The sequence below is a fragment of the Carettochelys insculpta genome, chromosome 3 (genome assembly GCF_033958435.1).
Source record: "Carettochelys insculpta isolate YL-2023 chromosome 3, ASM3395843v1, whole genome shotgun sequence".
Taxonomy (NCBI): domain Eukaryota; kingdom Metazoa; phylum Chordata; order Testudines; family Carettochelyidae; genus Carettochelys; species Carettochelys insculpta.
In genome coordinates, this window is record NC_134139.1 from 106,059,156 (window position 1) to 106,131,042 (window position 71,887).

The 71,887-nt window shown below is 42.9% G+C and overlaps 2 protein-coding genes across 3 annotated transcripts in view; one reads left to right on the forward strand and one right to left on the reverse strand.

Annotated features, from left to right (window-relative positions):
* The first annotated feature begins 4,725 nt into the window (after positions 1–4,725).
* On the forward strand, positions 4,726–52,755 carry SLC2A12 (solute carrier family 2 member 12). 2 transcript variants are annotated; one of them, XR_012644794.1, is made up of 6 exons: positions 4,726–4,992; positions 19,072–20,409; positions 42,176–42,298; positions 45,957–46,089; positions 47,841–48,802; positions 52,031–52,755. XR_012644794.1 is itself a non-coding variant. In XM_074988746.1 (5 exons), the coding sequence occupies exons 1-5, from the start codon at positions 4,869–4,871 to the stop codon at positions 47,938–47,940; spliced, it is 1,818 nt and encodes a 605-aa protein (XP_074844847.1). In that variant the 5' UTR covers positions 4,726–4,868; the 3' UTR covers positions 47,941–49,984. The 2 variants fall into 2 exon arrangements, 1 of the variants encoding a protein (XP_074844847.1); XM_074988746.1 differs by lacking the exon at positions 52,031–52,755 and having other exon boundaries at positions 47,841–49,984.
* A 2,274-nt stretch (positions 52,756–55,029) lies between these two features.
* Positions 55,030–71,887, reverse strand: part of TBPL1 (TATA-box binding protein like 1) — a 19,458-nt gene continuing 2,600 nt past the window's right edge. Inside the window, exons 2-7 of the mRNA XM_074990525.1 lie at positions 67,021–67,207; positions 65,570–65,652; positions 63,836–63,899; positions 61,524–61,627; positions 61,337–61,431; positions 55,030–56,713 (exon numbers count right to left, since the gene is read on the reverse strand). Coding sequence (XP_074846626.1) covers positions 56,634–56,713; positions 61,337–61,431; positions 61,524–61,627; positions 63,836–63,899; positions 65,570–65,652; positions 67,021–67,155 — 561 coding nt within the window. The 5' untranslated portion in view covers positions 67,156–67,207 and the 3' untranslated portion in view covers positions 55,030–56,633. The remainder of the gene's footprint in view (positions 56,714–61,336; positions 61,432–61,523; positions 61,628–63,835; positions 63,900–65,569; positions 65,653–67,020; positions 67,208–71,887) is intronic.

Genomic DNA, 71,887 nt, shown 5'->3' on the forward strand with positions numbered 1-71,887 from the left:
CAATATATTGGGCCCCAGCTCTGAGGTCCTTCCTGTGTTTTACTCAGCTCTTCTTCACCTAATCTTTTAACCAACAACAGTTTTGCCATAGTAAAGATCAAGCAAGGGATTTGGTCCAGAGAGACTAAAAAAAAAATAGCCACACAAATAAGTAGCTCAGATGATATGACAATAGAGGAGTGATGAGAATATAATTTATATACCATAAACTAATGGAAAGGGCTGATAAACCAGAAAATGATATACAGGAGAGACGGGTGCTCATTCAATGTTGATTAGGAACATATTAACAAAATAGAATAGTCTTAAGATGAAGAAGTTCAAGTTTATGTTAAACTTAAGAACAAACTTCCTAATGAAAGAAGGAATTTATCTACCTGAGGTACCAATATTGTTCTTTTTACTGTATTATCTGAGCATCTCAAATCTTTTCTGCATTTACTCTCACAACTCTCTTGTGTGGTAGATAAGTGCACTTACCTGCATTTTACAGATGGGGAACCGAGGCAGAGAGTAATTAATGGTCTGGCTGTTTTTGGAGCTATGGGAGTAATTCAGGTTGTGAGGAGACACACTCAGAACTAGCAGTGACCGAGCTAGAATGCTGAAGATAGAATGGAACTGCAGCAGTGCAAGCAGCTGCCTGCTCAAGTATATATCTGCCCACAACATTATGTGCACACTTGAGAAATCTACCATCTCCTGCCACCCACACCATCATGGCTGCAATCTAACCCTATGGCCACGCTACACTCCCCTTTCGGTGCAGGAATCCAAATAAGGCCAACTGGAAATGCAAATGAGGTGCTGATTTACATAGTCTGTGCCTCATTTGCATAATAGTGGCCACTCGCTGTTCTGGAAGTGCTGTTTTTGGAAAAAAATACAAGCAGTGTACGTGGGAGTCCTTCGAAAACAAACCCTGTTTTCGAAAGAACCGTTCTTCCTGAAAAATATGACAGAGACAGGTGCTTTCAAAAATGGGGTTTCCTTTCGAATGAATCCCATTTACGCTGCTTGTTTTTTTTTTTTATCTCTGAAAGCACCACTTCTGGAACAGCGAGTGGTCACCATTATGCAAATGAGGCACACGATATGTAAATCAGCACCTCCCCTCTAGGTCGTGATTGTGTAACATTTCCAGTTGGCCTCATCTGCATTCCCCTTCCAAAAGGGGAATGTAGTGTAGCCACAGCCTAAGTGTAGCATGTTAATTCAGTCACAGCAGGTGCATCTCTTTCATGGGGGAATTATACCTCCAGCCTGAAGTGTAGACATACCCAAAGATCACGCAGAAAGCCTTTGGTGGAGCCAGTAACTTTACACGCAGGTTTCCTTAAGTCCCAGGACAGCACCTTCTCTTCTCTGAGCAGACAAGAGGGGACAGATGAGAAGCCACTTAGGCATTGTCAAAAGAACTAATCAGAATAATGTGTGAATTAGTTCACTGTTTGAGATGGAATACCCTGTATTATTGTTTGTGTTCTTTAACAATCTGTTTAAATAACAGTGGCTGCTGCCCACACATGCAGATAGCTGTCTCTTGAGGCTGGTAAAGTTAGTTAAGGCTGCGTCCCAGCAATGTCACATGATAAAATAGTGGTGTAGCTTGGAAGAGAAACTATTGCCCTGGTCCTGCAAAAAGCCTATCCATGAGCTTAAATTTAAGGGCTTGTGAGTCCCTTTAGCTCCCAAGCAGCATTTGTGTACATTTTTTAAAGATAAGCATTTAGGTCTCCTGACTCTTAGTCCCTTTCTTTTAATTATGCAATTGAGAATTTTGTACTGAAATTACTAAATTGTGTGTATTTATTTGTTTTGCACTTGTAATGTAAAATCTACCTAACCGAACAAAAAAGCAGTCCAGTAGCACTTTAAAGACGAACAAAATAATTTGTGGGACAGACAGCTCATCACCTAATAAATTATTTTGTTCGTCTTTAAAGTGCTACTGGACTGCTTTTTTGTTTTGATAGTATACAGACTAGCACGGCTTTCTCTCTGTTACTATGTAACAGAAGTTTTGGAAACTTGATGAGAAACATCCCCTTCCAGAATTCCTCTCACTCAGATGGCCTTCAGAGGGAATATTTTTTGTTGGGATAATAAGTACTACCCAGCGCCATCACTCTACCTAATAAATATGCCTGTCTTTAGCACCCTAAATGGTGAGGCAGGTGTGAAAGGGAGCTGGGGAATGGAAAAGGGAGACAGTCACAGGGTCTCTGTCCAACTCTTGTCAAAATAAATAGCAGATAAATAACTCTGGCAAAGACTCCTGAATCTGAATTGGCTCAAAGCAGGGGGCAAATATTTTATGAAGATGTGCAGTGTCACCTTTTCAGGGGAGAAAGTAGAAACTCTCAACATTCTTGAGATTTGTGAAGAGGCAGGAGAGACACCTAATTAAAGTGTTTTCATTGCTGCCTCCTCCATTTTCTTAGAGCATCCTTATAATTCCTCAGGAAGGTGGGGGTGGGGGGCTGTCTCTGTTTCCAGCAAACGGCCTCTTATTTGTTGGAAGGTAGAGATAATGATAACCCAGAGAAACAAAATCAGCGTAATCTGTGCTCTACATGTTTACCCAGTGATGGGCCAGATTTTCAGACCTAATCCATCACACACTCCATAAACCCAAACTTTCGCATTTGACAAAGTTTTGATTGGCCCTACCACCAAAGGAGAATGAGCTGGGGAAGTTCACTGTGGCTAATCTATATTTATGATTTTCTACTAGGTGTTTCTCTTTACAAACACAGCCCTTATCTTTGCTAGACACTCCTGAGGGACCCAAAGTCCTCTGATAATCTTTCTGCAGGGCCCTGGCTGACAATAAACTGAAATCTCATATACTCTTGGGTATGCAATGTACTGTGGTATGTAACACTTCAAAGTATGAAATCTTAAAATGGGTCAAACAAAAAATTTGGCTTCCCCACAAATTAGCTGTCAAGAGCGGGAAATTGAGCCACATATGTTTTCCTAAAGACAAGCCTCCAGGATGAGGGACTTCTTTCCAGCCAACATGCCACATAAGATAAGGCCCTCGGGCATCACTAAGAACACTAAAAAGACCTCAAGAACACTAAAAAGAGATGAGCTATGGATTTTGGATACTACAAGAAGCAAGAATCTATTTATGGGTGTATCTGGAAAGATTCTAAGAGTCATGTTGCGGGAAGGAGCTATCTGAGAATCATGCAAGGTGCAGGCCCTCAGAAAAGGTTGTCTAGAAATCAGTTTGTTACAGGGAAATCTTGCCACAGTTAAATTACTCATTTTCATAATTAAAACAATTTCTTTAAATAAAATTACAGCTTTCCCCTCATATAAACTCCCTCCTATTTTTATCAAAAATTCAAAATAAATGTTAAACATGTTTCTTTTTTTTCTTTTTTTCATGTGCCACATGCAAACATGATATCTTGCTGGAAGTACTGAGGATGGTCAGCAGGGTTTTAAGACTTCTTTATGTACTCTTATTTGAGTTGATTTTCTTTATAAAGAAAAATTACTTGTGGATGATGGATTAATCTGACTCTTGTAACACAATGACAAATGTACGGCCCAAAAAAAGAAAAAACCAAAAACCAAAAACCAAACAAACAAACAAAAAAAGCCACAGCAAGAATCTTTGTTATTGTTGAAGTCAAATGTTTCTGCCTCTAGACCTTCCAGCAACCCACCTGTCAGACAGAAAAGGCATTTATTTTCTCTTCTGTCCAATGTCCTTGTCAAAAAAAACTGATAAGGGCATTTGGTGTCTATTCTAATTAAGGTGAAAAATGCTTAGGAATGCTCCTTCCTGAAAATACTACTATTGCAGTTACCAGCCTTACACCTCTGCCCCCTACCCTGGCCTTCACTCCCATGCTATCCCCAAAAGTTAATGCATTAACAGCAAAAACCAAAACAAAACAAAAAAATCAAAGCAAAAAAGAAACAAAATTAAAAGCCTACACCACCCTAGCAGCTAACTTGGCAAGTGCCTCCAGGAGGAGCTAGCCTCTCTGTTGTCACTGGTTCTACTCAAGGGAGCAACGTGCCTGCCAGGGAGGGTTGAACCATCTGGCCCCAGCACACAGGTGATCTCTCACTGCTGTAATCCTTGTCTAGCTTCTCCTGATCCCCTGGGTGAATTATTGTCCCCTTCTTTGGTTGTAGCTGGGGGGAATTGCTGGTACTTAGCAGTACCAAGGATCCAGCCCTTTGGCTATAAACTTGTGTGGCATGCACCTGTCTTTTTATTTAGCTATAAAGTGCCACACACAATTCTGGTGTGGCATAGGTGATTAAAAATATGCCATTACCACTGCTGGGTACTGCATTCAGAGGCTGACAGACTGGTGCTGCTTTCCTCTCTAGAAGTTCTCTTAATAACTTGTTCATGGTTCAAGAGAACTAACTGCTACCATCTGTGTGTATTCAGTGCCCTAACTTTAGCTGACACAGCAAACAGTTTAAATCCCCCTTTGCGTTCCTTCTGTTTTTAGAAAATGTACATTAACATAAGATCCTTTAAGCTAATGGCTAAAGACTGTGCCTTGAGCTCAATGTGAATGCCTAATGTCTTCAACTGTTTGTTTAAAAGCTTAAACAATACTTCTGAAAAAGGCCCCCTCCCACTTGCCTGTGATAGGTTACCGAGAATAGCAACAGCCTGTGTCACTGGAAAGGGCAAAGCCCTCTGAAATAGAAACAAAGTTGTTCACAAATCACTTTGTGCCTTACATTTAGGTTCTGTAAGCTGCTGCTTCACACTGCCATGAGGAGGAAGACAACCTGCATGTTTACTGACAGCTCGGGAAGGACAGTTGTCCTGTGAAGTGTTTTTGCACTGACGTGTGGGATAAAACTGTGACACAGCAATGGTACCTGTGCAGAGTGCGGAGGATCTCAATCAGCAGTGCAGGAAAATGAGAGCAGGGGAGAGTGATGATAACAACAGATGCAGCAGCAGCACCAACCTACATGAGCCTTCCACTCAGACAGGTAATATGGCACAGTCCGAATGCCAGCTGCGACCGAATAACAATAGGAGCAAAAATGTGTAACTAAGCTTTGGGTTTGGAGGCAAATAGCCTGGCAAAAAGCCAGGAGAGTCTAAATTAACACTGTCCATCTGCCCCTTCACTCCTAGCATTGCAAGAGAGGAAAGAACAAAATGTCACCTTTCCCTTTGAATGAGAGTGTTTGAAATCTTTCCCTCCAGGCCTTTAGCTACAGCTTGGGCATGCACTGTCTAATGTGTAAATCCTTCTTTTGTAGATTAGTCACCTGAGAGATCAAAAGAGCCATGGTTGCCCACAAGGTCTATTCTGCTGCAACTTATGCATATTAAGGACCAAGTTCAGCCCCTCTTCCCAAAAGATTAGGAATCCAATATGAAATTTGTACTGGAAAAATATTTGGAAGCATAGAACAACTTCAGCTGAGCTGCACTTTGTTGTTTTAACTGTCAGGTTCTCCCAGCAGATGGTGTAACACTTTCTTTTTACACATAAATATTCTTTCACTGAGATCAGCAGGAGATAACAACATTGTTAAATTCTGTTTACCATGACTTCAACTGAGGCAGAAGAAGGAAAACATTGCTGTAAACTGGAGAGGTCTATGCCTGAAGTATAGTAAATGAATTGCAGTGAACAGACTAACCCAAATATGTTAAGATACTGTTGGCACAAATACTAAGGTTGGAGTGTAATCAAAAGTTATTGATGAGACCGGCAACAGCCACTAATATCTGGGATCTCAGGGAGCTGAGGCTAATGAAGAACAGAACACCATTCAGTTGGCAGAAACACTGTTGAACTGTTGTTTTTTAAATCTGTACATTATTGAGACATCCTAATCTTCAGGTTACAGTGTACGCAGTTCTCAGTAATTTCCAACCTCTCAGTCTTTTGTAATGAAGCAACTATGAAAAATGGACTGGGTTGGATTTTCTTTTTGTTTTTGTTTTCTTTTTCAGTGATATAATTGTACCAATTTCCGTTTTAAAGTACTGTGTTTTCAGTAAGCTTCTTAGAAATTCCTGCTAAGGGGCAGTAGAAGTACAAATATATGAAATAGCTGTTCCACCAGCTGGCCTGAAAATAATGCCCAATTTAAAGGACCCATATCCTGCTGAACTGTTTTATCTTTCAGGGGAAACTAAATGTTTCCCCCCATGTAACTGAGAAACGTTGTTCTTTATACGTGTTTAATTGTGTTCTCAGAGCCTGTGAGGGATAGCGCCATCAGTAGGAACTGAATTGCTTAGGTAGGCAGCAATGGGTGCCTCATATATGAGGTATAAAATTAAGCTCCCAGTATGAACCTGGCTTCTAAACTTGCTACAGCATCTAGTCACAATTTTGTAGAAACATTATTTGGATCACAAAAATGTACATCATTATGTGGTGTTCAAATAAAATGTTATCTGACAAAGAAGGAAATAAGGTTCACGTTAAATTTGCGTCTACAGTAGCAAGTTTTTTGAAAGATTTTTCAAAAGAAAGGGACTCTTTTCAAAATATCCTGTGGACCGTATACACTCAAAGGCCGTGTCTACACTAGCCCCAAACTTTGAAATGGCCACGCAAATGGCCATTTTGAAGTTTACTAATGAAGCGCTGAAATGCATATTCAGCTCTTCATTAGCATGCAGGCGGCCACGGCACTTCGAAATTGATGTGCCTTGCTGCCGCGCGGCTCGTCCCAATGGGGCTCCTTTTCGAAAGGACCCCGCCTACTTCTAAGTCCCCTTATTCCCATCAGCTCATGGGAAGCTGAGGCTAATGAAGAACAGAACACCATTCAGTTGGCAGAAACACTGCTGAACTGTTGTTTTTTAAATCTGTACATTATTTAGACATCCTAATCTTCAGGTTACAGTGTAGACAGTTCTCAGTAATTTCCAACCTCTCAGTCTTTTGTACTGAAGCAACTATGAAAAATGGACTGGGTTGGATTTTCTTTTTGTTTTTGTTTTCTTTTTCAGTGATATAATTGTACCAATTTCAGTTTTTAAAGTACTGCTCATGGCAATAAGGGGACTTCGAAGTAGGCGGGGTCCTTTAGAAAAGAAGCCCTGTCGGGACGAGCCGCGCAGCGGCGTGGCGCATCAATTTCGAAGTGCCGCAGCCGCCCGCATGCTAATGAAGTGCTGAATATGCATTTCAGGGCTTCATTAGTAAACTTCGAAATGGCCATTTGCGTGGCCATTTCGAAGTTTGGGGCTAGTGTAGACGTAGCCAAAAAGCGTTCTTTTGAAAGTAAATTGATAGGATGAGGTGCTTCTTTCAAAAGCGTTCTTCCATTCCTGTTTTAGGAGGAGCACCTACTTTCGAAAGCTTCTTTCCAAAGAAAATGCGTGTAGACGCTCCTCAGGGCCCCTCTTGCAAATGAGCAGCACCACACTCAACTTTCCAAATCTCTGGCTAGTTGCAAACAGCAAACATTTTTTACGAATATGACCTTCCCCAAAGCTTGTTTCTTTCCAAGAAATGTGGAATTTCTCACCCCAAATTACCTCTGAGGCAGTTCAGGAAGGTGAAGGTTTTGAAAAAAAAAAAAGAAGAAAGAAAAAGAAAAAAAGAAAGAAGGAAAGAAAAAAAATGACGACTAATCCAGACATTATGAAAGTGGGCTGGATTTGTACCAGGGATGCAGAGATGAAAGACTTAACATCCCATTATGAACATATCATGTTTGAGGGAGGAATTTCCTTCTTCTTCATTGTGGGCATTATTATAATATAACAAAATAATTGGATTTACTGTTGTTTTTTAAAATGTTATTATGGAGACAGAGAAACAGAAGTGTGCTTTGTGGAATAATTTAAAACAATGTAGAAATAATTGTACACAAAACAAAAATCTGTATGCCTGGGTAATCTCAGGGTATGTCTACACAGCAGCCTTATTTTGAAATAAGCTGTTCTGGAAGAGCTATTCCACAATAGCTTATTTCAGAATAATGCTGCTGCACACAAAGGCTATATCTACACATGCCCCTCCCTTTCAGAAGGTACATGTAAATGAAGCCAGTTGAAAATGCTAAAAGTGTTGCTTTCGAATTGCAAACTAAACATGTAGGCGGAGTTTCTTCAAAAAGAAACCCCAATTTCGAACTCACCCTTCTTCCCCCGCAAAAATGGGTGTGGTATGGTGTCCCAGAAGCCCTGTTTGTTGACAGAGGGCCCCACCTAGAACATCCAGACAGGCTTTCTATCAACAGATCTCTGTCAAACAGGGCGTTATTCCTCATGGGAGCGGGGTACAGCTGTCAACAAAAGTGCTGTGTTCTGTCACCGTACTGTCAACAGAATGCCTTGGGAATCTGGACGTTCTGCGGATTTTGTCAGCAAAACAGCCATTTTGCCAACAGAACCCTGTAGTGTAGGCATAGCCTTAGGAGTGAAGTTGTCATAATTTGCTGGTTAGGGCTACACTATGCCCAGAGTTAGAAGCCTGCAACAAATTGAAGGGCAGATAAGGATGGTTTTACCTGCCTCTGATGGAATCCCTCCCACTCTGAATGCTTGTAAATCTTCCCTGAAAGAAATGACTTACCAATGCATCTTATAATATACCTTTGGAATGGCTAGGAGTGCATTCAAATGACAGGGTAAAAAATATTATAAGGAAGGATGCACACCCTCTATTACATCTTCATGCCCCATCTGCATCCATAATTTCAAATTGCACATGCTGAACTCTAGGCTATGCTCACCTTAGTCTGTTTTTTAGGAACAAAGAACAAACATTTTAGCAAATGCTCTTAAAGATAAGTTGGTTTGCTGGGCAGTGCTGCTTTCTTCTTTGGTTGTGTGAAAGCATTTTTGTTGATATGGAAAAACAAATTAATAGCTTTCGCAATCCTTTTTATTTTCAATCACACACCTGTTGGCCGTGGGGCTGGTACTCAGCTGGTTCCTTCCCTCTCCCCCACAGCCAATCTCATGGCTGGAGCTGCTGAGGTGCCAGTACTCAGTACCAGCAAGCATCAGCACAAAAAAAAAGCTCTCTCTCTTTATATGTTTGTAAAAATATATAGTGTTTTTTAAAAGAAAAAAGAAAGAAAGAAAGAAAGAAAGAAAGATAAAAAAGAGGAGCCAGTACTCAGCTGACTCCTTGTCCCCCCTTTATCTCCCCCACTGGGTTTCAGGGCTGGGGCTGCCATGGGGGCTTCATGCTCCAAACATCTACCCATTGTGTGCCTACTGGGGACCCCTGTCCTCTGGCAGATCCACAAGGCTGAAGTTGCCAGCCAGACTCTGCACCCTGGCTGGCTCCTGGCTCCAGGGCTCTTGAGGTTCCCCCAGTCTCAGCTGGGTCCCTGGGGCTGGAGCTGCTGGTGGGGCTCCATCCTCTAGCTGGCTCCCCGCCATGAATCTGCTGGGGACCCACACCCCAAGCTGGGGTTCCCATGGCTGGGGCTACCAGTGGGGCTCCACACCCCACCAACTCCCAGCCGTGAGACTGGCAGGGTCCCCCACCACCCATCCAGGAATCTCACAGCTGGGGCTGCTGAGGTGCTGGTACAGAATACTGGCTGGTACCAACACAAAAAAAGCATTTATATATATATATTTGACTATGAATGATCATATATAGTTTAGGATTCTCAGAAAAACAAAAAGATTATTTTTAAAAGGAAGTGTTTTTTAAAGGGAATGTCTAAACTCCTCTTTGCCCAGAAATATCACAAAACATCCATATTTAAAAATGTATCTGTAAATCTACTGGAAACCTTAAAGCAAAAGTCACAGTGAAGAAAATGGGAAAGACTCTGGCTTGTCTTCAAAAGCTGTTCTACAGCTGTGCCACTGTAGCACAAGTAAAGACACTACTATGCCAACCAGAGATCTTGTGTCAGTGCAGTTAATCCACCTCCATTGCTGTGTCCACAGAAAACTGTCTACACCTGAGCTTAGGTCAGTATAACTACCATGTTCAGGAGTGTGGATTTTTCACACCTCTTAGCAATGTAGTTTTACTGATATGACTCAGTGGCATAGACCTGGCCTGAGTGGAAGCTAAATTCTCAGGATTTAACCCAATGGGAATTTTCTGCAAGCAGTGGCACCAAGAAGCACCTCAGGCCCAGGGGCAAGGTGGGTGGGGGGCCTCTCCATGCCTGGAAGGGACGAGGCCAAGGGCGGAAGGGGTGGGGTTCGGGGCAGTGGTCCCTGGCCCTCCCCATGTTCCCTTTGAGCCACATGCAGAGCAGCGCACAGCACTCTGCGGCATTTCAAAGGGGCCCAGAGCTTCAACTGCAGTGGCAGCTGGAACCCTGGGCCCCTTTGAAAAGTCAGGCTTGGGGGCAGCTCCCCCTTTTAGCTCCCCAGTGGCAGGTCCTGTCCTTAAGTAAGGATGGATTTGGCCCAGTAATAATGGGGTTGAGGGATAGCTCAGTGGTTAGCCTATTGCTCTTGTAAGCCCAGGGGCCTGAGCTCCGTCATCAAGTGGGCCTTTCCAGGTTCTGGGGCAGGTTAGATTGGAAGAAAAAAAATCTGTCAGTGACAGTGATCAGTCCTGCTGTGAGTGCAGGGGATTGGACTCAAGGTCCCTTCTAGCTCTATGTGATTATATATATATATATATATATAATGTGAACATGTGTAGGCTTCAGGGAAAAGCTAGGACTGCAAATTAAATGTGATTCACGTAGAATTGCTGAGAGAGTTTGCTGCTGAGGTTGTGCAGTGCTTTATTTGCCCTTTTTATGCCAGAAGGTGCTGCACATTCAAGGACCAAATTTAGTAAGGCAGCACAATTTGTTTCAAAAAGGTGCCAGGATTGACAAATGATCGGCTCATCTGCAGAATGTCGTGGGTGGAAATCACTGAGAGACAGCAGGAACTAGAGTCCTCCTTAAAAACCTGCTCAACTTGTGTGACAAGCTGTTCCCAACTTAAACGTGGTTGTGGGAAAGGGAGAGGCAGTGAGAGTTGTAGATGAACAGCGTAACACAAGTTGGCACAAATTTGTGAAACTGAATAGGTTTTGTAATATGATCTTAAGGCCCTAAAGGAGGTTCTCACATTAGGAGTGAAAAAACAAAGCTAATATTTAAAGTTACCAATACAATAACCATCCTATCAAAACAAAAAAGCAGTCAAATAGCACTTTAAAGACTAACAAAATTGGCATGCATTGGTAATGCACAAGGTTTGTGGCCAGGCAATTTTCAAGTTGTCTGAGGGCCACACAAAGTGGCAATAGGTTTTAAAATCAAAATAGCCATAACAAAACCATAATATTTAATATAACTATAATATTTACCTAGGGAGCACAACAAATTTTATTCCTATGTCACTGAATTCCTCCACCAGGTCTTAACTTCAGGATTTTTTCCCCAGCACCACTTACATATTAAAAGCAGAAGATGAAAAGTGGGTGAAGTTCAGTTTCTGCCAGTGTCTATCACCCCTTTTCATCTCGAGAGGTGGTGGTTAGCAGCAGCAGTGTGGATCTATGGTCAGTGTTTGAGTCTGCAGCTTCTCTCATGACTTATATGTCCAATATTGAATTTACACCATTGATTGCAATAACCGCATGTCAGTCTATTTCCAAACTCAAGTCTGAGAGTTTTTCCTTCTAAGATGAAGTTCTTTTGCATGGCTTGCACATATACTATTGAAGGATGATGTGCACTGTTGTAGCAACCGTCGCAAGGTGTTTCAATCTCATGATGTAGATTCCCAGGATTTTGGATCGATGTTGAATTTTTTCATGGTGTTTTTGCATATGTCCTTGAATCTTAGCTTTGGTTTTCCTCTTGTTCTCAACCCACATGACAGTTCACCGAAGAGGATTTCTTTGGGAAGACATTTGTCACCCATTCTTCTCACATGACCAAGCCATTGTAATCTTCTGCTGTTGAGGATCACTATGAGGATGGGTATGCCAGATCTTCACAGGATATCTGCATTTGAAACTTTATCTTGCCAGTTGATATTCATGATTTTGCAAAGGCAGTGAAGATGGAAGCTGTTAGTTTTTTTTCCTGGTTCGAGTAGGTGGTCCAAGCCCCCGAACCATATAGCGGGATGCTCAATACACATGCCTGGTAGATTAGTATCTTTGTTCTCACTCTCAGTTTAGGATTGTTCCATGCTTGTTTCGTAAGTCTGCCAAAAATAGTAGATGCCTTCCTGATTCTGATGTTCAGTTCTTCGTCCATGGATAGGGTTGTGGTGACAGTAGACCCACAGTAACAGAATTGTTGAACCACATCTAAAAGGCTGCTATCCAGAATGACATTGGGTCACTGAGGTATACCTTGAGTGAGTACAACAGTTTTCTTCATGCTTATGTCAAAGTAAAACAACTTGCAGGCTCTGGACAGAGAATCCATCAGTGACTGTAGCGTGTCTTCATTATGAGTGACGAGAGCTGCATCATCTGCAGAGAGGAGTTCCCTAATGAGGACTTTCTTAACCTTAGTTTTGGCCTGGAGTATTGCCAGGTTGTAGAGAGAGCCATCTAATCTTGTGTGGAGAAATACATTGCTGTGTAAGTTTTGAAATGAGCAATTTAGTAGAACTGAGAAGAACATGCCAAAGGGGGTAGGAGCAAGAACACACCCTTGTTTGACTCTGCTGTTCATTGCAAATGGTTCCAGTATAGATCCATCATATTGCACTGTTGCTTTCATGTTTTTGTGAAAGGATGCTATGCGCTTGAGTAGGGTTGGTGGGCAGCCAATCTTGGTTAATACTCTGTATAGTCCTGATCTAACTGTGTCAAACTCTTTTGTTAAATCCACAAATGCTACGAATAATGGCTTTCCCTGCTCTCGGCATTTTTTCTGTAGTTGTTGATGTGAGAAAATCATGTCCATTGTTGAGCTGCCAGCCCTGAAGCCACATTGTGTTTCTGGATGGACTCAATCTGCAAGTTTTTGCAGACATTTGAGAATGACACAAGCAAATGCTTTCCTGTGATGCTCCTGTGATGCCTCTGTAGTTGATGCAGTCACCCTTGTTGCCTTTGTTTTTATAGAGGGTGATGATGTTTGCATCCTTCATGACATGTGGGACATCTGCTCTCCAACATTTTAGGAGTAAATCATAGAGGAAGGGGAAGAGCACAGTGTTGTTTGCCTTCAGGACTTCAGCTGGAATTCTGTCATTTCCTAGTGTTTTTCCATTGGAGAGAGCATCAAGAGCTTGAGAAGGTTCCTCCTCTGTAGGTTCTGCATCTAGCTCAGACATTTCTGGAAGAGTTGGGATGAGGTTGTCAAGTTCAGGTGGTATTGTACACTTGCGGGAATAAAGACTTGAGTAGTGTTCCACCCATCTGGACATCTGCAGCTCTTTGTCTGTGATCACTTGTCCATTTAAATTCTTCAGTGGGCAACTTTGGTAATGTTTGGTCTGAGTGCTTTCTTCAATCCATCATTGAACTGAAGAATTCAGGTCACCCAGATCAGATGCCTTTTGAATATTAGAACATAGATCGGCCTAATACTTGTTTGCACACCGCCTGGATTCTCTCTGAAGAACAGATCTTGCTTGTCAAAGTTAATTTCTTGTGCTTTGAGATGGGTTCTTTATGTTATTCAGATGTGCCTTGTGTTTTACTTCAAGAAGAGGCCTAAGAATGTCAGCATTTTCATCAATCCAGTCTCTGTTAGAGAATTTACATGTTCCAAAGGCATATTTGGCACATTTGCATATTGCATCTCTGAGCATGGACCATGTTCCATCAACAGTTTGTTGGTCAGGTTTATGTTCCATTTTGCGAGTGAGATCATCTGCAAAGAGAGCATTCAGCACATCTCTGGTATTGAGGGTACTGACTTTCGGTTTATTGCAGTCCTTTGTCATACAGAGTTTCTTTGGGACGATTTTCACTCTGCTGATGATCAAGGAGTGATCACTGTCACAGTCTGCGCTATGATACGTGCATGTCGTTTTGACGACATTGAGATGTTTCCTGCATATCAGTACAAGGTCAAGTTGATGCCAGTGACCAGATCTGGGGTGGCACCTTGAAACCTTGTGACACTCTTTCAAGTTAAAGAAAGTATTAGTGATGCAGAGCTGATTCTGAGAGCTGAATTTGAGAAGCCTTTGATCATGTTCATTCATTTTCCCAATACCCTGATGACTGAGGCAAACGGGCCAGGACTTATGATTGTGTCCAATTCTTGCACTGAAATCACCAAGGATGTACAGTTATTCGCCAGGTGGAAAGGAATCGATAACTTTCTAAAGATTATAATAAAAGCAATCCTTGTCTTCAGCGCATGATGCCAACATGGGTTCATAAGCACTGATGATGTTGACATATCTTGACTTGGTGCACAGCTTCAGGGATATAATACGTTCTGATTCAGCTATGGGCATATTGATAGATTTCAGCGGATTGTTCCGAACAGCAATTCCAACTCTGTAGAGGCAGTGTTCCTCTGAACTTAAGCCCTTCCAGAAGAAAGTGTAATTGGTTTCTTTCACTGACCCAGCATCTGCCAGCCTGGTTTGCTGAAGAGCAGAGATATCGATGTTCAGTTTGTGTAGCTGTTCATAAGGTCATGGACAGATTCAAGCCCCGGAGACATGGTCCACACATTCCAAATATCGAGCCGGAGGCAAATTGATTTGTTATTATGTTTTTTGGCAGGTACATCAGTTACATCTACTTTTCAATTTTTGGTCTATCCCCATGCACCCAGTGAGGAAGGCAGATGTGGCAGGTCAGCACCTTATTGACCAGGGTCTGCCCGGCTTGAGGCGGGCAGTAGCTGACCAGTGGAGCGCGACGACTCCTCCCACCAATGAAAGTGTCCCATGGCATCCTCTTCTTTGCTAGTTGAGGGCTTATAACCCATAACTGCCGCTTTCCATGTTGTTTCCATGATATCAGCAAGGATGGAGTGTCCTCTTCATTTGGCACCCTCTTGCACACTGCATTTGGAGCAAGTGCGTTGCCCAAGTCACACTATCCCCCTCTTGGTCGCCCCAGTTGAATCCAAAGGAAAGACAGAAGTCAGTACGTTTTGGAACTGAGGTGACTGCAAGGAGATGCCGGAAAGCAGGTTTGATTAATCCTCCCTGCTAACCGCCTTAGGGTCTCCATTCTGGCTTTTCTGTCTGGGTTTAATCCCATAGCCTTTGGATCTCATGAACCTACCCACAAGGCAGTGGGGAATTTTCTGACAGGGTTGTCTTCCCTGGGGGTGATGTAAGGAGTCACGCTCCCTTGGATGCCGGTGACCAAATCGTGGTTCATACACCACTTAGATTATCCAAAGTAATCCAGGGTCCCAAGTATCCCAGACCCTCATCTCATGCAGAATGAGGGGGCAGAAGCCCTTCAGTCCACCCACCTGCCATCATGCTCAGGGGTCTGTGCTGCCTGCCCAGAGCCCGTGGGCTGCTGGTGCTTCTGCTGCTGCCCCTGCTTGGGGCTCGCGGAGGACTATGTGAGCAAGAAGAAAGAACACATGACAAACGGCAGGGAGGATTGGGCTGGCTCAATCCTCCCCACCACTACCCGCTTCCCGGTTGCTGAGCACCCCTTCCGGCCTTCAGCTCCCCCCTCATCCCCTGTCCTGTCTCACTCCCAACAACCAGCTGGCCCAGTCCCTGAGTGCTCCCCCCCTGCCCCCTCCAGGTAAGTTAAGGACTTACTGTTGGTGCAGCGTGGAGGAGCCACCACTTTCTGCATTGGAGCTGCTGGTACCTCCAGCTGTGCATGGCAAAGCAGCTCCAATGTGTGGTGGGGCAGCCATGTCCATGTGCTGTGAAGCTGCTGTGTGGCAGGGCACCCACAGCCATGCAGTCTGGCACCTCCAGCCATGCTCCGCAGCTCCTCCTGCACCCTCCAGCCTGGCCTGGCCTGCTCCCAACACTGCCCCCCACGTCCCTCAGCTCCCCAAACTCCCCTCCCCCCTGTTAAGTTAAGGACTTACTGCTTATGCAGCTGAGGGGAGCCGCCACCTACTCCACCAGAGCCGCTAGTACCTCTGCCAGTGTAATAACATCTTTATTACATATTTATACCATGAAACAGATTTTTTAGCAGGTAGATACTGGAATAGCTCAGGTGAAGCCAATTTATGTCCACTGAAAATCTGGCCTAGGCTGTAACTCTTCACTGCTTTCAATAAATCTATTGGTCTTTGATAGTGGCGGCATAATTTGAGTTTTGAAAAGTTTGGATATTGCGCAGAGCAGGTCACAGCTTTTGAAAATAAACATAGATGTGAAGAGTGTGCTCTTGTGTGGATGCAAGACTTAGTGTACTAAAAAGTCTTGAAATTACAAGCTACAGATATTCAGCAACAGATGCCTGAGGTACATCCTTCACATTAAATGGCAAAATTTTGTCACAAATGAGGAGCTTTGAAACATAGCAAGGTAAGAACGACTTGACGTTCAAATCAAGAGAGGAAAATGTGGGTGCCTGGGTCACACTCTCAAAAGCCATCATTCAGCATAGTCCGTCAAGCTCTCCAATGGAACCCACAAGGAACACTCAAAAGAGGAAGACCTCGGACAATGTGGAGAAGCTCTACTGAGACTGAAGGACAGCAACTGGGGTATTCATGGAGTCAGCTAGAAGTTTGTCCCGAGACAGAGTGAAGTGGAGGAGACTTGTAGATGACCTATGCTCCACTTGAAATACAAGGGCCTAAGTCAAGTATCCAGGACTTTCAGATTGGCTAGGTACCTTTCTGTGTTATAGCAGTCTCCAGCTAAGTGGATTGAACTACTCATCCAAATGTGCCCCAAAAGAATTAGTTGAAATGCTGTCTGCACTATGTTTCAGAAGTCACTTCTCTCTGGTACATGAGCTCTCTGCAACTAACTGGAAAATCAGCAGTCAGTTCAATTGGCCTCTAATTGTGTGGCAGCCAACATCATGCTGAGAAAAAAAAAGAGAGAGAAAATGAGTGGAAGAATGCTGAGTGGAAGAATTAACCCAACAATAATAAACTAGAGTTATCTATCAAAGGCTAGGGTGCAGAAGCTTCACAATAAGCAGAATATGATCAGTAACATGTTTCTTATAGTAATAAACATTGGATCTCAGTTGTACAGAACACAGTTTATTTTGAATTGGAAATATAATGGCATAAGTTCTCCATTTTGCCTATACTATCACGATCTGTTTTATATTTCCCATGGGGCAGCCATCAAAAACTACATGAAACAGAGGTGATGATAATCTATTAGGGACCCTAAAGCAGGGATATTTTTTGGGACCTACTCATACAGAACACATTCGGATAATTAATAGGGAGCCCCTGAAACTGCTCAGGGCCCTGAGCAATTGTTTAGTCTGCTTATATGAAGTGCCGATACTGTTGTGAAGTATCTGGTCTATTTGTTAAAAAGAACCAAGAGATTAATGAGGAGTGAATCCCAAAGTGTTCAGAGGTTTGCAGCTCAAAATTTGGCGTATGTGGAATATCCAGTGTGTCTCTCTGGATCAGCAGAACTGGGCTGAAAATCTTAGTGTGTTCCAGGGGATAAGTGTCCACATCACAAAAGAACCACCCCAGAATCAGCAGCCTTAGCATTCTCAGCAAAGCCAAGGGTTTAATGGGAGTCTGGGATAAACAATATTCTCCCATCTAGGGGTGGTCACTCGAAGGTAGGATTGAAGCACTTTGGTTAGAATGCATGTACTGTTCTTATTTATAGTATAACAATGGTGTGGATAATGGTTCTAAGGCTATCAGTCTGATGCCTTTTGTAGAGACTAAATTCAACTCAGGAAAAATATTGGAAATGTAAAGGGAAAAACAATGTTTTCTTGGCAAAAGCCTCCTTATCGGATGTCTGTTATGTTGTCACCATTGGGCAGGCTTACTTCTTTAGGGTCTGATCCAAAATCCAGTGAAGTCAAATGAAAGCTAGACATATTTATGAGTGTGATTGTATGAAGGGGTTGCTTGAAGGAGATAGGGCTCAGCATCCCTTGGGTTGTCCCACTTATTATTGATATCTTACATTTCTAGGAGTTCATGTGTCAGGGCTTAAGCTGACTGCTTGTATGGGTCAGCAATGGATTTCCCACCCCATCCCTCCAACCAATTTATTTTTATCATCTCTTTCTGGAGCATCAGGGAAAGCCATGGCTGGAGATAGAACACTGGAGAGAGGACCAGGGCTCTGAGCTGGTACACCAAGTGTTCTCTCTTACTTAGGTTTATGGCTGAGTGGTTCTTGCTCACATGCTCTGGGGTCTAACTGAGGAGCAAATATGGAGTCAGCGAGTGGCAGTGACCTAGGCAGTTTTTTTCATTCTTCTCTATGATGTAGGTGTGGACCACTTACCAGGATTATCTGTGTATAGCTCAATCCTTCCTCTGGCATAGGTGCAACTTGATTCCTCCTATTCTCTGCCTGTGGCACATAATGATTTAGTTTCCTGTGGGATGTAATTCTTTGGTCCAATTTCAGGGTTTGTACTTCACTACAATGATACATACAGCTGCACCAGTGCAGCTCTGCTGCTTTAGCACTTTAGCAAAGACACTATTACACCTACAGAAGAGTGTCTCCCATTGGTCTAGTTAATCCACCTCTTGAGAGGCAGTAGCTATGTCAGGAGGAGAAGCTTTCCCACCAACATAGCACTGACTACATGAGGGGGTAAATTGGTATAACTTTGTCACTTGGATGCGTGTGGATTTTCATACCCACGGACAAAGGTTTTATACCAGTTCAAGTTTGTAATATAGACCTGGCCTCAGTTGTAGGGTGCAATATGTAGGTGATGGGTGATGTTGCTGGCCCATGATATATGGATCTGGTGCTCCCTCCTGACCGTACACCCTATAACTGAATGGGAGTCATTCTGGTGCTTCAATGGGCTTGAGATCAGGTTCTTAAAAGATAACTAAAAATAAAGAGGAAAAATGAAGTGTACTATGTTGTGTATTTTTTCCTGTTTTCAGCAATGTCACTTGATATGACCACTGGTGTTGGGTTCTTCTTCATTTGATCATGTTGTTTTTCCCAAAATTAGATCTTAGAACAAGATTTCGTGGACAGGTTCATAAAATAACTGTTAGAGATGGTTAGAATGGTACAGAACTCATTTTGTTTTTCTTCTGTCATTCCAGGATGTGGCATGTTTACTTTTCTGTCATCTGCCATTGCTGCTATCAGTGGGCTCCTAATGGGCTATGAACTAGGACTCATCTCTGGAGCTCTTCCTCAGCTAAGCAGTATACTAGCACTTTCTTGCAAACAACAGGAAATAGTCGTAAGCGCCCTCCTCTTTGGGGCCTTACTATCATCACTTACTGGTGGATTCCTAATAGACCGATTTGGAAGGAGAATTGCAATTATTATGGCATCTTGTCTGCTTGTACTGGGAAGTCTGATCTTGATACTCAGTGCATCATATGGAATACTTATCGTAGGACGGACTGCTATTGGTATTTCAATATCATTATCCTCCATTGCAACATGTGTGTATATTGCTGAGATAGCCCCACAGCATAGAAGAGGCCTGCTTGTATCATTAAATGAACTTATGGTTGTGATTGGCATTCTTTTTGCCTACATTTCAAATTATGTATTTGCCAATATTTCCCATGGCTGGAAGTATATGTTTGGCCTTGTAATGCCAATAGGTGCCTTGCAAGCAATTGCCATGTATTTCCTTCCACCGAGTCCTCGGTTTCTTGTAATGAAAGGTAATGATGAAGCTGCTAGCAAAGTACTGGTGAGGCTAAGGGCAACTTCAAATACAGCGGAAGAACTCACTGTGATCAAGTCTTCTTTGAAAGATGAACGTCAGTATGGTTTCTTGGACTTGCTTCGTTCAAAAGACAACATGAGAGCTCGAATGTTAATAGGCCTCACATTAGTGTTTTTTGTGCAAACAACAGGGCAGCCTAACATTTTATTTTATGCATCCACTGTTTTGAAGTCAGTTGGGTTCCAGAGCAATGAAGCGGCTAGCTTAGCCTCTACTGGAGTTGGGGTGGTTAAAGTGGTCAGCACGATCCCAGCCTCTGTTTTTGTGGATCAAGTTGGAAGCAAAACCTTTCTGTGTATTGGCTCATCTATTATGGCAGTGTCTCTGGTCACCATGGGATTGGTCAATCTTAAAATACACATGAATTTCACTAATATCTGTGGAAACTGGTCCCCGGAGGATTCATTTTTTCATGGACTAGGAAACTTGAGTGCCAGCAGTGAAAGTCTTAAAGAGCAGGTTGCTGGTGTGCCTTCCCAGGGCAGAACATTGCTTACCACTTTGAGAAAAATTGAAATGGCTAAGACAGAGGAAGAGAACAGCACAGCACTGGCACAAGAAGAGTCCTCTGCAGCAAGTCAAACAGGGTCCCACATAGTGATAGACACTGGGGAAATTCCAGCTGCTCTGAAATGGCTGTCTTTGGCCAGTTTGCTTGTTTATGTTGCTGCTTTTTCCATAGGTCTTGGACCAAGTAAGTGTTTCTTATTTTTTATTCCATTTAATGATTTATTTAAAGGTAAATTAAGCACTGGTATAAGATAACCATGTTGACATTCCTGGAAAATGAAATTCTCAGTCCACAGAATAAACATCACAGTGAGCAGCAGTACATGTTTCCACCACACTACTCTGCCAGCAGGGAAAACAACTGTATTCTAGAGAAAACAGTGTAGTGGCAAAGATAGTAATTCAGTTTCCCTTGCCAAGTCAGTCTTTGACCTCTCTCTGCTAATACCATTTTCAGAGACAGGAGTGTTGATGAGGGTATGTTACCACCACAAAGTGGGTTGAGAATTTTTTTTTAAATCTATAGAATATCCAACCAAAGGTAAATTTCAGTGTGAAATCATCACCCTGTTGAAAAGCTAGGATTTCACCTCAGTCACTGCCAACTGGTATTGATTTGAACCAGTGGCCTGTAAGTGAAAATCTCTGTATCCCATGGACTGTGTCCAGAGACATTTTTAGTTTTCTCATACTCCACCCCCTTTCTTTTTCCTTTCCATGTAATGACAAGATGAAAGTTATACCATGATGGCTCATAAACCCAATTTTAAAATGTACTTGTTATGTGCTTCAGATGGTATAAATGAACACAGCATCCTCAACTAGACAGGAGCTACACCGATTGAGGTTGGAGACAGCTGAGGTTCTGTCACTCCGAGCATGTAGCCATGCTTATCATGTAACCCATCTGACTACAAGGAAATGGAAGACATTTAATCCTACTGAGTAAACTCTCTCAGCCCATACACTTCTTCTCCTTAACAGAATAAACAACAAAAATTTAATTGTTCACTCTGTGAAATATCAACTTAAACCAAACCAAGCTTTTGGAAAAAACATCATTGCAGAATCTTCACTAATAACAGATTATAACATTCCTGCCATTCCCAGTCCCATTCCCAATTACTAAAATTATTCTTTTCCTTCTTCTTTTTTCACAAAGTCTTTCTTATTACTTTACCCAGCAGGGGCTGATGGGGGAGTGGGGGAAGCCTGTAAAAAGTGTGTGCACAATTGACTTTGTGTGCCTCTGTTCCCTGACACAAATTTGGCTTGGAAACATACTGTACTCCTGACAGTTAATTATGATAAAGAGTTTACCATGAGCATAACAACCCAGCAGTTTTACCAAAGACAACAAAGGAGAAGACAAAACCCAACAATAGCTATTTATTTAAAATGTTGCTCACTAAGGTTTCTTCCTGGGATAAACATTCCTTGCCAGGAGGGTTCTAAGGGATAGCATTTTGACAATGTTACTCCAGCATACTTCAGCACATTATTATCCATCTAAGGGCTAGAGTCTCTTCTTACTGGCACAGGTAAATTCTGAGCAATGTTGCTAAAATGAATTACTTCGGATTTACACCAGTGTAACAGAGCACACACTAATCCTAGAACAGCAATCAGTGAAGAACCATCACAATTTCAATACCTTTTTGTTAACAATTTTTTTTATACAAAGATTTGAAAATTTCTTAAAATGAAACAAAATGTGGACATCTGTTTTATTGGATGAGACAACTTATTCCAGCATCAGGGAGCTTGTTGGTGTGCCTTCGACAGACATTTGAGTTCTAAGGGCTTGAAAACTGATAGGTCTGAACAAGGGCACCAGATATGAAGTAAATTAAAATACGTTAGTGTATCTATACAATGTAGTAACCCAGTATCCAAGGTTCAGCTAAAACCGATTAAATACAGAATGCTCAAATTAACTGAACCAAGGAGTTGCTGGAGTCTATGTATAATAGAGGGTTTTATATCTTGTAATTATTCTATGTGCTGTGTCTGACAGGGAGGATAAGGACTGAATTTCAGATGTAAGATGAGTTTCAGATGTAATTCCTGGCTTTTTCTGTTTGCAGCTCAAACCCTTTCAAGATATTTCAAATGTGTAGATTTTGTCTGTTAAATTCAATTTCCTTAGTGTTAGCTTCCTTTGAAAGAACATCCCTCAATTATATAAATTGGCCCATTTTAAATGTTTTGGTTATTCATCCTGTCAATCAGTTTCAATGTCTGACAAATTGTTGCTTTGAATTATGGCCCATGTGGGAAAGAGAGCAGAGGGGTCATGCCACAGCATGTCTGTGTCTACACGTGGCCAAAATTTTGAAAGGGCCATGCTAATAGCCAAATCGGAGAATACTAATGAGGCACTGAAATGAATATTCAGCACCTCTTTAGCATGCTGCTGGCCGTATTTCAGTTGCATGTGGCTTGTCTACATAGGGTCCTTTTTGAAAGGACCCCCACAAACGTCAAAATCCCCTTTTTGGACATTTGCAGGGTCCTTTCAAAAGGGCCCCATGTAGCTGAGCTGAGTGTGAGCGAAACATGGCACTTTTGAAGTGCTATGGCTGGCAGGATGCTAATGAGGCACTGAATATTCATTTCAGCACCTCATTAGTATTCTCCGCTTTGGCCATGGGGCCCCCAGATGGAGTAGAATGTATTGGAGGCTTCAGTACCCTTTCAGTGAGTGCAGCATGCAACCTCCCTCCCATGTTTGGCTTGCTCTGTTGGGTGGTATGAAGGAGGGGAACTGGGGCCAACTTCACTTGGCATCTTTAGACTCTCTTGAATATATCATGACCAGGGAGATGGGATTGTGTCTAGCCTTGAAGGGGGCAGAAGGTTCCTTCCTTGCACCCACCACTTCACCCAGCTGGGCAAAGCTGGCCTTGATAGCTCTCTATTTATTTAGAAGGCATATGATATTTAGAGTATGTGTAGTTCAAATCCATGACTCCATCAGGAACGTAGCAGCATATGCATTAGACATGTCATTCAAATTCAGCTCATTGCTCTTCCTTTTGTGCACACAGACTTTTGGCTCTAGTGTGAGGTCCAGTTAGTGCCCAGGTTTTCTCTTTAGCCTTTTTTCGTTTTATATTTTGTATCTTGCTGTTTTTTTCTTTTTACAAATTACCAGAAATGGTTTGTTTTGCTTATGAACTGATTTGCTAAATATCACTACTATGGTTTATGAAAGCACTCAGACACAACCCTGATGAAAAGAGATAGATTAAAGCCTTTTTGCAGTATAAAAAGAGTGGTAGATAAGAGAGACTCTGTCTAGTCCCATTTTAATTCCAATATACTGTACATTTATATAAACAAGCTCTTATGCAAGATAAGAGGGGCTGCTTTATTTGTCTGTTTTGCATTAAATTTGATGAAGTGCAATCCAGCTTCTTGCTTACACTCAGTTCCAGACAATTATCAGCGTACATTACTAGTGCAATAAATCAATGTTACACCACACTGCAAAGCAGCACACATTGTCTCTCTGACAGCACTCCCAAAACCACCATGAGCTCCTATTAAATAAGGTGCAGATGTCAGACATATTTGACACACCTTTGGCTTCTTTACCTTCATTCTCCAACATCTGGCATTTCAAAAAGGTCAAATGGAAAGGAGCCCCTTTTATCAGGTGATAAAAACACTTGAACAGCAGGTAAGTTTTAATCCATAGTGCACATGAAGCTAAAAAGGCAAGGTGAAGGAGGTGGAAGCTTGTTTGATTTCAGTGAGTGTTAGCAAAGAGATACAGGCCCCTACGTTCAGGCATAAGAGCTTGTCATACACATAGAACACGAGAAATTTGAGCCTACAGATGACACTGTATTATGTGTAAAATAGAACGTAGAACAGAAGATGGATGCTGAGTTTAATGTTATACATAAATGGATCACAGATAAAACATTGTCTGGATGCAATAGTGAAAGTTTAATATGGACTTGGAAACAAACATCTGCTGTAGCATGTATCTGCTCGTGGTCACCTATGGCCACATAGTAAAGGAAAGAGAAGTAATTGAAAAGCAAGTCGCATCTACGACGGGGTAACCATTTGGGAACAGAAACAAAAAGTTCTTTGTTGTAAATAAAAGGAGATTTCTCCTTTGGTCATTAAATTGTAAAACTGCGGTGATGCAAAATTCCTGATGATGAGACTGTTTTCCTAAGAGGAACCAGTGAACTTGAGTGTGATATTCCTGTTTGCTTTGAAAAGTCTAAAACAAATAACATGTGCCACCAGCGTATTGCCCAACACTCCACCCCCCGCAAACAACATAGACATTTTCAGGGCTGATATAAGTATGTACAGTTCCCCACCAACAGTAATGCACCTACTTACAAAGGGCCCAATTCTTTGCCCCAATCTGTTCTCTTTGTGCCACTTAAGAAGAAAAGTTCTTTTGAAGATGGGGTTTACTTTCAAAAGAGCCATATCTACACTGCTTTTCTTCTTTCGAAAGAAACTCTTTCAAAATAAGAATATGCAAATGAGGTGCCAGATATGTAAATCTGCACCTCATTTGCATTTTGTTTCCCTCATTAGCACGTCTCTTTTGAAAGAGGAATGCAAGTATAGACACAGCCTATTAAATGCTCTCTCAAATTAATTTGCGTTGAACAAAAGACTTTTTTCTCACTAATGCGATCAGTGCAGTTACCTGGGTCTTAGTGCCAGGGTTACTTTAGGTTGGTTCTGAGCAGCCACACTGCATGGCCATACCTGAGTTACTGAGGGTTCATCCACTTTGAGCTGGGACGTAATTTGAGGACACATGCCCGAGGTGGCTTTCATGAGCTGTTATGCTAAAATTAGAAACACAGTTGGACCAACATAGGAGACAAGAGGGTCTGACAGCCCCATGTCTGTCCAAGATGCTAGCTTGGCCATCCCTTTGCTGGTGCTGCTGCAGCTAGCCAACTATCTGCTAAACATTTTGGATGTGCATGTACTGTGGGTGGCTATCTCGTCCCCCTGCTGCAGCAGCACTTGCATTTTTATTGTGCTCTCCAGACCAGAGCTTTCATGAAAACACATCTCCTCAAACTGCAAAAAATATCACTTCCAGCTGCAATGTGAACATACCCTGTCCCCACATCAGTGCTTAACTCTGCCGCCTGTGTTACTAGGGCTTCTGGGAGCATTTTCCATGGTTCTTTATTCTGCGGTATGCTGAGCCGCTCTGTCTTTCTGTCCCAATGAATTGTAGAACGTGTCTATCTTTCTGGTAAGACAGAGGAGACTATGGAAATGCACTGCAGCTCTTCAGTGATTTAGCCCATGTCCATGCCAGATGGGGTCAGAGGCTTACTAATGTGAGTGTAAGAACCACTTGGGTTTGAGCCTGTGTCTCAGGAGAGGCAAGTAGCCTGGGTGTAAAGCACGCTGATGAGAGGGTTTGTGCATGGATGGGAGACAAATTAGGGGCAACCCAGTGAAAGCCCAAGTTAACTCTGCAATGAAGACATACTGGCTGCTTCTACACTACCAAGTTCTTTTGAAAGATTTTTTGAAGAAAGGGGGTTCTTTTGAAACATCCTGTGGAGTGTCTACACGCAAAAAGCATTCTTTGAAAGTAAGTTGAACGAATGAGATGCTCCTTTCAAAAGCACTCTTCCACTCCTGTTTCAGAGAGAATGCCTGCTTTCAAAATCTTCTTTTGAAAGAATAAGTGTGTAGACTCTACACAGGGCCCTTCTTTTGAAAGAGCAGTCCTCATGGCACCTGATTTTTCAATATCTGACCCACTCTTTTGAAAGAGTGGGGGGCTGTGTGGATGCTCTCTTTTGAAAGAGCAGATCACTGTTTTGATCTGCTTTTTTGTGTGTGGACGCACTCTTTCAAAAGAAGTTCTTTCAGAAGAGATATTCCGGAAAGGCTTCTTTCAAAAGATCTCTGTAGTGTAGACATAGCCACTCTGTGTAGGACTGATCTTTATCTGAGGCCTGTGAAACATCAAATAAAAGAAATTTAAGGCAGGATGAAGCAAAGCTAAATTCTAGTTTTGCTACAAACCCAAATTCAGACAAGTTTTGCCAAACTCACCAAAGGTAGATTGAAACTCATAAGATGGAAGCCCAGTAACCTGGAAACATCAGTATTGGATAAATTTTGCTGGGAGTTTTTGAGCTTATATAAATCAGAAAACTTAAGGCATGACACAGGAGGCAGTGTGTATGTGTGTGTGTGTGTGGAAAGCTAGTCACAGCAAACAGAGAAATACAAACCACTGGAGGACATGAAGAAGACAAATTCTCATTCGGATTTTTACTATTTTATAGCAGTCCTCTTCAGTAAGGACACAGTTTTCTTGTGTTTTCATGGGGTTTAGAATAATTGACTTCCAAAAAAGTGTCTGTCTATACAGGCATGCCTTTGCAAAGCAAAAGCATAATCCTTGCAGTAATCCCACTGAAGTCATCAGAGTTACACCTGGGACGGTATTGGCCCAGTGCATTTCACACATCTGTAAACATTAGATTTACATATTACATAGGTTAAAGACTTAGAAAGCACTAGATATTCTAAATAACTGGTTTGCTACATTTCTTTGCCACGTTCCCTTTAGACACTTGGTCTATGTCTAGATTAGAGTGATCTGTCGACAGAAGTTTTTGTCAGAAGATATCTTCAGACAAAACTTCTGTCAACAGATCATGGCCACACTGCAAAGTGGATTGCCCAGATTGCCCAACCACTATCTCAACAAAACGGCCAACTGGAAGCATAGCAGACAGGGCTTCCCAAGTCCCAGAAGCCCTGTCTATTGACAGAGGGCCTCCCAGAATGTCCAGATCAGCATTCTGTCAACAGAGGCATTATTCTTCATGGGGAGTGGCACATGGCCATCGACAAAAGTGCTGCGTTCTGTCGACTTACTGTCAACAGAATGCCTTGGCAATCTGGATGCTCCAAGGGTGCATTGTGTCAACAAAATACTCTAGTGTAGACATACCCTTCGTACCCATTCAAAATGGAACAAAACAGCCAGTTTCACTTCTGGCTCTGATTGACCACTGATGTGATGCCAAAGATGAGAGTCCATTCTCAGATATATGATCAAGTCCCCCACACCAAATGTATGGCTGCAGAAACCAACTTAGACCAAATTTTAAATTGGGATAGCTCATCTTCTTCAAGAAACTGGAAAATCTGATAGAGAAGATAAGTGAGTGAGAATGCAGCATCTCTTTCAACTTCATGAAAGCTGTGCAAAGCTGAAAATTGATTGTTTGGATCAAATTAAATATTCTACTTTGTCTTTGCAAGGGACAAACATTTTTTAAAATAAAACAAGTAAAATTCAAAGCAAGTCATTTTGAATGAAAAATTGAAAAATGTTTCAAAAATGTCAAAATGAAATGTTTTGATTTTAAAGGTTTTTTCTCCATCGGAGAAACAATTCTGGAAATTTGACATTAAGTTACAAAATGTTTCAGACAACTCAGATCTGTATTTTTCAGTAAAAAAAAGTTCCAGCCTTAATATTTTGCCCACCTCTGAACATAACCTATTACGCTCACCAGTTATTTTAGTTGGACGTTAATCCTCTACAAAATAGTATAAGCCAGATGGCCTAACAGTAGATTGGCAGATACTAGTAGGAGATGAGTGTTATATAGCTCTCATCAATATCTCTCACACTAGACAAAGTAACATTTCAAGCTTTTATGAGACATTAATTTACTATATTTGTTTATAGTGCACAGAAATTTAATGTTAACACTTATTCATGCTACAGTGTTCCTTTATACAACATTTCTTTCAAGCATTGTATTTGTGACTTCATAAATTTTATAAACTTCATGATCTTGCCTTACAGTTCACACAAATAAAATGTACTCAGTTTACATGACTGCAAAATAAGCAAAGTGCTTAAAGTTAGTCATGTGCTTAAGTGCTTTGCTGGACTGGAGCCAGAATGCTCAAACCTGAAAAGTGTGTGTAGTCAGTTTACAGTATACAAACCTTTGCACCCGGTTCAAACGAAATAAAAAATGGCATATTTTAGGGTTATATTTCTTTTAAAAAAAGATTCATGGTCAGCAGTCACTTGAGAGTTGGTTCTGCTCTGCTACACTGATGTTATGTTGAATTTGGTGCAGATAGAACTTATCCAATTCATTGTTTGTGTGCTATTCAAATAATGCTTCATAGTCTTCATTTAATATCATGTCCGCTGTGTAATGAGAATACATGCCAAAACGCAAGAGAAAATACTTGCTCTGAATTGAACATCAGCCATCTGCCAGCATTCAGTTTGAATTGTCATAGAATACTTGATGCGAATAAAGTGCCAGCTAGTCTGAATTTCCACAGGGTAGCCTGAAGACAAATTATAAATATCACACAACAGTGTCAGGTTTCTCAACTGATCTTAAAATATATTAATCTCAGCCCTGGTGGTGTAATAACTGAATATTGTATATTTTATAGCAAGAAAGACATTTACTGAATCTATGCATCCGTACTGAAATAATTTTTTCAAAAGATGTTGAAATTCCAGAATTTTCTCTTAGTCTAATTAGAGTTCAATTCTGCAAGGTGCGGAGTCAAATGGCCCAGTTCAGCAAATCACTTAAGCGTGTGCCTAGCTTTTAGCACAAGACTAGTCACTCACAGTAGGTTCCCAGGGCCCACTCAAGTGCTTCAACTTAAACCTGCGATGAAGTGCTTTGCTAGATCATGCTGAAGTGATTGGTGCCCCAAGGGTCAAGCCCTTAGCAACCTTCAAACTAAAAAGGTGAATGAGGAGAGCATAAACCCAGTTCTGCTCTCACTAATATACCCCTGTGACGTCCCAGAATCCATCGATTGCACACATTGAACAAAGCGGAAGAACTTGGCTTTGTGAGAAGAGAACTGACAAGGATTCAGACCAGTTGCCTATTGTTATAAAAGACCTTCACTACAGTGGACTAAAACTTGATGTGAAAATGTTAGGTGTTCTGACCCCAGTTCATCAGGGTACCTAATCATGTGTTTAAACTTTTACATAAGCCCATTGACTTTAGTGGAACTACTTGTGCTTAAAGCTAAGCATGTACTTCAGAACCTTGCATAAGCAGGACCTCTGGTAGGTGCAAACCCAGTTCCATACCACTCTGCCACAGAGCAGTACTGAGAAGCGGAACCCATGTAGTTCTACTGTGCGAAGTGGGAGGTTGCGTAAAATGAAGCTGGACAAGATGCTAGGCAGTGGCTGAGAGCACTAGGACCTCTGTAGTTAACATGTGTAAAGCGTTTTAAAGAGGTAAAATACTACATATATACAATGAATGTTAGTTAGTGGTAACAATAGTGCCACTGACCCAAACTCATGTTGAATGCATTTTACAAATGCATGCCGATCATCTCATCCGTATATATATTGTTGTAATAACAGTCCAGTCTAACATTTTATTTTTATGTAACAGTAACATTTCCTCTGCAAGGCAGCACATAAATGAGAATATAGAACCTTTTATAGTCTAATAAAGGGCCACTATTAATTACTGAATGTTTAAATTTAATATTTTCCCTTTGTGTAGTGTGGGTCAAATGTTACATTCAAATATGTAGTAAAGAGTGGCCTTTGGTTATCACAGTAAAGGTTTTACATTAGTCTCACTTTACATTCACTGGAGCAACTCTGTAGATGGTGACTGTGCCAGTGAATTCTGTGAAGAAGTTTAAAGACAGTGTGTTAAATTCAACGCAGTCCAGTTTCCATGCTTGGGAATATGAAATTTCAGAACTCCCTTGATCATGTGGCGACTTAATACAAAGGCCCATAGCAATTTTTATTCAACAGGAGCCCAAATGCAAGCACACTCCTTGATTTCACCTGCAAAGATAAACTTGTTACTTTACAAAAATATAAAAATGCAGAATGGTAATTTTGTTAAAAATATCTTTTTTGGTATCAAGCTCCTTGTCACATTAGAGCCATGTTTACACGTGCCAGCTACTTCGAAGTAGCCACACCAACTTCAAAATAGTGCCTGCCACGTCTACACGTGGCGGGCGCTATTTCGAAGTTGAAATCGACGTAAGATGGCAAGACGGCGAAGTCGCTATCCCATCAGGAGATGGGAATAGCACCCTACTTCGACGTTGAATGTCAAAGTAGGGCACGTGTAGCCGATCCGCATCCCGCAACATCGAAAGAGTGGGGTCCGCCATGGCGGCCATCAGCTGAGGGGTTGAGTGACGCTCTCTCCAGCCCCTGAGCTCTATGGTCACCATGTGCAGTGGCCCCTTAAAGCTCCCTGCCCCCTGTGTTCCTGTGCAGGAAGCTGAGAGCGCGTGCAGGTGGCAGCATTGACACATGGCCAGCCTGCACGCCTCCCTGCAGCCCCAAGCCACCACCCCCACTGCGATGGCCACCCGGCAGCCCCCGAAGCGCCCCCAGGGCACCCCCCCCAAGGGGAACCAGGGCTCCCAGGCTGGCAGCCAGCCTGGGAATAGGCAGTGGGGCCCCTCCTGGATGGAGGCCGAGATCCGGGACCTGCTGGGGCTCTGGGGCGAGGAGGAGGTGCTCCAGGCAATGGGGAGCAAGAAGCGGAAAGTGGATGCGTTCGCTCGGCTGGCTGAGGGCCTGGCTGCCCAGGGTCACCCTGCCCACACTCCTGACCACGTCAGGAGTAAGGTCAAGGAGCTGCGGCAGGGTTACGCCCGGGCCCAGGATGCGGCCATCCGATCTGGGGCCGCCCCCGCCACTTGCCCCTTTTACAGGGAGCTCAGGTCCATCCTGGGCCCCCAGTACACCTCCTCCCTGCTGGCCACTCTTGACACCTCGGCCGACTAGCCCCGGCAGGCCCCAGAGGCAGAGTCTGCCCTGGAGGCAAGCCCCACACCCCAGGGGCCCCCACAGGAGCCCACGCCTGGGATGCCGGAGGAGGAGGGGGAATCCTCCTCCAGTGACGGGGGGCTCCACATCACCATGCTATCCCGGAGCTCCAGCAGGGCGTCCGCCCAGAGGGTGTCCCCCGACCATGGGAGCGGACCATCAGGTATGTACCCCCCCGGTGCACACCCCCGGGGTTAAGGGGCGGGGACAAGAGACATGACCAGGGCCCTCCACATGCCGGGATGACCATGGCCCCAAGGACAGTAGTGGCATGTCCCTCAGAAGAGTGCATCAGTCCCTGTCCCCCAGCAGGACAGCGCCATGCCCCATCCCTGGGGATGGGGGGAGCGGAACCTAGGGTCCCCTGGGGGGGGAGGGGGGGGACACCCATCATCATCAGCAGCATCTCCCAGGGATGGGGATGGGGAACCAGCAGCAGAGGGGTTGGGGGACAAGGGCCACGGCTCGGGGCCCACACTAACGGCTGTCTCCACTCTTCTTCCCTCCCTTGTGTTCCGCAGCTACACCATCCGAGGGCCCGGAGAGCGCCAGTGAGGTCTCCGTGGTCCCGGAGAGCCCACCAGGGCCATCGCTGCAGGCCAGCCCCTCGGCAAAGCACCGACCAGCCCCAGAACGGGGCCGACGGCGGAGCCACCACCAGAGGACAGTGACGGACCCCCCAGCTGCTCGCGACCCTCCGGCGTCAGCTGGAGGTGTCGGAGCGGCGCCTGCGGGTGGAGGAGCGGCAGCTGGAGCTCCAGGAACGAGCACTGGCCTGGTGCCAGGAGGCATGGGGGGCCTTCATACGCACATTCGAGTGCATAGCGGAATACCTGACCCCCATGCCGCGCCGCCCGCCGCTCTGCCCGCCCTGCCCACCGCTCCACCCGCCGCTCCGACCACCGTCCCACCGCCGTCCGCCACCCTGGGGCCTTCTGCCGAGGGGGACCTGGGGCCTGCTGACACCCGCCGGCCATACTTGCCGGTTCAACCGGCCCCCACCCAGCCTCGGCCAGGGCTCAGGCTGAGGCGAGGGTCGCGCCTGCCAACCCCTGGCACCAGACAGTAGAGGGGTGCGGGGCCCAGGACGTGGCCCCCTCTCCCCCTTTGTACATATCCCCCATCATATTTTTGTGTGTATAGTTTGTGTTACACCCCTGTTCCTTTATATGGTACCTGCCCCCCCATGTAAATAGTTCCCCCCTTTTGTTCTGCTCTCTCTATATATATTTGTAGTATTAATAATAAGAGAAATCACCAGTTTTTGGTTTCAAAAACAACAGGTCCATTTTTACTTGCAAGAAAAGGCGGGGGTGTGCTCTTGGGTGCTCTGTGGTGTGGGCGTGGGGGCAGGGAGTGTTGTGGAGGTTGGGGGGGTGCAGTGGGGGGCCTGCCAGCGTTCACCCCGCGGCCTGGTCGAAATGGGCCCGCAGGGCCTCCCGGACCTGGATCCCCTCGGGGTCCACCTGGCAACTGGGGGCAGCGGGTGGCTGCACGTCAGCCCTGCCAGCCTCCACAGCCCAGCCCTGGAAGAATGCCTCCCCCTTGCTCTCCACCAGGTTGTGGAGTGCATTGCACGTGCCCACACCCTGGGGGATGTTGGTGGGGCCCGCATCAAGGTGGGTGAGGAGACGCCTCCAGCGCTCTTTGCGGCAGCCAAAAGTGCGCTAGACCACCTGGCGCACGTGGTTCAAGCGCGTGTTGAAGCGCTTCTGGCTGGCTGTGACATGGCCCGTGTAAGGGTGCATGACCCAGGGCCGGACGGGGTACGCCGCTTCTGCGACAACGCAGAGGGGCATGGTGTCCCCCACAGGGATCTCCCGCTGGGGGATGTAGGTCCCTGCCTCCAGCCGGCGGCACAGGCCCGAATTCCTGAACACCCGGGCATCGTGGGTGCTGCCAGGCCAGCCAACATAAATGTCCAGGAAGCGGCCCCGGCTGTCCACCAAGGCCTGGAGGACCACAGAATGGTAGCCCTTCCTGACCAGGAAGCGTCCTCCGCTGTGCTCCGGAGCACGGATGGGGATATGGGTCCCATCCAGAGCCCCAAAGCAATTTGGGAAGCCCAGGCTGGCAAACCCTGTGATGGTGGCATCCGGGTACCCAAGTCTCACGAGCCTGTGGAGGAGCAGGGCATTGATGGCGTGGACAACCTGCAGGGGAAGGACATGGGAGAGCACCAGTGAGGGGTGTGCAGGGTGTGTCTGGCCCTCCACCCCAGGGCTCCCTCCCCCCAGGGCTCCCTCCACCCCAGGGCTGCCCTCCACCCCAGGCCTCCCTCCCCCAGGACTGCCCTCCACCCCAGGGCTGCCCTCGCCCCCAGGCACCCCCCCCGGGTCCTCTTACCTCCATGAGGGCAGCCCCGATGGTGGCCTTGCCCACACCAAACTGCTGCCCCACAGATCTGTAGCTGTCTGGAGTGGCCAGCTTCCAGACAGCGATGCCAACCCGTTTCTCGATGCTGAGGGCACACCGCATGGAGGTGTCCTGGTGCCGTAAGGCAGGGGTGAGCCACTGGCAGAGCTGCAGGAATGTCTGCCGGCTCATGCGAAAATTCTGGAGCCAGTGGTCATTGTCCCACTCGCCGAGCACCAGCCGCTCCCACCAGTTGGTGCTTGTGGGGTAGCTCCACAGCCGGCAGCATGTGCAGTGGGGGTGGGGGGGGGGGGTTGGAGGGCAGCAAGGTCTGGGGCTGCTTCCTCCTCCTCTGGGGGCAGCTCCTCTTCTGCAAATAAAAGGTGGTCAGCTGCCTCCTGCATAGCATTGAGCAGGGCAGCCACTGGTTCTGCAGGGGCGGGTGTGGGGGCCTCTGGCTGGTGCTGCTGCTGCTGCTGCTGCTGCTGCTGCTGCTGCTGGGGGTCCATACTGCTTCGACGGGTGTGCGTGCCTGTGGCTCTGCAGACCGCGTGCTGTGCAGGCTGAGTGTGTCTGGGAGGGGCCCTTTAAGGAAGCGGCTAGCTGTTGCCCCGGAAGTGCTAGTCTGCCCTGTGACCCTGTCTGCAGCTGCTCCTGGCACCCTTATTTTGATATGGGCCACTTTGGCGTGTAGACGCTCCCCTGCAGCGCCTACTTTGATGTGGTGCTGCCCAATGTCGATGTTGAACGTTGACGGCACCAGCCCTGGAGGACGTGTAGAAGCTATTCATCGAAATAGCTTATTAGTATTATATTATTATTAGTAATATTAGCTTATTATTATTATAGCTATTATAAGCTATTTCGATGTAGCGTACACGTGTAGACGTAGCTTAGGTGTTATAAAGTGACAAGGAGCTTGATACCAAAAAGAAGTATTATTTTTAAAGAAACAAGTGTATAGCTTATCCAAAGCAGAAAGTTCATGGGAGCATGTTTTTTTAAGGAAGCAAATGTCAGGAGTATTTTGGTGACCCATGTCCGTTGCTGAAGCCTGCTGCTGCTGCATTGTCCTGTATGAGACCTTGATCCTGTACACATGGATGAGCTTAAATTTGAAACATGAGAGTAGTTCCACTGAAACCAACCCACATAGTGATGTCTAAGAGATTGGGACTTTATGCTCTAAAGTATTTCATAGTGTTGGTCTAGATCTACACCTGTGCACCTGTTAGACAGATCTAACTCATTACATGTGACTATGTGCTGCGCTGGTGGGATTTTTAAAAAAATAACTAGAAAAATGCAGTATTGCCCATATGAGGTCCAACTCTACAAACTTTGCCTTCAGTGGGAATTGTTGAATCAAATCTCAAAGGGAGATACTCAGAAAACAAGAACAGACAAGCCCTGAGCAACCTCACTTCATGGAAATGAAACATTGTAAACCTTCATACTTTTTTCCTGTGGAAGGAATACACACTCTGTTTAAAAGCATCAAGACTAGAACTGGCCCTGTTCATGTGACTCAATCAGTAATCATTTCTCTTCTGGATATTTTGGTCTATAAGGGGCCACAAGACTTCTTGTTCTCGAAGCTACAGACAACAAGGCTACCTGTCTGATACATTTCTCTTCTAGACAAAGACAAAATACACCACTGCATTGGCCTGTGATTCTCTCAGGAGTAGAATTCTTCTGAACTGGAAAAGCAAGTGCATTCACCCACCCACATTGTGTATTTTTTTCTCGCCATACTTTGTTGGCATGAAATAGACAATAATCCCAAATAGTTTGTGCACAACTGGTTTATTAATTAAAGTCTCTGGCTTTTATGGCCATTCCTGTGCAAATGCCTCCCAGGATTATTCTAGATTCAGTGTTCTGAACAAACACCCACAAGTAGGAATACATATTTCTTCTTTTAATAAGAAAGGTATTTCTTAAGCTACAGTATGAGACTTACTATAGGCAATCAAAGTTTCCCTTCAAAGCTTATTTTTACATTCTTGTGTGCTAGCCTGCTGCCAAATGGGCTGTTTGTTGATGGGGCAGTATGAATGCTGATGTGGTCAAAACCAAAAAAAGAAATAGAGAATAAAACAAAGAAAGGTTACAGAGAGAGCCTTTACCTGATACTTCGGGGTTTAAACCAGTCTCTATAAAGCTGTGTCTACACTTGCATTCCTCTCTCGAAAGAGGTATGCAAATGAGTTACAAATTTGCATATCTGACACTTCATTTGCATGTTCTTATTTTGAAATAGCTTCTTTCAAAAGAAGAAAACAAGTGTAGATACTGCTCTTTCGAAAGTAAACCCCATCTTTGAAAGAATCCTACTTCCCTCTTTTTTATGAGAAGAAGGATTCTTTCGAAGATGGGATTTACTTTCGAAAGAGCAGTGTCTACACTGGTTTTCTTCTTTCGAAAGAAGCTATTTCAAAATAAGAATATGCAAATGAAGTGTCAGATATGCAAATCTGTGGCTCGTTTGCATTTTTGATTTTCCTCATTTGCATACTTCTTTCGAAAGAGGAATGCAAGCATAGACACAGCCTAAGAGATTAGGGTGAAACCTGCTGGAGGCAAATTACTCCATATCTCTCTGCTGTGTGGATACTTACAATTTCTTCTGAAGCATCTGGTACTGGCCATGTTCAGAGTAACCTATTGGTCTAGATTAGGGGTCAGCAACCTTTCCGGGGACAAGTGCTGAAACCTTTCGACCTCTACGTACGGTCTGAGTGCTGGTGATGCTTTTTAAAGTCACTAATAGTCCTACTTACAATAACTTCATGAAGAAATAAGTGAAGATGCAGAGCTTTACTGTTTACATGATGGCTGGTATCATTAGCTGGTCTTTTGCTAATTCACAGGTAAGCTCCTGTCTACATGGGGGAGGAATGGAGGGGCTGAGCTCCCATCTTGTGTGCCAGTGAAAATCAGCTTGCGTGCCATTCTGAGTACGTTTGAAAAAATTCATTGCTTCCCAGAGATACTAGGGTAGCAGCAATTCGTGCCAAGTGTCTAGAACACAGAAGTGAGACCATGGGTTGTGACAGGAATGCTTAACTACTGCATTCTAACAAGTATCCGAGAGGTAGCCATGTTAGTCTGTAGCTTCGAGAACAGCAAGAAGTCTTGTGGCACCTTATAGACTAACAGATATTTTGGAGCATAAGATTTCATGGGCAAAGACCCTCTTCATCAGATGCATGAGTGGGGGGGTTGTTTCAGAGGGGTATTTAAAGAGTGGGGTCCCAGTAAGGGGGAGGGCCAGAGCTGACAAGGTCTATTCAGCAAGGTGGAAATGGCCCAGTATCAGTAGTATGTATCAAAAGATGAAAAAACAAGTTAGATCAGACAGGGGGATGTGGCCCATTGTCAAAGTCTAATGGGGAGATGATAACACCCAGGACAGAGAAGCTGTTTTTGTAAGCTGCGAGCCGCTCCCAGTCTCTATTTAATCTTTGGTTAATGGAGTCAAATTTGCAAATAAATTGCAGCTCAGAGATTTCTCTTTCCATTGGATTTCTGAAATTTCTTTGTTTCAGGACTGTCACCCTTAAATCTGCTACTGAGTGTCCATGGAGATTGAAGTGTTCCCCACAGGCTTCTGTACATGACTGATTTTGGACTTGGACTTGTTTTTTCCTCTTTTGATAAGTGCTGTTGATACTGGGCCATTTCCACCTTGCTGAATAAACCTTTTCAGCTCTGGCCCTCCCTCTAACTGGGACCCCACTCTTTAAATACCGCCCTGAAACCCCCCCCCCCCACTCGTGCATCTGATGAAGAGGGTCTTTGCCCACAAAAGCTTATGCTCCAAAATATCTGTTAGTCTATAAGGTGCCACAAGACTTCTGTATTCTAACAGAAATTAGAGGAACAGACTGAAGGAAGAGTGAGGAAGGAAAGGGTTCCTTCAGGAGAGGCAGGGGGCTTATATTATTTCTCAGTTTATCTCCATATCATTGATATGCCTGGTTTGGGCACACACTGTTTTTAAGGACTTGAACACTATCACAGTCCTGTGTATCTCCCACGCGTGACTTCAGGGGTTTGGCCCAAAGAATTTATCATGGCAGAAGAAAAAAAAATTAATTTAAGATTTGCTGCACCAGACCAAATCACAGGTCCATCAGTTCTGGTCTGTGGCTTCCAGCTGTAGCTAATGCCTGTTTTGTGTGAGGAAAACAGAAATAAGAGACCTAAATGTACCTAGAAAACTGTAAAATGAGGTACCTGGGAAAAGCCAAAGAATGGGGCTATGCACCAAAGCATGAGATTTGATTACCCTTGGCTTAGCTAGCTAGTTTTACAAATGGCAATTAAATACAGCCCCGTTTTCAAATCTAGTCACATTATTTGACTTGACGTGCTTCTACAGCTCTGAATTCTGCTGATTGATTTCAGGCAAATTAATATATAATTTCATTTGTTCCATATTTACAGACTATTAATTGTAAGTGGTCACTCTTCTCATATTATGGGATAGAGCCAAAAAGGAGGATTGTGTTCATTACATAACTTTTAAGGCCTGGAGGGTCCCTAATGATTGTTTCATCTGAATCTTAAATAAGACAGGTTGTAGAATTTCATCCTATTATTTATGCATCTTAAGTATCTTACCTGATGGAATAAAACAAACTGCCTCTAACTCTTCCTCCTTTACCGTTCAAACATTCCTAGCTTCTGCAATTTTTGTTTGTAGGGTTCAGCGTACTTCCAGCAATCTTTGCTGTCCTTTCAGGAGCTGCTGCTGAAGTATTAGCAAAGGTCACATTCAGAGGATGATTCTATTCACTTCAGTCAGTGTCAGAACACTGTCAGGGGTAATGTTAATGAGGGCCACAGCATGGCTGTAACCTCCCCACACCATTTACAAGTGTGCTTTTCCGCAGCATGCTTAATTTATCTGTCTCAGAAATAAACGGTTCTAGAAATCAGAATAAATTATGTCAAGATTATCACTTCTCCCATGCAAGAGAATAAGGGGAAAAATGTTACTCCTTGTTCTTCTGCATGGGCTACCAGCACCACTGATTTGTAGAAGTGGGCAAGAGAGCAGACTCCATGAGCAGCTGTGTCTTCCTTTTCCCTCCATTTAGCTGGTGGAGGAGCAACTGGAGAAGAAGGAATGGGTAGAAGTAAAGTGCTACTAATATGGGTAGCAACTGATTTTGTTCCAAGGGGAAAATAAAAGCAAACCAGGGAAGGAATTGTGACTCACTCTTTGAAAGCAGCATAACCTAAACCAGAAGAATCACCTGTTGTGGAATAAGAGTGTCTCCACAGAGATTTAAAGTGGCATAACTGAAGAGGTATAAAACCAGTATATCTCCTCATGTTGATAACACCTTAGAGTCACAGAGCTGCGTTTTCGATTGAGACACCATTAGATGTACTCCAAAGGCCAGTACAGGTTGAACCTCTCTAATCTGGAACTCTCTCATCCAGCAACATCCATTATTCAGCATGATTTTTGTTAGCCAGATGACCACTTCGTGTGGGTGTGGCTAAGTTTCCCATGGTCTCATAAAGTTCATTTACAGCCACCAGTCCTGGCTCTCAGTGTTCTGTGCTGTTATTTACCTGTAATTTACCCCTAAATGTCTTCTAAGAGCCCAGTAAGCAATGGAAGTGATGGCACTGCTGCTAGACAATATTGACCTCCCGTAGTCAAGCAAATTCTCTTGTTGGGGACTAGTCACGTCCGGAGGGTGCCAGACTAGAGAGGTTCAACCTGTATCATACTCTGCAAGAAGTCCCATTGAAATCAATGGAAATGCCTGTGAAATAGCATACTATTTCTGAGAGTAAACAAAGCAACATCTGGGTCCAGGTTGTTTAGCAAAATGTGGAGCTGTCCTTCATTGCAAAATACTTGATCTTCTGGTTCTTTGGAAATATTCAGAGACAGGAGTCCCGCTGGAGAAAGACCTAAGGAGAGTACATCCTCAGAGAAAACTTCAGTCATTACCAGTACCCTCTGATTTGTTCCTTCTCTTCTCAGTTTCAGAATTGTTTCTTATTTTTTTGTTTTCCTTCTTATTTCTCTCCTTGACTTTGGAAGTCTGTTATATATTCTAAGCCCTCTTTTCGCCTTGAGATATTTTGCCTACATTGTTTATGGGATAATCTCCTTTTCTGCAGTTTGGCTCTCCCATTGCTAACAGTCCATTCCATTCCTTTCAGTCTTGCATACCTCTACCTCTTTCATCTCTAAGCTGCAAATCCACCTAATCTCGCCTCACAGTTTATGCTGTTAAAACCCCAAATTTTTTCAAGTACTCTGCTTTTTGAATCCATCAGGCCTAATTCTGCACAACACGCGTGCAGGGAACGAAAACACAAGCAGGGAACTAAATGGATAAGCAACCCATTTTCTCACTGAAAGCACTGCTGTGCAGACACCCTGCTGACTAGCCGAGTTGTGGTCAGAAAGGGGCCTCCTTAGTCGAGTGCTTCATTTCTGTATGGAGGACGACACTTAAAGACATTTAGTTCTTCAATGATATTCCTTTTTACCATGCCCTGCTCCAGTGCACCTTTTTTGGTTGTTTGTTTTATTGCTTTTCACACTTGAGTGTAAGTGAGAAAAAACACAGGGCTCTGGGGCATATTTTCCCTTAGGGCCTCATTGAAAACCCTTTGACTTCAGCAGGCACAGGGCCTAGCCCTCAGCACAGAGGCTCGTTATTAGGTTGCATCAACACACTCAAGCTAGGTGCCATTCCCACCTCAGGTACATGTTCTAGCTTTGACCATGCTAGTGCTCAAAAAGTAACAACTTAGCCATGGCAGCACAGGTGATGTAATGGACTAACCATCCAAGTAAGTCAGTAGGGACTTGGCCGAGACTGTACCACAACAGCTAGTTCCCTTCCCTGCCTGCACCACCGCAGTTGTACTGTTATTTTTCACATGGCAGCTCAATCAAAGCTAGCAGATATGTCTGCCCCCGGCTGGAAATTATGCCTTCAGCTTGAGTGCTGATGCAACCCCATTCTTAACCTCCCTCCTCAGCATTTCCTTGGCTCACATGCAAGCTGAAAAAAACCACAGCTTTGTGCTCTCTGCTGCATGCACACACCACCCAAATGAGGAGGCAACCACAGTCCCGTCTAGACGTATGCTGTGTGAGTGCTGTATGTGGTGTGGGAGAAGGCTTTCTTTTCTGACCCAGCACTGAGGTTTGGGATTATTGTTGTGGTGTTGAACATATCTGCTGAAGTGAGTGCCAATGGAGCAGTCAGTTATTCTGCAGTGGCTTTAGAGATGGGCAGGTTAGATTTTCAGAGCCTCACATGGGGACTAGATTCCCAGCTCTCAGTTTTAATTATTGTGATGAACATAAGACAACACCTAGTTATGATCCCAAGAAGAAAATACCGCCCCCTTTTTGCCTGCTGCAAGTGCTGCTTCTTAGCAAAAGGAAAAACGTGGTAATAATTCCAGAAGGTGCAAAAGCCAAGAATCATTCATTTATTACTGTTCAAATTAGGGGAAGGGCTAGTAAGAAAATATAAGTGGTTTATAGTTTTCTTCTCCTGGAAACTAAATCTAACCACTTGCAGCCAGCAGAAAAAATTGGTGAAGTTCTATTTTAAAATGGTAATTGTCAGTGGTTTTAGTGAAAGTGTACAGGAAACAAGCAGTTAGTGTTCTACAGAAAGAAAATCATTAAGGGCCCATTTCTGGTCCAGAGTCAAGGCTGTGACCAAAGACCTGAAGATGCCTATGCCCAACCTGTGTGCTCTCCTGATGTTGTCCACTCCTCCTGCATAAGTTAACCACCATCAGCTTGTCAATCTAAGTTGTGCTTGGCCTGCCAATGACCAGAAGGATCTGTTATGACAACGGATTGTCAGGGTATAGGAAAAGCTTAGTATTCGTACTGGGGACAGGTGGGCATAGGAGCTGCTAAGTCAGTTTTCCCCACAGGATGGTCCACCTACTAGAAGCTAGGGTTCTCCTATGTCTGGTTTCACCCGTTTTTGGATCACTTTGCATGGGTAGTATGCAGCATAAAGCAGCCACAGCACAGCCAAAGACTGGGGCTTCTGTTGTCAGTTGCACTTGTGAAATCTAATTAAAATCACTATGTAAATTAAGTCAGTATTTGGCCTTATGTGTACATGGATATTAGAGTGATACAGTATAAGACAAGGTTAGAGACTCATAAGAATCAAAGTATATTAATCATATCTACCTTAATCTCAAGAGGAACTAAAGCTTTATGTGGAGAGGCTGTACAGCTGGAATAGCAAATTTGCTGTATTTTTGGCAGGTACTCATAATATAGGCAGTGCTAGTCACAAACTGCTGGGTACTCTGTTTTGTTGCCTCCTCTTCTGTTAACACATAGTCTCAGAGCTGTTTAGTCAGTTCCCTCTTTCACATGCAGGGAGAGTACAGTCACCTCACCTTCCATACGTATCCGGGAAAACATTGGTCTAGTCATGGGTTGCCTGGCCATATACTCTATAGTACAGCAGTTGACAGGTGTTTTATTGACTGAATGTGAGTCCCATGACTAAGGTACCACACACAACTTGGAGTTGAAGCCAGTATTTCAAGACTTGGTCCAGTAGGAGCTGCTGGTGTTCAGTACCACAAAACAAAATCAGGTGACTCATTCAGATGTCTGATGCTGGGTTTATTTATTTATTGACCTAATTTCAGGCACCCAGATTTCATTCCAAGAACAATGTATTTTCTCCCTTTTTTTCAGTGACTTGGCTGGTGCTGAGTGAAATTTTCCCTGCTGGGATCAGAGGACGAGCCATGGCTTTAACCTCTAGCATGAACTGGGGTATAAATCTCCTCATCTCCTTGACATTTTTGACTATAACGGGTATGAAGTCTTTGTTTCTTCTTTCCCATTACTGGGCATTGTGATGCTTTTACAGGGTGCGTCCCCAGCATTGTATGTCACTTATTAGTCCTCAGCCTCATCATAAAAGGGAACTGTTGATGATGTTAAACTGAGTAATAGCTCCCTGCCACTCCAGGTGGTTAGTCAACCCCACATGTTCCTGAGGACTCTGCCAGTCCTAACTTGCAGGTTAACCCTTGGTGCACTTCAGTTCATGAATGCTCCAGGAGCATCTCTCTGCAGCATGTAGACCATGTCAGGACACTCACAGAAGTGGCCCAGTCTGCTGGCTGAAAAGAGACCACATACGCACTAACTTGCTTGATTTAACCAAGAATTCACACTCTACTTAAGAGCACTGGTATGTGCTTACAAAAAAAGAGACAAGAAGTTTGTAAAGCAAGAACAGCTATTTAAGTGATACAAAGCAGAGATAATACACAGAAAATGATCGCAAATAAAAGTATTATCACACTTTCTGTAGGCAAACTTAACAGGCTACAATCCTTCTCAAGTGTCACCAACCCACAGTTCGTGAATCCACCTTTCATAGTTACAAAGAGCACGCGACCGCTTTGTCCCTTCAGTGATAGACAACCAAAATATCTCCTTATAGTCCTCAAAGTTTGTCCTTTTCACTAGTCAGGTTGAATGCCTGGGGCTTAGATTCCAGGGTCTACCTATGCTGATTTCACATCCTCCTGTTAATTTGCTTCTTCTGTTTACCTCCACCACAAAATGAACTGTCCAAAATCTCTGACATCATCAAGATCAGAAACATCAGAACAAGGGGAATAATTATTCTCCCTCTTGTCTGGAAGAAAGCTCATTTCTTCCTTTGGTTACAGATTTTAAAGCTTAATATCATTAAAGATCCATAATTCCTCCAATAACATTCATACATAGGTAGTACCCACAGGTACTGAGCCCTCATCTGGGGTGAGTGAAGTCTCAGCTTGAGTGCCAGCTGGCCTTTAGCTCATGTGGTGAAGTGCAGGGCTTTAGACCCTATGCTTGCAGGTTCTATCCCTGGGGCTAGCAACCCCAGTCTGTGGGTGTTACACATACATTGCACAATGATACTAAAGACCACTGTATCACTGGGCTTTCATTTGATACCTCACCAGGCCCACAAACAGGGAGCAGAGTTAAAAAGGGCAGCTGTCCTGGGGACTGGGGATTCAAGCAGAACTGACGCCCATGGCCACTACCCTTACTGCGGTGGCAACTACAGCCCATGGCCCTTTAGATTGCCGCTGCAGTGCCACACTGTGCACTCTTCACGTGTCTGAGGACTGGGAGACATTAGGAGGGCTCCCCCCTCCCTTTTTGTTTAAGGAACTAAGATCTGTGGGGCAGATTCAGGCTGGGAGCTCAGCCCCCTCTAGCCCGCAGCATATTTGCAGCCCAGCTGTGAATGGGGCTACCTGTCCAGCCACTGCTTTCTCTGGCATGGTAAACACCCTCCTTTTGGGGGCAGGTTCAGGCTGGGAGCTCGGCCCCTCCAGCTGGCAGCATGTTTGCAGCCAGCCAGTCCAGGCATTGCCACTCACTGGCAAGGTAAGCACTCTCCTTGTAGGGGCTGGTTCAGGCTGCAAGTCCAGCCTGTGCAGGCAGAGTGCTTGCAGGCCAGCTGTGAGTGGAGTCAGCCAGTCCAGGGTTGGGGAGAAGCAGCTCCCGGGGAGGCTGCATTGATACAATTGCCACATAGAGCTGCCTTGGCCTGATTGCTGTACGGTTACTTGTCAGGGTTTTGCATATTGTGCTCAAATTAATAAATACTGAGATATTCCCAAGCTATGTACTCAGGGGAGCAGGAAGGAAGGAAAAAAGTGTTCAGCTGGGATAGCAAAAGGGTGCTCACATTCTCCGTGGGCTGTTGGATTCTCTTCCACCTACTTCCCTAGGTCTGTGATGATCTGAGGTTCAGAGTCTGCCCACCACTGATGGGCCTCCAGCTTCCCTTCCTGCTTTCTGAGCTGTAGGTCTCAGAAACCAGCATGCTGCAGGAGCAAGTTTGCCATATATTGCTAATGGGGATCAGCCAGTTAAGTTTTAGTTCATTCTCCCAACAGCTCTGTGAGACAGGTATTGTTGTTAAACCTATTTCACAGATGGGGCAACTAAGGCTGAGAGAGAGCCAGGCCTCACAAGCACTTAAAACCTGTGTCTGAAAAACAGGCCTTGGCTAACTCTGTTTTGCTGCCAGTGTGCTTTGAAAGCCCCTCTCAATCTTGGTATGCCATTTATGGACTTCAGCTTAAGTAGAACCAATGAAGTACTAGAAAAAGAGTTCATCTCCAGATGCCTCAGCTTCTGCTCTAAGCACTAGGTAGGGGCAAGAAATTTCATAACAGGCACAGTGCAATCAGCCTCCCCCTGTGGCCTCTGCTGGCTCCGCTTCTCACTCCTGCCATTGCCAAGGAAGCATGGCGCATAATTTATGGGAGACTGATGCTGGCTTCAAGGGCTTTGGACAAGCTGATGGAGGGGCCTAAATGTTATGTTTTTTTGGTCTGAAAAAGAAAAAGACTTTGTTTATAAATTATAATGTAACAAACAAGAAGTAAGTCAATTGAAAATGATTTGATCAGCTGGAAACAGTTTATTTCCAGAACTTTATTTCATCAGAAGTTTAGACATTTTTCAGTTTTAGACCATTTGAAATTAAAACGATTTTCCCAATGTCAGCAATTTCAATCAGCTCTGCTCTGCATTTCCTTGGTTAAAACTCAAGAGAAATAATAAGCCAAATTCTGTTCAGTTAAATGAATGTAAACTCACAAAAAATGACTAGCAAAAGTAGAGTTACTCTGATTTACAGAGGCAAGCAAAACATGACTGTTAATCTTTAGTCGAAAGACTGGAGGTGCATTCAGATTCCATTGACGCAAGCCACAGCTGTACTTGAATATTGGAGCACACAATACAGCCCAGCGCATTAGCTGTAACTTTCAGCTCATGACACAAATTGATAGATACTAGGAGATTGTGATTCTGATCTCTGGTATTCTCTATTGTTTCAAATATATTTTCCAAACCTGTCCATTCACTGGAACCAACAGGAGTTAACTCTTTGATCCATTACTGGCACAAAATAGACTGTCAGCAATGAAACTGCTGGAAAGTGCCAGCACAAAAGGCTTAGTTAGAAGCAGCTACACCTGTTTGAAACATATATATATATATGCTTTGTAAAGTGTTCACATCAAAAACACAGGTTGGAGGAATTTCAAAGAGCCTGTGGCCATTCAGACCTGCACTGAGTTTTAATCAGGTATACCAGCTAAAAGTCAAGCCAGAAGAGCCATGGGCTGAATTCTGTTTGTGGTTTCCCAGTTTGTTTGCACAAGGCTCAGTTTAGGAGTGCTGGAAATGTTGCCACCCCCCGCCTCGCTGGAAGTGGTTTCCTTCCATTATATACTGGCTTATAGTTTGGTTCAATGGCTTCCAGCACCTCCACTGTACAAACAGTTCCAGCATCCCTGCACAAGGCACAATTATAAACACAAGTGTTCTTTGGCACAGTAGTTACTTACAGATAAAGAGGGCTCAGTGCAGGCAACCCTGACTTCAGTGAGAGTCTCTAAATGTCCGCTTGCAATACTAACAAAGCATATTGCTTTTTCTTTTATAGACCTAATTGGTCTGCCCTGGGTGTATTTCATTTACACAATAATGAGCCTAGCATCACTGGCTTTCATCATTGGGTTTATACCAGAGACAAAAGGATGCTCTTTAGAGCAAATATCCATGGAACTAGCTAAACAGTAAGTATCTAGTGTATTTGTAGCCCCGCCATACTCCCGATTAACATGTGGCCTTTTACTGCCAGATTAATAAACAGAAAGTTAGTCTGGGTTTGCTTGCAAACTCAAACTCCTCAAGGATGTGATCTGTCAGTCACTGAAGTCAGTGGCAAACCTTCCCTCCTATTTATTTCAGTGGTGAAGGATGAGGCCCCAGAAGAGGATTCACAGTCTCCCACTATCAACTTCAGCGTGAGGAATAAGAAATCAGTAAAAGTATCTAGAGGTCACATTCCCTGGCACGACCCAGTTGCTTTGTATCAGAACAAAAGAGGCCAAGTGCACTAGTGAATTTGTCCTTTAATGTTGGGAAGGCTGTCACAAGCGTCATAATTTGAGATGAGTTTTGATAAGCACACAGAAATCCTGATCTGGAAGACCTTCCAGAATTGCTCAGGTCTGCAGATTTGTTGGGGAAATCTCATCAAAAAAGCCCTTCCTTCCTCCCCAGGAAATCTATGTAGGTCCCACTCAGTTGAACAGGGTAAACTCTAGCGTAGCAATAGTGGACTTAGGTGGCTACAGGGGAATGAGAATGGCATTGGCACTTTTTTCCTTCTGCCTGGCCCAGTCTAACCATCCATCTGCTCCCTTCAATAATGCATAAGCAGAGGTCTTATGTGATTACATATCTAGCAGGGAACTTGCAATTCTCATTGTGGCACAAGAGATTTGACAGTGAAAGTTATTAACCACTAGAGACACTAGCTGTCACAAGGCCCCTTCTGACCTTAGAAATCAATGAACTCCTTTAGAATATAATAGGGTAGTTGCTGACTACCAATTTGAGAATACATTGGACAACATTTAAGGACTCAGTCTCCTTTGCTCTCACCTTTCTGCTGTATTATTATACAAACTGCAGAAAGATAAAGAATTATTACAAAATGAAAGGAAGCAATATGCAAGTATTGGTCTCACATCGCATAGCAAAGTATCTGTCCCGTGTAGATCTAATGCCAAAGTAAAAGGAAAAAACGTTAAGCAAAAAGTGCCACCTAGTGGATAAGTGAGGTAACATGGGACCATATCTTTGTCTCCAACGCTCCAAAGACATCCAGGGAACTGAATACACAGCGAAGTAATTAAAAATAATAACATGGACAAAAATTAAGTTTTCAAAATTCTGTATCAAAACTTGAGCTGACCGAGTGAGATACCAACACTCCAGTCAATGCATTTTGGTAATCTTTGTTCCTTATATTACTCAGCACTCAGTATTTTACATGATAAGCTGAACAGTATTTAACGACAAGTATCAGAGAGGTAGCCATGTTAGTGTGTATCTTCAAAAACAACAAGAAGTCCTGTGGCACCTTATAGACTAACAGATATTTTGGAGCATAAGCTTTTGTGGGCAAAGACCCATTTCATCAGATGCATGAGTGGGGCTGGAGGTTCCAGGGGAGGGTTTAAAGAGGAAGTCTCAATAAAGGGGAGGGCCAGAGCTGACAAGGTCTATTCAGACAGGGTGGATGTGACACATTATTGGATATTCATTTCAGCACCTCATTAGTATTCTCCAATTTGGCCATTAGCATGACCCTTTCAAAATTTTGGCCAAGTGTAGACACAGCCCAAGTGATTGTGCATTATGTGACAAGCTTATTTCTGTGTCACTGAACTGGCCAAGGAGGTAGAAATAGTTACAAGAAGAAAATGCTGTAAACTTTGCTCATTTGATTGACTGCTAAATGTTTCTTCTCTTTCAGAAAGTATGCAAAGAACTCCATTTTTCGGTTGGGCCGACATAGAGAGCAACTAGTGCCAATAGACCTTCCCAAGAGAGATCATCAGGAGCAGTTCTACTAGACTTGAGAAGGATATTTGTCCAAGAGAACTAATGCTCAAAACTGTTCTGCAATACTAACACTACTGCACAACACTTAGTCTTTACTCTGTTCTTTAGTAGCTTTATATTGCCACTGAAAGGAAAAACATTACGATTTCGGTAGTTTAAAGTTTATTAGAATGTCTTAAAATAGGTAAAGCCAACATTCCTCACCTCTGAATTAACTCACTGCTGATATATGGGAGGTGACTGGGTATTGAAATAAAACAGTTATAACACTTAACACAGGGATAGCCACACTCCTAACTTCTTTAACATGTGGGGACCCTCAGAAAGAGATCCATATTGCCTCTTAGAAACTGGAGACAGGGATAGTTAGAGTTGACTCTAAGATCACTTTGTGTCACAGCATGGGTCACATAGACTGGAAGCCTCTTAATATAGAAAAGGAAAAAGCTATTCAGGGTAGTTATTAGCTTTATTATTCACGTCGGGCCTTGCTGGAGGTCTACATGACTCTCTCTGCACTCTTGGCCCAGCATACAGAAGGTCTTTTGTGAATGTATATTGGATTCCACCATCTGCCTATGTTATTCCAGAGCCTTGGTCAGGAACATGCAAATGATCTTCTCTGAGCAATCACTGCTTGCCCCACACTAGGCACTAGCTAGCTGAGACTCAATTGCTTTGCTGAGCAATAGGCCAGATTAAGTTTTAAAACAGCAGCACTAACAATTAAAGCTACATGATGAACTTCTAGACTTGGGAAGCTATCTGAGTTGATACCTGCAAAAGGCGGAACTTGAACAAGCAAATCAGCCAGACACAAATTACTATTTCCAGTGCCTTCTTACATGGTGTAGTGCTTAGAAATGTCATGCGGTAGGTACTGCCAAATACAGCCTCTGATACCTAACACAAGTATATGGAGTGGCCATGGTGGTTACCTTGCACAGCTCAAGTGGAGAAATTTCCACTTTCTTTGCCTAGAAGATCATTAGTGTTCTGGTGGAGCAAGCTCTTAGAAGACAAATAAATAACCCAAACTGATGGTTCAAGTGGTTATTTTAGGGAAATCCTAATGGCTTACCACAGCCCCACAATGGAGTCTCTTCTCCTCTTGAGCAGGATTTACTCAAAGAATTAGAAATGATGCCTTCAGTTGCTATTTGTGTGCAACTTTAGGCAAGAACTGTGATGGTGCATTAAGAACTCTCTTCTCATTGTAAAAACAGATTTTTTGTTGTACAAGAGGAACCATAATTTTCCTCCCCATCTGATAAAACTACAGGCCTACTCAGGATATGGATTCTAAAGCAATTAAGCTTTCCATCAAGGATTCAAGGAGTGCATCTGCTAAAGAGTTAGATATTAAGATTGAATCCCATAGAAAAGCTAGAGAATAGTCAAAGATACATTTTTCTAGCAGCTATTAGGAATTTAGCTACCTCTGGATGTGAGCCTACTGAACACCAACTTTACCATGTCCTGCATGTTATGGAGGTCTACACCCTGGTCTCCCAGAGAATTGACATCAAAGCCCTATCCACCCTTTCTATACCAGAAGTAGCAGTTGTAGTTCATCCTGCTGCCAACACAGGAGTTTTAGTATCATGGTCTATTTCAGAGCTTTCCTTATTTTAAAGGACACAGGCTCTGGAGCTTCCACCAAATCCTTTAGATCATTGCTCCAGAGACTGGTAAGAGGTGGTGGTTGGCCATTTTTTTCTCCTGATGCTGATGATGTCAATAACCACATGACCATGTGTCAATTTTAGGCTGAATTCTGATCAGTCAGAAGAGGAATTTTGCCTAAGTCATCTGAAATTCTGTCTTCTGATGAGAGCCATAGTCACTGCTGGCATTACAGAGATATTGCTGTGTGCCCTGGGTGGGGCAGAGCACAGCACAGGAAGGGGGTCCCATGCCTTCTGTTGACCTCAGCAGGCATGTCTGAAAAGTCCCCCCTCCCTTCAAAAGCACAACAGTGCAGGGAGGAGGAGTTAATAGAGGTAGGAACCTCACCTGCAGGGCTGAGCCAGGATGCAGCTGCTGGAGCCTAGGGGGAGGAAGTGGGTGTGGGGGAGGGGCAGCTGAGTGGCAGTGAAAAGCCAAGGAGTGGGGAGGGCCAGAGGAGGGTGCAATCCTGGAGAGTAGGACGTGCACACATGTGCATTTACATTTGCATTTTCAACCTGCAATTGTTAGGCAAATTTGGAAGATGGCAAGGGAGGGTGTGTGCGAAAGCCACAAAGCAGACCACAACCCACAATTATTTCACCTTTCCAAAGGCTCAGGAAATTTTGTGTTCAGACTCATGATTTTCAAACTCTTCAGGCTACATCTGCACTACAGCTGGGATTGGTGCTCTGAGAGCGATCTCGCCAGAGCTGTCCCATCCATAGGCTGGTTTGGAGCAGCTATCCCAAGACCTGCATTTTAGGGAGCCCTATGGCAGCTGCCTCAAACATCCTATTGCCAGGATCCATGGAGGCCAGGATGGTCAGAGAGACTACCTGGGGCGGGGGCAGGGTTGGCACAGGGGCAGCAGCCCCGGTTGCCCCACCCCCACTCACCATAGTGGTAGGAGCTGGAGTGACACGGCAGCCTGCCCCACTTCACCCCATCGCCCAGGCCTCCGCGCTCCACTTCCCACCACGGCAGGGAAGACGGCTGGGAAAGGGCTGCTCGGTGGAGCTGAGCAGACTGCCTTGTTGCATCCACTCCTGCCACTGTGGTGAGTGCAGGGGAGGCCCAACGTGTGCTGCTGTCCAGCAATTCCTTGGCTTGCATTACTGGAGGAGGGGCCTTTGGGCAAGGGGGTGGACCGGGGGCGGGGGGTTTGGGGAAGGAGTGGAGTGGGAGTGGGGCAGGTCAGACACAGGATAGGGATGAGGCGTGCAGCAGGGTGCTTGCCCCAGGCCCTGCATTCCCCTAGGAACAGCCCTGGATCCACCAACTGTTGATTTAGTGGGTCTCATGAAGACCCACCAAATCAACCACAGATTGCTCTCTAGCTGAGCCCTGTTCTCTCCCCTGATGAGAAGACAAAAATTAGGTCAAGGGGAGGAACTCTCCTGTCAACCTCACTCCTCCCATGGTATAGACCCTGCAGTAACTTGACCTGAGGTTTATCAACTCCAGCTATGTTATTCAGATAGCTAAAATTGCATACTTTAGAGCTACATTCTGCAATAGTGTAGACATAAACTTAGGGTTGACCATACTATAATTCAACCTGATTTTTTCTTCCCTAAAGGCAGAATTAGCCAATTAATAAATTTAAAATACTACTGTTCTTCCTTATATTACATTCTCCACCGTGGACTATTGAGACAGAAAGAATATTAAAGTTTACAGTGTACTCTTTAAGCCATGTGGTTACTTTGTGTTTCTCACCACTTGGATAATAAAGAATCTAGGTTTTTATGGGTTTTTTTTTTAATTTGTTTATGTGTTAAAAACTCTCCAGACTCTCAGACATTAGTTCAAATTTAAAAAAAAAAACAAGCTTGGGCAAAATGTAATGCAACAGTGTTCTCTTGCTTATATGAGGCTGTTCTCTGGGCTTCCATATGCACTCAGTTTTCTCCTTTTTGGCACTGTAAAAGAGTTACTCCCCATTGAGCAGACCCTTTCTTGGCTCAGGATGGGGTAGCAGTCTCTCAGCCCTTGGAATCCACTGCCAAATGTGACTCCAGTCCTACTGCAGCCTACTTTTTCTCATGACTCAGTCCTCTTGCCATCTCCCTGATAGTCCCTCCCCTTCCAGACAGGGCCAGACTAAGGTTATGAGGGGCCTAAGGCTAATGGGAGGGAAGGGCCCAATAAGTATGAATTACATATTGCAAAAAATATGAAGTCATCAAATATTTAGCTACATATATGTTTACGCATCGTTTATTAATGTAAAACTAACAAGTATATTCTACCATGAACACACGCAATTCTTCAAACAGCTACTTCTGAGGTAGTGGAGGGCAAAGGCTGTCATGCTCTTCTTCCTGTATGCCTTCCTCTTGCTAGGTAGTGCAGTGTTCATCTGTAAGCTGAACGCTGCAATGTTCCCCATCGTACTCATCTATTTCAACCTTGTCCTTCTACCCTTAGGTGGCCACATGGCATCGTGCAAAGCCAAGTCCTGCAGATGTTGCTCCCAAGCTGTGGACTCTACGCCATGTGCCTTTGTTTCACTCTGACTGCAGTCTGCATTGAAGTAGAGGTGGAAAAACTGCATTGTCGTTTAATCTGTCTTGCTCTGAAAGGCTGGCTGGATGAGGACAATGAATTACTATTTTCACATTGAACCCAAATTTGTGGGATGATACCCAGTTTGTGTAGACCATCTCCCATGATTCATCACATTAGGCCATTTTGTCACAAAGTTCTTCCACAATTAGACTCCTTGGATAGACTTATAGGTTAGGAAAGGACCTTGAGAGGTCATCTAGTTCGGACCCCTGAACATATGGTAGAACTAAGTATTATCTAGTCTCAAATATGTGATCAGCAACTCTGACGTGAGATTTTTTTAAGCATGAATTCTGTGTGGACTTTTGTTATTTCCATCTTAACTTCCCAATTTGCAGTTGTTTGGAAATTTAACTATCACACATTTTGTTCTCTCATCTAGACCTTTGATTAATATATTAAATAAAACTAACATGGGTGACTGCAGCAGCCCACTCTATGCCTTCCCCCATCTAGCTGTGTTGCTGTATTTCATTATCCTTCATTCACGCTCGCTAAGGCAGCTTTCACTCCAAGTAACTACTAATATCCAAGTCAGTTATGATTTTTGCCTCATATGAATGTTAATAAAAACCCCGAAATTCTTCACTTACGGCAGCCAGTTGTTTTACGATTTGATCCAAAAGAAGCAAGGCCATCTTTTGCAGTTGAGTACCCCAAACTCTCCTCCAGCAGGTAAGTACTGAAGGATCACAACCCGGATTTTATATAATTTTGTCTTCAGAAACCCATCATATTTATTGCTCATTGTCCCTTCATTAATCCCAACATGAAAGCAGCACTGCTGCGCTCTTCACACCCACTGAACCTGGAAGTGAGTGATGCAGCACCTGCAAACTAAATCCATTACAAACATTATACCATCATGCAATTCTTTAATGACACATTTTACATAAATCATTTTAGAAGTCAGTCGTCAAAAACTGTACCTAGAAGTTATTTTTTGGAGATGAACAAATTGGTTCAATAATCAGGGAAAAAACTGGTACAAGGGAACTCCAGGTTTGTGTCCTTCTGTCACATGTTCTCTGTATGACCTTGGGCAAGTCATGTAGGGCTAGATTCACAAGGGGGACTGACACCTAAGACCAGAGAAATTGGAACAATGTGTCTAGTTGGTGCGCTGAGAACCATTGAACTAAACGGCAAACCTTGTGTATAACAGACACCACTTCAAGCCAAGGGGTGCTGCAGCACCTCCCATACCTGCAACTAACTCCTAGATCTTCTGCCATGCTGTGGCTATCCAGGCACCCTAGACATTGCAGAGTCATGTGCCTCAGAAAAAGGCTCAGAAGCCAGCAGGAGAGCAGAAGATGTCTAACCTGGCCAGCAGCAAAATGCAGAGGAAATGGGTGAGGCTAAGGCCCTGAGCCAGCCAAGGTGTTTCAATACTAACATCTACTGACGTAGGCCTTAGGTGCCTGAGGGACAAGTTGGAGTGAGACAACTATCTGCACTTGGGATTTGGACCTGTGAACCTGCCCGGAATTAAACACCTAGGCTGTGTCTAGACTAGCCCCCAACTTCAAAGGGGGCATGGTAATTAAGGTGTTGGGAGATTACCAGTGAAATGCTGCAGTGCATATTCAGCATGTCGAGACTAAATCTACCCCCGCCACAACTTCAAAGCGTGAAGAGCAAAGGGGACTTCGAAGGAGTGCAGGCACTTCAAAGTACCTGTGGCTGACACGTGGCTACAAGCAAACCAGCTCTTCAAAGTTTCACACTTCAGAGTTGCTGCAGGGGGAGATTTAGCCTAATGAAGCGCTGCATATGCACCCCAGCACTTCATTAGTAATCTCCCAACACCCTAATTACCATGCCCCCTTCACAGTTGGGGGCTAGTCTGGACACAGCCCTAGACAAAGAGCCTCCTTACTCCTATAACCAATAGCCCACATTGATATAGTATCACCTGCTCAGCTACAGAGCAGGAACTTGAACTCAGGTCTCCTGACTGCAGGTGAGTGTGCTGGCCACCATGTGATGGGGAATTCTGAGGTGGGTATCTCTCAGTCTTTGCTGAAGCTGTTCCACTTTGGAGAAGTATTAGCCAGGGGGAAACAAAACACAAGAGACTGATTTTATAGCCCAGTGGTTATGGTACTCCTAGGGGCTGCAGAGGATTTGGATTCAAGTCCCTTCTCCAATAGTCAACTATTTATATCAAGCTTCAATGGAACTGGAGAAATCCACCCCAAATATTAATAGGCTGTTAGACTGGACACTGGCCTAAGAGTTGGTTATGCTGGGTTGAAATGTTTACTCCTAATCAGGCAGGGTGGGGACTAAATCTGAATCACCTGTCCCCCACTTCCCATAAATATCCCAGTGACTAGGCTAGTGGGCACTTGGGTAGGAACACACAAGTTCCCAATCTGCTCAGGGCCAGTGGTTTTGTGGGGGCTACTAATGCGGAGCTCCACCTGTGAGATGGGTAAAATCTGAGAATTCTCCTAAGACATGTGTGCGATTGCTCCAAGTAGTTCATTAGACAGTAGCATGGCAGCAAGACACCTCTGTGCATTCCTACAGGTGGAAATGCAGGCACCAATGGGGACGTGAGCAGCCAGAATTAGGAAGCGGCCGAGCAGTGGTTTTGTGAATGTCAGTGGTACTTACAGATGAAGACTTTGGTGCCCAATGAAGCAGTTACATACGCAAATCCCTTCTATTTGTAAAATGCAGATAACATAACTTTTCTTTCTTGCTAAGGTGTTCTGAAAATAAATGAGACTTATGAGGAACTCAAATATTATGGTGATGGGGACCGGATCAGTACTTTAAGATAAGACACATAGCTGTTTATGTACCATCTAAGAGTTACATTGACTTTATCAGACAAATTAATTTTATTAGGCACATTTGCTTAACAATAACAGAAAAGACTGTCTACATGGCTGCACTTTTCCCTTCCTCTTTCACCTGGTTACTGTGATTGCTCTGACTTTACAAATACCACCTGTGGTTACAAAGGTACAGAGAAATAGCCACTACAGTGGCTATTACTACAGCAAACTAGCCCCATTACTCTGAAAAATATGGTTATTGTTCAAGCTAACTAGCCCCACTCTGCTGGCCAAACAGCCAGATGTGGCTAGCGTGTTGGACAAAACAGCTTTAGGTGTTCTACTTCAGTTTCACATTTATGGATTTCATACACCATAAAGTTCACAGTATGTTTAATGACAAGATTGCATACTAAATACTGCACCAAATGTGCACTTTGTGTTAATTTCTGAAGGTTCAGATGGGAAAAATAGACATATATACATTTATACATATTTATTGTAACTTTCAAAAGTAACATTTTCATTTATTAATTACTCAACCCTCCTGTGCTCCACATGTGCATGTATTAAGAGGAAAAATACTGGCTTTCGAGTCCAAAAATAATCCCAATGAAATTACATGCCAGAGCCAAGCTTTGCTGCTTGTTGGCCGTTCTTGTCAGGATAACACTCTTACACAGTACCAATATGACATAGGACTTGGTTAGTCCTTTGCGAATAGCCTGGGACTGGATTAGCATGGTAATTACATTGCTTTGCTTCAGTGCCAAGATGATGATCTTTTCATCACGGTCAGTCACCACCTCACGCAATGGCTCCTTTTTCCATATCCAGCCAGTATTCAAGGGCTGCTTTGTTTTCTACTGAGGCTTCTTCAGACCGTAAGCTTTTTCCATCACCTAAAGATGAAAGCTTATTATTGTAGACCATTATGCTTAGAAGCACAGTCTCTTCAACAGGATAGCAACAAAACTGTTAAAATATGGCATTGAGTTAAGAGATCTAAGCATGTAACAAACCAAATTCTGCCCTCTGATACATGTATGCATCTATCACTGATTTCTCTCTAGCCCTCTGCATATTACTTTATATACACACACTATAAAATAGGAACAAAAGAATCAGCAAAACCTACACTTACATTGTTACCAAATTAATTTGCAACTGTACAATTTTAATTGCAATAGAAAAATGGTAAAGGAATATAACAACAGGTATTAAGAGAGATATTTTCCAAATTTTTATTTGTGCACATTCAACAAGTGAAAAAGATAACTTTTACAGCTTCTTTGGTGCCCAATATTCAGCATACAAAAATGTAAAAGACTATTCACAAATAAAACACAAGCTCAAACTAAAAAAAATGTTTGAAAAGTAGTGCACATCATGACAGATTTGCTTATGAATACATGGAAATTACTGCAAAAATAAATAGAACGTCTTTTTAAAAGCAGCAATTTCGTATCTTGTAAACTTTCGTTTTTACAATACAGCACTGTTCAAAATAAAATCCAGAGAGACTGGAGTTTACACTGTGGCCATGAACAAGTAAAAGAGTCTGTATTTCCTCAGCTACTGTTGGTCCAGTTTTCCTTTTTTGCTCTTAGTCCAATGTGCAGCAGTCTTTAAAGGTGCTTGGTTAGGGACCCTAACCATAAAGTGGTGAATTATAAAATTTCTTTTCTGCTTTCAAACACGAATGGGTAAATCTGTTCCACAGCACTGGCAACAGCCTTTACGTTTGGCCCTGAAACATTTAAAAAAAATGGAGAGAAGAGGGAGAAAAAGTCAGGGCATTAAAAAGAAAGAATGTAACAATATCTCAAAAAACATTCAGAATATATTAGCTAACAACTTTGCACTCTGGAGATGCATTTTTTCATATTCAAGAAAGCTGCTAGGTACTTAAAGGATGAAAATAACATGCAGCTTCTGGAGCCTGTAGTGACATTTGGTTGTTAATTAAATGAGAAATTAATAAACTACTACTACAAAACCGTCACATCTCATAAATTATATACTGTCTAGTTCACAGATATAGAAGAATCCCAGAAAGATGGGGGCTAGTGAGCACACCATTTGTCTGATTTACTGCTGTCCTCAATACTTGTATACTCACAGCACAGGATGGCCACTTCAAGGACTCGTTGCAATGAGCTAACAAAGGAATATTTTTTAAAAACGCAGTCTTGTAGCATTTTAAAGACTAACAAAGTGATTTATTAGCTGATGAGCTTTTGTGGGAGACCCCCACTTCTTCAGATCTGGAGATTCTGTAAAAACTGAAGAAGTGGGTCTGTCCCATAAAAACACATCTGCTAATAAATGATTTTGTCAGCCTTTAAAGTGATACAAGACTGCTTTTTTTGTTTTGCAAAGATACAGCCTAACACAGCTACCTCTCTGAATATTCAAAGGAATGCTTGTGATGATTTTAAATTACATCTCAATCCAAAATTTTGCAACAGCTCAATAAAACAATTTGATGAGTGGGTAACTCTGTAGTTAGACTTATTTAATATCTCTGTCACCAATGTCAAGACGTAATCTTTAGACCAAGAAATGGTTATCACCTCAAATGCGAAGTGTCCTCAGATTATTAACTAAACCAGGATGTGCGAAGTATGGCATGTGGACCACATCTCACCCATTTGGCAATTGCAGCTGCAGAGCCACGTGAGGCTCTTTGGCTGCCCTCTCCAGCAGCTAAAAGTCACATAGAAGATCAGGGCACTTAGGCAGCCTGTCTGCCCACTGCAGCCCCATGCCACTCCTAGAAGTGGCTGGCTGCTATTGACATGTCTCTGATAGTCTCTGGCAGTGGGATGGGGTGGAGCTCTGTGCACTGCCCCTACCCCATTCTCACACTCCAGGGGCAGTGCTTGAGGGCACAGGTAGTGCACAAAGACCCACAGCCTCCTACCACCCAGAAGGGTTTGCAGACACATGCCAGCAGCAGCATGGGGCTACAACAGACAGGCAGCCTGCCTCTGCTCTGCTGCACCTCCAGTCTGCAGCTGCCTGCAGTAAACACCTCCCATCCACAGACCGCACCCTGCACCCCTCCCACACCTCAACCCTCTGGGTCCATGTCAGAACACCCTCCTTCACCCAAACTCCCTCCCAGAGCAGCCCAGGACAACTTACCAGAATTTGTGGAGTAGCCCCCCTGTGAAAAGTACTGCCCACCCCTGATCTAAACTGACTTATTACTGAGGCTTTGGAAAAGGAAATAGTGAGTGAGCTGACAATGTCTGATAACTGTATGACAAAGGATGAAGGTTACAAATGATTGAGCAGAGTGACAAAATTCTTGGCTAAGACTTTAGTAATGTATTGACCAAAACAGACAACTTTTCATCCACAATGATACAATGTGATTTTCTCCGAGGAAAACTATTTTGGAGTCTCAGTAAAAAAGGTCTTATTTGCAGCAGGTTTTTTTGTTTTGTTTTGTTTTTAAAGATAGAAAATACATCCGAAATTATATCAAATACTAGCATGCCCCATATAGAGTACTGCCAACTTTTGGTGACTCAAGATTGAGAAAGTTCTCAGGCACAAAGATGATGATTAAGGGAGAGATTTGGGTATCTACTTGCCCTTTATTCCTTTACAAATGTCATCCTAAAAGCATTTTGGATTGTGGAGGTGGAAAAATTAGGTTTACTCACCCCAGAAGGGAAAAGAGTTAGAAATAAATTCATTCATTTATTCATAAGTTTGTAACCCACAAAGTTTTCTGGGTCCCTCAATGAACATAGGCAGTATTTTTTGGCGAAATAAAGATAAATACAATAATATTTCAGACAACTTACATAAGTCACTGCCTCTCATAGACAATTTCAAACATCATAGCTGGATATTGAATATGCTGCATAATGTTAAGCCATAAACAATACTTGTATAAATGAAAATTAGAGCAAGGGTAATAAAGTTGCACGTTTGATGGCCAAATGGATAACACTGCCATGTTTGCTGAGGAAATTTGGGGAGGGCTTTTTGCACCACCTATTGGCCACCATTAGGGGCAGGATACCAGACTTGATGAACCAATGGTTTCATCAGCAAGGAGAAAAGACATCAGAAGCTTCCTCCTACAGTAGTGATCTTTACAGTGATCGCAAGTCTTTGGATGTCCTATTTATGTACAAATTTCAGGAAACATAACTAAAGTGTTTTTTTGTACATTTATGAAAATACAAAAATGGATGAGGAAGAGGGCTCTTCTCATATTTCAAACCCTGTGAGGATCATAAAAGGCCTATCAGTCCACATGCTTTGCTTTCCACGCAGGCGCTATTTGTCTACTACTATAAAAACATGCAGCTCTAGGCTATAGCTACACTAGAAGAATCTGTCAATAGACGTTTGTCTGAACAGCTTTTCCAACAACACATCTGTCAGAGTGCGGCCGTACTCTAGAGCAGATTGCTCTTTTGATCCACTTTATCGACAGAATAGCTGGATTGCCTGGCCATTCTCTTGACAAAATGGCCAACCGGAAGCACAACAGACAGGGCTGTCTGGTGTCCTGGAAGCCTGGTCTGTCAGCAGAAGGCACCTCCCCACAGCCCCTGCCCCAAGAGTCCATGCAGCGTTTTTGTCGGCAGAATCTGTCAACAAAGGCACTCCTTCCTCATCAGGGAGAGGCAGAAGGTTGTTGGTGGAAGTCCAGACTTTTGTCAACAGACTGTCAACAAAATGCATTTTGTGTGTGGACATGTGGTGAGTTTTGTAAAAAAAAAAACCTCTGGTTTTGTTGAAAAAAACTCACTAGTGTAGCTATATCCCTAGAGAGCAATAAATGATAACATCCAGAAGGCTGTGGAAAACAGAAAGAGCATTAGCAGGCAAACGGGTCTTTTGAGGACAGCAACGATTCTCCCAAGGCTGAAGATCTGGAAAGGACCCTCCACAGCAAAACAGACGATTGTGGAGTTTGGCAACAGGGAAAGAAAAGAAAGAAGTTGAAGAAACCCAGTGCTCATTTTAGGGGAAGGAAAGCTGGAGCTGATGACACTCTCCCCTGCCGCCTCATTTCTTTTTCTCTCTTCATCAAACAGACAGTTCTCCCCACACACCTCATTTTTTTTAACAAAGTATTTCCCCTGAATTTTAATAGAGATTCCTTGTTATCAAATGCAAACAGTTTCATCACAGTTCAATAAGCTGGCTGCATGTCTGGGGAACATTCAAGCTTCCCGTTTATTTGAAAAAGTAATTTTTCTTCTGTGTTTGGCTGTCACTAGTTAGGCTATCTTGCTGACACATTTACTTTTTGGGTGAGTTTCCATTTTGGATATCTGTGGGTTTCAGTTGCAGTGACTTCAGTTACAAGAAGTGTATTCCAGAAAAATGTTAGATATTTGTAATGGCCCCACAATGTCCCACCAGCCCACATACAAGTGTCCCTAATCATGATTTTAGATCCCAGTATCTTATCTATCATATCCAACCAACTGAAATTTAGCAAGGAATAATTCCATATCATATGCGCCAGAGTTCTGTTTTTACTTCCCATAGTTTTTGCATCTTTATTATTCATTCCTCTCCCTCCCTGCTGTCATTTGAGCAAGTGTTGTATATGTTCTTCGCTGAGGATTGTGCACACCTGGGAAACACAATAAAGTCCTTCCTGAGATATAAAGCATAGGATGCCAAGTAAGAATAAATGGATGGAAGAAAGGTGGCACACAGCTTCCAAGATTTTTTTTTTTTTTTTAAAATTTCAGGACTGAAGTCAATATAAAAGTTCCAATGACTAAGGAAATCCTTTAGATGTCTGGCATTCAGGAAGAGGTTTTTTCGCAGCTATTTTATGTTACATTTTACATTTCCAGTCAAGGCTGTGTGTAATTATTCCATCTAAGGGGGGAGGAGGAAGTTTATCAAAGCACAAGATAGACTAGGACCAAAGCATGAAACAGAGCAATCTCTAAACACCTGCAAGGATGATGTTGCCGTTTTATACCGAATGTGCCTTTCTCGGTGCATGCCTGTAACAAGGACTGTTGCTTAAAACAACTGTCGTTTATGGGACCATACAGAAGAAAAATGAGAAGGTTAAAGCTTTGAAATAGTTAATTAAACAAGCAAATATCATGTGTTTTAGTATATAAATTGTTACATATGCCTCATCTTCCCAGAAACTGACTACATCCACTTGTATAAAACAAACATATTTGATCTGCTGGGAGTATTACATTCTCCCACAGCTATTCAGGCATTTTCACTGAAAGACAAATTACCCGGCAGCATTCACTACAAATGAAATCCCCACATGCTGGTCTCTCTGTTGCTTTGAAAGTCTAACAGAACTCCCATGAAAGAAAGTAAGCTAAATATTTATTTTGGCATCATAAAGTACCCGTTACTGTGATACTTCCTGTTGAAAAAATCTGTAAGGTGGCTCTGAGAGGTTTTATTCTGTAGCACACTGCAGGATGAAGCTCCGGTTCATAACTAGAAAACAGAAAAGATTGTCAAAGGTACGTCTATTTGTGAATAAAAGCTGATAAACTGAAGAAAAAGTTGAGAATTCTATTAAGACATACCTAGCATGTGGTCTGTTATTCTTCGTAAATTCTGGCAATCTGATTTCAAAAGGCATGTTGCACACTGCTAAAACATTGACAACCTTAAAATCTGTGAAAATTACCTTTTGGAGAAAGAAAGAGAACAAAAATAAGAAATGTGAAGATACCTGATATGAAAAAAAGATCTCTTTTGACAACAATTTTATTAGTTTAACAAATAAAACCCTATGTTTAACACAAAGTTGATAAGAGCAGGAATCCAAACAAAGTTAGGGCAGATTTTTAAATTGCTAACTTAGTTCAGAACTATAGTTGTAATCCAATAACAAGTTTAGCAAAAAATAAACGTAAGTGTATTCTCATGTAGATTCAGTTACATTTAGAATGAGCGTGCATAGTCTATACCACTGTAGTAAGCACCTATAACTAAATTAAAAATTAAATAAAGGAATTATTCATGAAATACCAAAATAAATGACCCAGGGAAAGCCTGGTTTTAAATATGAGTGGAACCCACTGAGGTGCTATACAGTTTGTTCATATGAACAGCTTTTCATTATTTTATTTAACAGTTTCTCCCACAGTTCAACATAAAAAAGAAAATGAGAGAGAGCTGTTTGTTTTCATCCTCCAGTCGCCATATCCTTGTTCTCTTTGAAACAAAAAACTAAACTGCTGATTTCAAATGGCCTTTTATACACAGCCACAAAATGCTACAAGACAGTGGTGAAAAAGTCTGTTGCGAATTACCAGCAAAGCCAATGTAATAATGAAAAATTTTCCTTAAATTGTTAATACAGTTATGGCCAAAATAACACCTTTGCTCATACTTTAAATAAAAAGTATGTGCAGACAGAGAATGACCCTACCAAATTTCAGTTTGAACAGTTAAATTGCAGTATTTAGACATCAACATGTGTTCTGCCTATAACATTCACTCTTACAATAAAGCTAAGCCACATTAATCTGCTTCTGCACATAAATACATTCATTTATTTCCTATAAAGCCACTACTAATGCTTTACATGTGTATTATTCATCTGACAATTCAACATTTTGCTTCATAATTTTCACTTTTACACAATATCCAACATTTAACAGCCACTTAACTCAGTTTTTGTTTGATTTAATGCATTTAGGATCATAAGAGTTGCTACGTGCTGGTTGTCTCTCTCTAAAAGTTGGTGGTCATTCTTATTTTTAAATCATTATCTGGGTGTCTATCTACTTACCTGCTAGTAAATTTATGGCTTGTTTAATTAAATTCAAGCAACTGGTTGCATGATAGCTCTAAGATACCATTACCTGCTCTTCTTCTCAAGGAACAAACACCAAACTGAATAGTTCTACCAAATAAGTTGAAGTCGCTTACAGCAGTAGACTTTGCAAGGAACGGTAGATGTAACTGACCAAAGCTCAAGCCACAAGGAGTTCACCTTGTGTTACTTTAACAGCAAATTCTAGTCCTAGAGCACAGTCCAACTAACAAAGACTACAGCAGCTTGCTTTAATTTAATTTAAAAAAAAAATCAAACTTGCAGCAGTTAGGAACTGTTCACCATAATGGCTATCCTAAAACTACATCCATTGGGAAAATGTGTCTGTTCACATGACAACCATATTTATATCATTTAGCATGTTTTTCATACAGATTGGCAAATTCCCACTTTTCTTCAATGCAATCTTCTTAGAGATGGAGTATAAGGAGGGCATCATGTATTTGAAGGTGGCTAATTTATCCAGCCCCTTGAAACAATTTCTTCTCCTCATTGGCTGATAATTGAGCACAATGCTGATCATGTGGAAACCCCAAATACACTTAAATAGAAATGCAATCTCAAGATAACCTGTATTGCTATACAATGAGAATTTTAGTGAGAAAACGCTGATTGTGAAATTGTTATAGTACCTCACCTTCTAACTATCAGTTCTGAAAGGTCCAACCATGGTTGTTAACTATCAAAAGAAACATACATACAGGCTAACCAATGGGTGAAGAGGATGGGAGACAAAGATGGCAACTGCCCTGGCACCCAGTGATTCAAAAGGGCCTGGGGCTCCTGGTTGCCACTGCCGCTACAGTGGGCCCTGGGCTCTTTATATTGCTGCTGGAGCATCATGTGGTGCACTCTAGACAACTCTGAGGCCTGAAAGAGGGACTGTGCCACAGTCCAGGAAGCACTGAGGGCTAGCTGCTCCCAGCCCTGGGGAACCACTGCTTCTGGGAGCATGAAGCCTCCCCTTCTGCACCTTGCCCAGGGGCCCAGCGAAGCTGCAGGCTCCGTTATATACATATACCGAAAGAGAAGGTTATCAAACAGTATCATTACCTGAAAACCTAATTTCTGCAAACTCCGAGCCAATCGCCTGGCACCAAATTTAGCTTCCTCTTCACTATAATTTAAAGGAGAGCGATAATAAGTGACTAGTTTTAATAACCGTTATTGCAGTACCACTAAACTTTAAGATATATACATACACACATTCACATACTTACCTATGTAAGCACCACAAAACTATAAAGAACATTATAATGTAAAATCAAGTGAAGAAGTTCCAGAACTGAGGTAGACTGGACATATGAAATCAACCCCCTGTGCAGATGCATCATGGTGGTGCTTTCCAAACAACATGTCCTGTGAGTCTTGAAAGCAGGTGACCCAGAGGTGCTCTCCTCACCCACACTCATTTCCTCCGGTATGGGGAGAGGCACCTGGACAGCAGGAGCAGCAGCATGGAGGAAGTAGCTAGAGCCAATACTGGATAGTCAGCAGTCTGGTAGTGATTGTGTGGCCTACGGCAGGGCAAGAGGAGCCAATTGGGCCTGAAGGATGAGGCAGGGCAGAGAAAGCAAGAACGAGGGAGCAAGAGGAGCTGGGCAGGAGGCTGGCTGGAGGGGAAACACGAAGTTAGAAGGCTGAGAAGGGGAGGAAAGGGAAGAGCTGGGGTTCTGGTGGGTCCCCCAAAAAAGACAAAAATCAGTTGATGGGTTGCCTTAGTGATAAGTTTGGGAACCACTGTATTATATTACTGTCTTCAATTATACTACATTACTATGTTTTCCACGAAACCCATGCTTCATTCAGTGCTCAGAAGGGACCTGCTCTGTAGATATATCAGGATTGTTTATCGAAGGAGACTGTTGTCTGTAGTTTCATTTCAGTCCTGTTGCCCAGCCAGTCCTAGTTCTCCCATCCCAAATCCCAGATTCCATCCCTCCCCTCTACCAGCTTTCAGTTTCAGTTTCCCTCTTTTCCTCCCACCCTCTGAATCTTTGTCCCAATCTAGTCCCTTGCCCCCTTTGCACTGGAGTTCAGCAGCAACCTGCTCCATGCTGCCTGTTCTTAAGCAGGAGACAATGGAAAACACAGGCTCACAGTTCATGTGACAGGACTTGCCATAGTACCACAAGCAACCCAGTCCTGTAATTGCAGAGAAAGCCTGGTTCAGTTCTGGGCAGCAGTATGGCAAGTGAAAGCCAACTCTTCAGGGAACATAGCTGCTAAAATTGAGGAAGTCTCTACTGATAATGTGCAAATGGGATTTTTTTCCCAAGGTTTAGAAGTTGGCCAAATAGAGAGAATTTCCATAGGGAGAGCAAATATTTCCCTTATATGAAGTACCCCCACTTCCCCATACTCCAATTTCAAGTCCTTGCTGCAAAACATGGAGATGCTAGAGTATTTCGAAGAAAACGCTGCCAGCCTTTTTTTAAAGTTGAGTAAAACAATATATTTTTCCTTCGTGTTCTCCTCAGAAATAATGGCTGAATCGTTCTAGTTGAAATTTTTGGGGGAAAAAAAAAAAAAAAAAGTCAGCCTGAAGAAGATGTCCACCACAGAAAATTTCTGCTTAAAGGGATAAAGTTGGCAAAGTTACAAGCAACTGAAAACAGGCCCTTATAACAAGACCGGACACATAACCTTCATAATAAGTGGTTGTAACCGACCTGTTGATAATATATATCATAGATTACATGCCAATAAGTGGTATTTTCAAACGTCATATGCAAGAGTTCCATCCAGGAACAATTTTCAATTTCCCCTGCAAAAAATGAAATTCACCTTGTGGCTCCTGTGCAAATAACTTTTCCTGAGGACCAAATTGTGGCCGTAATCCTAGGTTTCCTAAGCTTCATTAATACTTTCTGAAAGAATTGGGAAAAAAAATAGGTTTTAGTGTATGTGTAAGTTTACACTGACAAAACAAGTATAATACTAATAATACTTCCTCTATTCTAATTGTAGCCTTGAGAACTGTTCTGTCCTTCCATTCAGAAGTTGAATCAATATCAACTCCTGAGAAGAGCAAAATAAACTTGAAATACCTTAACCAATAAGCAACTATTGAAGCAACCTTGTGGCGCACAAGAACAGAAGTTATTGAAATAAAAAAATTTATGGTTGGTACCCCTGTTCTAAAACCATCTTCTCCTGTCATTATGACCACATCACTGCTCTGACATTCTAGTGACTGAATTTGGGCAGGACATTAACTCCTTGATCTCATCTGCAAAGGTTTAATCAACTTCACTTTATTTAAACGCCAGACCATTTTTTGCTTCTTTAAGTACCCTTCTGCTTTTTGATTTCTCACAGTTTGTTCCCTCCTCTAACCTGCAAATCTGCCCATTCTTTCACACCACTCCTTATACTTGGAATAATCTCCCTTCAGCAATACACCTAGAAACCTCAGTATCTTGCTTCAAAATCCCACCTCAAAACTCATTCTTCGACTAGTATTTCAACACTGACCACCACTGTGTACTTTCCTGCTACCACTCATGCTTGACCACGCCAGAGTTAACAAACAAAAGGCTATATAATGTCTTCCTAGCATGCTATTCCCCTCACCTATAGATGGAAGCTAACTGTACACATTACAGTAAGGTTCTCTTGTCTTATTTTATTCCAGCACAGCTACAAGAACATCTACAATAAGGGACCTATATAAATAAATAAGATTAAAGTTAAGTTTTGGCATAACAGAATGGATATTTTTCTTGCCAATATGACTAACCCTGCATGGACTAGAGTAGTATTTTTCAACAATAGATCCATGGACTTGCTGTGGTTAGCAGCTAGTCCCTGAAAATTCCTGGACAAGTTAGGAAGGCAGCAAGGCCGTCCACGGTTATCAAAAAGTTTTGAGAAACAATGGACTAGATGACATAAGACTACTTTCTCCCTGTTTACTTTAATATTAGGTGAGTGCACAGGAAAAAAACCAGCATAGATTTAATTTCACAACATTTAAATGGCATCAAAGCACTGCAATGGCTCTCTCCTGAAATTTACTATTCAATAATAGATACAAGCCTAGAAAACCTGAACAAGAAATTAGAAGTCGTCAAAGAATTGAAAAACTAGCTATTCTAAACACAGTTCTGCTACGCTGACTCTGGAATTCACACTATCAGCTATATCTGTAATATAAACATTGATAGAGCTCTAATTTGATAAACACATATCAAAATTAGATGAGTGTAGCATTTGAGATATGTTAAACTTCTTACCCCAACATCACGCTTGTAGATCACATTTGCTCCTTCTAATGCGATTTTCCTCAAGTTTAAATGACATCTTGTTCTAAAAACACATACTACGTTTGTGATTAAAATGTCCAATGCAATATCGCTGTCTGCATCCATTGGGGTGGTTAAAAACTCAGATTCCCCTCCAGTACACCATGAAGATCACATTCTGATAAACAAAATAATATAATTAAAAATACTGTGTCATGTAGTTGTCTAAAAATAACTCTCATGTCCCTTAGTTCCCTAAGTGAGTCTTAGAATCTGGAACTGAAAAACAAATTTTATGCCATTTTGACTCATTCATGGCCTGTGTTAACCATGGTTTCATTCCCACTGAAGACTTATTTTTAAACCAATTATTTCAACATAGTAGTGTTGCTCGCAATTAAATTCAAACAGAACTATGCAATGACAGCTTCAATAATTTTTGCAATTTTTACTAGCATGCATCCATTTTCCCTCAAACTAGATGGAAAAATTGGCCCCGTCAGTTTTGTGGAATGTTTTTAGTTTTGCTTTTTTAAAGCAGGGAGGAGTCAGGTGAAGGGGGAAAGAAGATACCTATCGGCACCTCTACACTGTAGTTGGGACCATGCCTTCCAGTCTCAGTAGATAACTAAATGTTAGCTTCACTTGAACAAGCATGCAGCGTAGCCACTGGGGCATGAGCTAACCCCCTGGATCTGAGCTCAGTGGCTAGCCAATGCCATAAGGACATTTCCACTGCTATTTTTAGCATACTAGCCACTGAACTCAGGCCCAGGGGATCAGTATCTGAGCTCAGGAGACTGGCCAGTGCTACAATATCTGCACTGCTGTTCAGCGTACTAGCTTAAGTAGAGCTAGCACATTTCTGTCTATTTGGACTGGGACGCATACTCCCCAATACACACTAAGGGGTCTTACTGGAATGCTGCAAGTTATTTTCTCAGCTTTTACCAGTAAAGTAAAAATTGTAATGATGCTTTTTAGGAAAATCCTTGAAAAATTACCAGCTGGTAACATGGGCAAGGAACTTTACAAGGAACGATTCAAAACCAAAGTAGACCACCATTCAAGAGAAGGAGACCAGTGTTCCCTGCAAGCCAAGTGCTTGGTCCACCATCCAGTAGAGATTTAAATGCCACCCACAGCATTAGCTGAGCACTCACAGCCAGCAGCATGTGTTTCTACTGGTGGTGCACATGCCTTGATGCACATAAAAATTTATTCCACCTGTGGATGGAAAATTAGAGGGAATATGGATGAAGGCCAGAGTCAAGGTTAAAAATCTGTCAGTTATTTTTGCTAAAAATCATGAACAAGTCACAAGCAATGAACAGGAATTCATGGAAGCCTGAACTTCCCAACACAGAGCGGACAGCCTGAGCCTCACCACCCAGGGCTGACTGCCCAATTCCTGAAGGAAACTGCAACATGTAAAAGAAGACCATTGCATGTATTTCCTTGCTAGATGAAATACAGAAGCAAGACCAAATATTTATCAGAAATAAGCAGAGGGAAACCAAAATTGTTGGTATCAACTTTTCCATCTAAGCAATTTAATGTTCAGCTGCCACATGTTCTTGGACTTCTACCACATGGCACCTTGCCACAACTTCTGACCAACACCATTCTTGGACATACCTTGAGTGGAGAATTACAGTGGGATAACAAAATAGAAGTAGAAACTACCATATAGTAGATGTGACATATTAAAATGAGAATGTGTTTTATATATGCAACTGGCAGATGTGTGATCATTATCTATTTTACTCTGCAGCTAGCTCCACATCTGAAACTGCACAGCATACCTCTTGGCTTGACAAACAGAGGAAAAAGAAGATGGGGGGAAGAGAGCAAAGGAGCCAAAGGAAAGGCAAAGAATAGCGTGAAACAGGAAGAAGACGCAAAGGAAAACAAAGAAAAGATAATAAATGGTGTTGAGGGGAAAAGAATTGTAACTAATATTTTTCTACTAAGAATTATATGTATACTACACTTACTAATACCTTATCCTGTGTGGTACTGATGGCCTATTATAGAATGTTTACTTAACCACCCCTCCCCAGCACCTGTTAAACAATAAAACTGCCTCCCTAGTGGACGACTCCTAACTCTTTACCACGAAACATTAATCTTTTAGAGGTATACACCAGGTAGAGGGTGGAGAGATTACAAAAACAAACAACCCACAAATTCAGCGTGGGATCAGAAAATTACCAGTAAGAACGCTAATATACTGGAACAGGGCCAGGCAATCAGAGCAAGATTTCCAAACCTGAGCCATTCTTTTTAGGGAACAAATCTCAGAAATTTTATCAGATTGAGGTTTACAAACAAACTGCTGAACTGAACAGTAATAAGTCACCAGGACCAGATGGTACACACCTGAGTTCTGAAGGAACTACTAACTGCGGTCTGTAACCTATCATCTAAATCAGCTTCTGTACCAAATGACTGGAGAATACCTAATGTGACACTAACTTTTAAAAGGGGCTCCAGAAGTGATCCTAGCAATTACAGGCCAGTAAATCTACTTTAAGTATCAGGCAAATTGGTAGAAAGTATACCAAAGAACAGAGTTGTCAGACATATAGATGAGCATAATTTCTGAGGGGAACAGTCAACCTTTTTTTATAAAGGGAAATTATACTTCACCAATCTAACAGAATTATTTGACGGGGTCAACAAGCCCATGGACAAAGCAGATGCAGTGGATATTCAGATTTTAGAGTAGGAATAAGTGGTCAGTTTAAAGAATGGAGAGATGGAAACAGCGGCATCTCACAGAGATCAGTTCTGGGACCAGTCCTGTTCAATATATTTATAAATGATCTGGAAAATAGGGGCACACAGTGAGGTGGCAAAACTTTGCAGATTATACAAAACCACTTAAGATAGTCAAGTTCCAGGAAGACTGCAAAGATCTACAAAAGGAATTCTCAAAACGGGATGACTGGGCAACAAAATGGCAGATGCAATTTAATGTTGATAAATGCCACGTCATGCACATGGGAAAACATAATCCCAACTATACTTATAGAATGATACTGTCTAATTTAGTTATTTCCACTCCAGAAAGAGACCTTGGAGCCACTGTAGATAGTACTCTGAAAAGATCCACTCACTGTGCTGCAGCAGTCAGTAAAAGCAAACAGAATGTTGGGAATCATTAAAAAAAGGGATAGAGAATAAGACAGAAAATATCTTGCTCACCCTTTAGGTATATATACATTACAGATCTTTCATTACATATTGATCCGACATTGACTGAAACAAGAGACTCAGAGAAATGGCCATGTTAATCTGTAGCGTCACAAACAAGCAGTCCTGTCACAGCTTAAAGACTAACAAATTAATGTATTAGGTAAAGAGCAAGTGGATTTTACCCACAAAAGTATTTAAAGTGCTACAGGACTGCTTATTATTTGTGAAACAAGAGAGTTCCTTTTTTTTTTGTTGTAAGCAGGGGGTGGAGGGAGCTGTCATTGTCTCAGTAAGAGCCCAAGAACTTGGATAAAGAATGAAATCTGAAGCAAAATCTTCAGATGCTCATTTTAGTGTAACACATTATACTGAGAACAATGAAAAGATTCCAGGAAAATGAAGTGTGATCAGCCACCGCCCTCCAAGACAAAAATACAGATTCATCTTCATGGTTCTTTCTTTTTAAGAAAAGAAGAAACAACAATCTTAACAAGTGGAAAAATTCAAAAATATATTCAGAATTTACATATAACTATTATTTAAATTATACATATTTGAGAAGCAGCATGGTCCAGTGAACACAGTCCAGACAAGGCACTGGACACACAGGGTAAAATCTTGGTCCCAATGAAGTCAACAAGTCTCCTCTAGTATGTATCCTTAACTCTGCCACTCTCTTACAGCCTTGGGCAAATCACTAAATCATCGTACCGCAGGTTTTCTTTAAAATGAGGCTAAAAGTGCTTATGCATATTTGGTAAATTACTTTTTGGGACTGGTCACTATTATTATTCCATATTTTGCCAGTATATTTGTAAAGCAATGGGTCAAGAATGGGAACAAAGTTCACGAGGCCAATGTCTTACTGCACTAACACATACACAGAGCAAGCGAGAGAGCGCGCATCATTGGTTCCTCCAGGCACCTAATTAGATGATAGTCAATAGTAAGAGAAGAACCCTTACTTTTATTAGGATACCTGATGATAGATATTTTGTCTATCAATATCATAACTATCGCATGCTATAGCAATCAAGTTGGGCAGAGGAAAAAAAATTCACTTCAAAAGATGGCCATCGTAATACTTGAAGTAGTATTTTGGCACCATTTCTCATTTCCCTCTGTTTGAGTTTAGTGTGCTAAACATATTTTGTTTTTTGTTTTTTTCTTGTTTGTTTTTTCATAGCGTATAACCTTTAAAGGCAAAGTCTGTGTGTTTATGCAGCACCTATCACACAGGGACACTAGTCCCTCTTGAGGCCCTTGAATACTGCGGCAGATAACTATTAGGCTATGTCTGCACAAGAGAACTTCGTCAACAAAGCTCACGAAGCAGCCACGTTACAAATGTATTCTGTCAACAGTAAATAGACAGAATATGGCCCTTCTGTTGTCAGCATTCCCCCAGGAGGCAGAACACCTTTCTCAACCAAAAGCCAGCGTGGAAACTTCAGGGGACCCACTGCGGACGGAGAGGACTTCTGGGACACCAGGCAGCTCTGTCCGCCGTGCTTCTGGTTGTCCGTTTTGTCGAAAATGCGGCCGGGCAGTCCAGCAGCTCTATTTCGACAGAGCAGATTGCTCTTTTGATCCACTGTGCAGTTGGGCCACAATATGTCAAAAGAAGTTTTGTCAGAAGATATCTTCCAACATTAAC

What these genes read in the sequence shown, in the direction of transcription:
- SLC2A12 (XM_074988746.1), top strand. Translation starts at nt 4,869, where the DNA reads ATGGTACCTGTGCAGAGTGCGGAGGATCTCAATCAGCAGTGCAGGAAA. An exon ending in TGAGCCTTCCACTCAGACAG is followed by an intron (nt 4,993 to 19,071) that starts GTAATATGGCAC and finishes CTGTCATTCCAG; the next exon opens with GATGTGGCATGTTTACTTTT. An exon ending in GACATTTTTGACTATAACGG is followed by an intron (nt 42,299 to 45,956) that starts GTATGAAGTCTT and finishes TTTCTTTTATAG; the next exon opens with ACCTAATTGGTCTGCCCTGG.